The sequence below is a fragment of the Ammospiza nelsoni genome, chromosome 4, assembly GCF_027579445.1.
Source record: "Ammospiza nelsoni isolate bAmmNel1 chromosome 4, bAmmNel1.pri, whole genome shotgun sequence".
Lineage (NCBI taxonomy): Eukaryota > Metazoa > Chordata > Aves > Passeriformes > Passerellidae > Ammospiza > Ammospiza nelsoni.
In genome coordinates this window covers 37,692,929-37,764,481 of record NC_080636.1, presented here as the reverse complement: position 1 = coordinate 37,764,481, position 71,553 = coordinate 37,692,929, and positions in this window count along the sequence as shown.

Below are 71,553 nucleotides of genomic sequence, written 5' to 3'. Positions count from 1 at the left end.
AGGATGTAGACCACAAAAGACGCTAAAGACGAAGGGACGATGCTCTCCGGAGCTAAGCGCCGCTCCCGGGCTTCTTTCGGCAGAAGCCGCGCTAAGAGAGCACTGTGAGCGGTACAATCGTCTTTGCGCGAAGAAGCCGTTTCTTGGGCTCAGGGAGCCGGAGTGAGCGGCAGCATCGGAAAGGTGAAGAAGGAAGCTGTACAACACTGGGATTGTGTGCTCAATTTGCCAACTGATAGAAAACAGTACCTTTGCACTCTCCTGCCTTTTCCAATCACATGAATATTCGACTGGGAGTTATTTTGGACAACTTTTGTATTCTTCATGGAAACACTTGGCAGACCTCCGTGCAATGTCTAGAAGACGATGGGAGATGTTTTCTGTGCTCCCGCAGGTTTTCCTTGCCACACAGATGGGAAACGCTATCTGCTAAAATGTAGACCACAAAAGACGCTAAAGACGAAGGGACGATGCTCTCCGGAGCTAAGCGCCACTCCCGGGCTTCTTTCGGCAGAAGCGGCGCTAAGAGAGCACTGTGAGCGGTACAATCGTCTTTGCGCGAAGAAGCCGCTTCTTCGGCTCCGGGAGCCGGAGAGAGCGGCAGCAACGGAAAGGTGAAGAAGGAAGCTGTACAACACTGGGATTGTGTGCTCAACTTGCCAACTGATAGAAAACAGTACCTTACCATTCTCCTGACTTTTCCAATCACATGAACATTCGATAGGAAGTTATTTTGGACATCTTTTGTTTTCTTCATGCAAACACTTGGCAGACCTCCGTGCAATGTCCAGAACACGATGGGAGATGTTTTCTGTGCTCCCGCAGGTTTTCCTTGCCAGACAGAGTGGAAAAGCTATCTGCTAAAATGTAGACTACAAAAGACGCTAAAGACGAAGGTACGATGCTCTCCGGAGCTAAGCGCCGCTCCCGGGCTTCTTTCGGCAGAAGCCGCGCTAAGAGAGCACTGTGAGCGGTACAATCATCTTTGCGCGAAGGAGCCGCTTCTTGGGCTCAGGGAGCCGGAGAGAGCGGCAGCATCGGAAAGGTGAAGAAGGAAGCTGTGCAACACTGGGATTGTGTGCTCAACTTGCGAACTGATAGAAAACAGTACCTTACCATTCTCCTGACTTTTCCAATCACATGAATATTCGATAAGAAGCTGTTTTGGACAGCTTTTCTTTTCTTTATGCCAAACACATGGCAGATATCCGTGCAACGTCCAGAACACGATGGGAGATGTTTTCTGTGCTCCCGCAGGTTTTCCTTGCCAGACAGATTGGAAAAGCTATCTGCCACAATGTTGACCACAAAAGACGCTAAAGACGAAGGGACGATGCTCTCCGGAGCTAAGCGCCGCTCCCGGGCTTCTTTCGGCAGAAGCCGCGCTAAGAGAGCACTGTGAGCGGTACAATCGTCTTTGCGCGAGGAAGCCGCATCTTCGGCTCAGGGAGCCGGAGAGAGCGGCAGCATGGGAAAGGTGAAGAAGGAAGCTGTACTACACTGGGATTGTGTGCTCAACTTGCCAACTGATAGAAAGCAGTACCTTACCATTCTCCTGACTTTTCTAATCACATGAATATTCGATAAGAAGCTGTTTTGGACAGCTTTTCCTTTCTTTATGCCAAACACTTGGCAGACCTCCGTGCAACGTCCAGAACACGATGGGAGATGTTTTCTGTGCTCCCGCAGGTTTTCCTTGCCAGACAGAGTGGAAATACTTTCTGCCAGGATGTAGACCACAAAAGACGCTAAAGACGAAGGGACGGTGCTCTCCGGAGCTAAGCGCCGCTCCCGGGTGTCTTTCGGCACAAGCCGCGCTAAGAGAGCACTGTGAGCGGTAAAATCGTCTTTGCGCGAAGAAGCCGCTTCTTGGCCTCAGGGAGCCGGAGAGAGCGGCAGCATGGGAAAGGTGAAGAAGGAAGCTGTACTACACTGGGATTGTGTGCTCAACTTGCCAACTGATAGAAAACAGTACATTACCATTCTCCTGACATTTCTAATCACATGAATATTCGATAAGAAGGTGTTTTGGGCAGCTTTTCCATTCTTTAAGCCAAATCCTTGGCAGACCTTCGTGTAACGTCCAAAACACGATGGGAGATGTTTTCTGTGCTCCCGCAGGTTTTCCTTGCCAGAGAGAGTGGAAAAGCTTTCTGCCAGGATGTAGACCACAAAAGACGCTAAAGACGAAGGGACGATGCTCTCCGGAGCTAAGCGCCGCTCCCGGGCTTCTTTCGGCAGAAGCCGCGCTAAGAGAGCACTGTGAGCGGTACAATCGTCTTTGCGCGAAGAAACCCCTTGTTCGGCTCCGGGAGCCGGAGAGAGCGGCAGCATCGGAAAGGTGAAGAAGGAAGCTGTACAACACTGGGATTCTGTGCTCAACTTGCCAACTGATAGAAAACCGTACCTTACCGTTCTCCTGACATTTCCAATCACATGAGTATTCGATAAGAAGCTGTTTTGGACAGCTTTTCTTTTCTTTATGCCAAACACATGGCAGAACTCCGTGCAACGTCCAGAACACGATGGGAGATGTTTTCTGTGCTCCCGCAGGTTTTCCTTGCCAGACAGAGTGGAAAAGCTATCTGCTAGGATGTAGACCACAAAAGACGCTAAAGACGAAGGGACGATGCTCCTCGGAACTAAGCGCCGCTCCCGGACTTCTTTCGGCAGAAGCCGCGCTAAAAGAGCACTGTGAGCGGTACAATCGTCTTTGCGCGAAGAAGCCACTTCTTCGGCTCCGGGAGCCGGAGAGAGCGGCAGCATCGGAAAGGTGAAGAAAGAAGCTGTACAACACTGGGATTGTGTGCCCAACTTGCCAACTAGTAGAAAACAGTACCTTACCATTCTCCTGACTTTTCTAATCACATGAATATTCGATAAGAAGCTGTTTTGTACAGCTTTTCCTTTCTTTATGCCAAACACATGGCAGACCTCCGTGTAACATCCAGAACACGATGGGAGATGTTTTTTGTGCTCCCGCAGGTTTTCCTTGCCAGACAGAGAGGAAAAGCTTTCTGCTAGGATGTAGACCACAAAAGACGCTAAAGACGAAGGGACGATGCTCTCCAGAGCTAAGCGCCGCTCCCGGGCGTCTTTCGGCAGAAGCCGCGCTAAGAGAGCACTGTGAGTGGTACAATCGTCTTTGCGCGAAGAAGCCGCTTCTTCGGCTCCGGGAGCCGGAGAGAGCGGCAGCATCGGAAAGGTGAAGAAGGAAGCTGTACTACACTGGGATTGTGTGCGCAGCTTGCCAACTGACAGAAAACAGTACCTGACCATTCTCCTGACTTTTCCAATCACATGAACATTCGATAGGAAGTTATTTTGGCCAACTTTTCTTTTCTTCTTGGAAACACTTGGCAGACCTATGTGCAATGTCTACAACATGATGGGAGATGTTTTCTGTGCTCCCGCAGGTTTTCCTTGCCAGACAGAGTGGAAAAGCTATCTGCTAAAATGTAGACTACAAAAGACGCTAAAGACGAAGGTACGATGCTCTCCGGAGCTAAGCGCCGCTCCCGGGCTTCTTTCGGCAGAAGCCGCGCTAAGAGAGCACTGTGAGCGGTACAATCGTCTTTGCGCGAAGGAGCCGCTTCTTGGGCTCAGGGAGCCGGAGAGAGCGGCAGCATCGGAAAGGTGAAGAAGGAAGCTGTGCAACACTGGGATTGTGTGCTCAACTTGCGAACTGATAGAAAACAGTACCTTACCATTCTCCTGACTTTTCCAATCACATGAATATTCGATAAGAAGCTGTTTTGGACAGCTTTTCTTTTCTTTATGCCAAACACATGGCAGACATCCGTGCAACGTCCAGAACACGATGGGAGATGTTTTCTGTGCTCCCGCAGGTTTTCCTTGCCAGACAGAGTGGAAAAGCTATCTGCCACAATGTAGACCACAAAAGACGCTAAAGACGAAGGGACGATGCTCTCCGGAGCTAAGCGCCGCTCCCGGGCTTCTTTCGGCAGAAGCCGCGCTAAGAGAGCACTGTGAGCGGTACAATCGTCTTTGCGCGAGGAAGCCGCATCTTCGGCTCAGGGAGCCGGAGAGAGCGGCAGCATGGGAAAGGTGAAGAAGGAAGCTGTACTACACTGGGATTGTGTGCTCAACTTGCCAACTGATAGAAAGCAGTACCTTACCATTCTCCTGACTTTTCTAATCACATGAATATTCGATAAGAAGCTGTTTTGGACAGCTTTTCCTTTCTTTATGCCAAACACTTGGCAGACCTCCGTGCAACGTCCAGAACACGATGGGAGATGTTCTCTGTGCTCCCGCAGGTTTTCCTTGCCAGACAGAGTGGAAAAGCTTTCTGCCAGGATGTAGACCACAAAAGACGCTAAAGACGAAGGGACGATGCTCTCCGGAGCTAAGCGCCGCTCCCGGGCGTCTTTCGGCACAAGCCGCGCTAAGAGAGCACTGTGAGCGGTAAAATCGTCTTTGCGCGAAGAAGCCGCTTCTTGGGCTCAGGTAGCCGGAGAGAGCGGCAGCATGGGAAAGGTGAAGAAGGAAGCTGTACTACACTGGGATTGTGTGCTCAACTTGCCAACTGATAGAAAACAGTACATTACCATTCTCCTGACATTTCTAATCACATGAATATTCTATAAGAAGGTGTTTTGGGCAGCTTTTCCATTCTTTAAGCCAAAACCATGGCAGACCTTCGTGTAACGTCCAAAACACAATGGGAGATGTTTTCTGTGCTCCCGCAGGTTTTCCTTGCCAGAGAGAGTGGAAAAGCTTTCTGCCAGGATGTAGACCACAAAAGACGCTAAAGACGAAGGGACGATGCTCTCCGGAGCTAAGCGCCGCTCCCGGGCTTCTTTCGGCAGAAGCCGCGCTAAGAGAGCACTGTGAGCGGTACAATCGTCTTTGCGCGAAGAAACCCCTTCTTCGGCTCCGGGAGCCGGAGAGAGTGGCAGCATCGGAAAGGTGAAGAAGGAAGCTGTACAACACTGGGATTCTGTGCTCAACTTGCCAACTGATAGAAAACCGTACCTTACCGTTCTCCTGACATTTCCAATCACATGAGTATTCGATAAGAAGCTGTTTTGGACAGCTTTTCTTTTCTTTCTGCCAAACACATGGCAGACCTCCGTGCAACGTCCAGAACACGATGGGAGATGTTTTCTGTGCTCCCGCAGGTTTTCCTTGCCAGACAGAGTGGAAAAGCTATCTGCTAGGATGTAGACCACAAAAGACGCTAAAGACGAAGGGACGATGCTCCTCGGAACTAAGCGCCGCTCCCGGACTTCTTTCGGCAGAAGCCGCGCTAAAAGAGCACTGTGAGCGGTACAATCGTCTTTGCGCGAAGAAGCCACTTCTTCGGCTCCGGGAGCCGGAGAGAGCGGCAGCATCGGAAAGGTGAAGAAAGAAGCTGTACAACACTGGGATTGTGTGCCCAACTTGCCAACTAGTAGAAAACAGTACCTTACCATTCTCCTGACTTTTCTAATCACATGAATATTCGATAAGAAGCTGTTTTGTACAGCTTTTCCTTTCTTTATGCCAAACACATGGCAGACCTCCGTGTAACATCCAGAACACGATGGGAGATGTTTTTTGTGCTCCCGCAGGTTTTCCTTGCCAGACAGAGAGGAAAAGCTTTCTGCTAGGATGTAGACCACAAAAGACGCTAAAGACGAAGGGACGATGCTCTCCAGAGCTAAGCGCCGCTCCCGGGCGTCTTTCGGCAGAAGCCGCGCTAAGAGAGCACTGTGAGCGGTACAATCGTCTTTGCGCGAAGAAGCCGCTTCTTGGGCTCAGGGAGCCGGAGAGAGCGGCAGCATCGGAAAGGTGAAGAAGGAAGCTGTACAACACTGGGATTGTGTGCGCAGCTTGCCAACTGACAGAAAACAGTACCTTTCCATTCTCCTGACTTTTCCAATCACATGAACATTCGATAGGAAGTTATTTTGGACAACTTTTCTTTTCTTCTTGGAAACACTTGGCAGACCTATGTGCAATGTCTACAACATGATGGGAGATGTTTTCTGTGCTCCCGCAGGTTTTCCTTGCCAGACAGAGTGGAAACGCTATCTGCTAAAATGTAGACTACAAAAGACGCTAAAGACGAAGGGACGATGCTCTCCGGAGCTAAGCGCCGCTCCCGGGCTTCTTCGGCAAAAGCCGCGCTAAGAGAGCACTGTGACCGGTACAATCGTCTTTGCGCGAAGAAGCCGCTTCTTTGGCTCCGGGAGCCGGAGTGAGCGGCAGCATCGGAAAGGTGAAGAAGGAAGCTGTACAACACTGGGATAATGTGCTCAAGTTGCCAACTGATAGAAAACAGTACCTTACCATTCTCCTGACTTTGCTAATCACATGAATATTCGATAAGAATCTGTTTTGGACAGCTTTTCTTTACTTTATGCCAAACATTTGGCAGACCTCCGTGCAACATCCAGAACAGGATGGGAGATGTTTTCTGTGCTCCCGCAGGTTTTCCTTGCCAGACAGAGTGGAAACGCTATCTGCTAATATGTAGACTACAAAAGACGCTAAAGACAAAGGGACGATGCTCTCCAGAGCTAAGCGCCGCTCCCGGGCTTCTTTCGGCAGAAGCCGCGCTAAGAGAGCACTGTGACCGGTACAATCGTCTTTGCGTGAAGAAGCCGCTTCTTCGGCTCAGGGAGCCGGAGAGAGCGGCAGCATCGGAAAGGTGAAGAAGGAAGCTCTACAACACTGGGATTGTATGCTCAACTTCCCAACTGATAGAAAACAGTACCTTACCATTCTCCTGACTTTTCTAATCACATGAATATTCGATTAGAAGGTATTCTGGACAACTTTCCTTTTCTTCTTTTCAAACACTTGGTAGAATTCCGTGCAACGTCAAGAACACGATGGGAGATGTTTTCTGTGCTCCCGCAGGTTTTCCTTGCCAGACAGAGTGGAAAAGCTTTCTGCCAGGATGTAGACCACAAAAGACGCTAAAGACGAAGGGACGAAGCTCTCCGGAGCTAAGCGCCGCTCCCGGGCTTTTTTCGGCAGAAGCCGCGCTAAGAGAGCACTGTGAGCGGTACAATCGTCTTTGCGCGAAGAAGCCGCATCTTCGGCTCAGGGAGCCGGAGAGAGCGGCAGCATGGGAAAGGTGAAGAAGGAAGCTGTACAACACTGGGATTGTGTGCTCAACATGCCAACTGATAGAAAACAGTACCTTACCATTCTCCTGAATTTTCTAATCACATGAATATTCGATAAGAAGCTGTTTTGGACAGCTTTTCCTTTCTTTAAGCCAAACACATGGCAGACCTCCGTGTAACGTCCAGAACACGATGGGAGATGTTTTCTGTGCTCCCGCAGGTTTTCCTTGCCAGAGAGAGTGGAAAAGCTTTCTGCCAGGATGTAGACCACAAAAGACGCTAAAGACGAAGGGACGATGCTCTCCGGAGCTAAGCGCCGCTCCCGGGCTTCTTTCGGCAGAAGCCGCGCTAAGAGAGCACTGTGAGCGGTACAATCGTCTTTGCGCGAAGAAGCCGCTTCTTGGGCTCCGGGAGCCGGAGAGAGCGGCAGCATCGGAAAGGTGAAGAAGGAAGCTGTACAACACTGGGATTGTGTGCTCAAGTTGCCAGCTGATAGAAAACAGTACTTTACCACTTTCCTGACTCTTCCAATCACAAGAATATTCGATAGAAAGTTATTTTGGACAACAAATAATTTCTTCATGCAAACACTTGGCAGACCTCCGTGCAATGTCCAGAACACGATGGGAGATGTTTTCTGTGCTCCCGCAGGTTTTCCTTGCCAGACAGAGTGGAAACTCTATCTGCTAAAATGTAGACTACAAAAGACGCTAACGACGAAGCTACGATGCTCTCCGGAGCTTAGCGCCGCTCCCGGGCTTCTTTCGGCAGAAGCGGCGCTAAGAGAGCACTGTGAGCGGTACAATCGTCTTTGCTCGAAGAAGCCGCTTCTTCGGCTCAGGGAGCCGGAGAGAGCGGCAACATCGGAAAGGTGAAGAAGGAAGCTGTAAAACACTGGGATTGTGTGCTCAACTTGCCAACTGATAGAAAACAGTACCTTTGCACTCTCCTGCCTTTTCCAATCACATGAATATTCGACTGGGAGTTATTTTGGACAACTTTTGTATTCTTCATGGAAACACTTGGCAGACCTCCGTGCAATGTCTAGAAGACGATGGGAGATGTTTTCTGTGCTCCCGCAGGTTTTCCTTGCCACACAGATGGGAAACGCTATCTGCTAAAATGTAGACCACAAAAGACGCTAAAGACGAAGGGACGATGCTCTCCGGAGCTAAGCGCCACTCCCGGGCTTCTTTCGGCAGAAGCGGCGCTAAGAGAGCACTGTGAGCGGTACAATCGTCTTTGCGCGAAGAAGCCGCTTCTTGGGCTCCGGGAGCCGGAGAGAGCGGCAGCAACGGAAAGGTGAAGAAGGAAGCTGTACAACACTGGGATTGTGTGCTCAACTTGCCAACTGATAGAAAACAGTACCTTACCATTCTCCTGACTTTTCCAATCACATGAACATTCGATAGGAAGTTATTTTGGACAACTTTTCTTTTCTTCATGCAAACACTTGGCAGACCTCCGTGCAATGTCCAGAACACGATGGGAGATGTTTTCTGTGCTCCCGCAGGTTTTCCTTGCCAGACAGAGTGGAAAAGCTATCTGCTAAAATGTAGACTACAAAAGACGCTAAAGACGAAGGGACGATGCTCTCCGGAGCTAAGCGCCGCTCCCGGGCTTCTTTCGGCAGAAGCCGCGCTAAGAGAGCACTGTGAGCGGTACAATCGTCTTTGCGCGAAGGAGCCGCTTCTTGGGCTCAGGGAGCCGGAGAGAGCGGCAGCATCGGAAAGGTGAAGAAGGAAGCTGTGCAACACTGGGATTGTGTGCTCAACTTGCGAACTGATAGAAAACAGTACCTTACCATTCTCCTGACTTTTCCAATCACATGAATATTCGATAAGAAGCTGTTTTGGACAGCTTTTCTTTTCTTTATGCCAAACACATGGCAGACATCCGTGCAACGTCCAGAACACGATGGGAGATGTTTTCTGTGCTCCCGCAGGTTTTCCTTGCCAGACAGATTGGAAAAGCTATCTGCCACAATGTAGACCACAAAAGACGCTAAAGACGAAGGGACGATGCTCTCTGGAGCTAAGCGCCGCACCCGGGCTTCTTTCGGCAGAAGCCGCGCTAAGAGAGCACTGTGAGCGGTACAATCGTCTTTGCGCGAGGAAGCCGCATCTTGGGCTCAGGGAGCCGGAGAGAGCGGCAGCATGGGAAAGGTGAAGAAGGAAGCTGTACTACACTGGGATTGTGTGCTCAACTTGCCAACTGATAGAAAGCAGTACCTTACCATTCTCCTGACTTTTCTAATCACATGAATATTCGATAAGAAGCTGTTTTGGACAGCTTTTCTTTTCTTTATGCCAAACACTTGGCAGACCTCCGTGCAACGTCCAGAACACGATGGGAGATGTTTTCTGTGCTCCCGCAGGTTTTCCTTGCCAGACAGAGTGGAAATACTTTCTGCCAGGATGTAGACCACAAAAGACGCTAAAGACGAAGGGACGATGCTCTCCGGAGCTAAGCGCCGCTCCCGGGTGTCTTTCGGCACAAGCCGCGCTAAGAGAGCACTGTGACCGGTAAAATCGTCTTTGCGCGAAGAAGCCGCTTCTTGGCCTCAGGGAGCCGGAGAGAGCGGCAGCATGGGAAAGGTGAAGAAGGAAGCTGTACTACACTGGGATTGTGTGCTCAACTTGCCAACTGATAGAAAACAGTACATTACCATTCTCCTGACATTTCTAATCACATGAATATTCGATAAGAAGGTGTTTTGGGCAGCTTTTCCATTCTTTAAGCCAAATCCATGGCAGACCTTCGTGTAACGTCCAAAACACGATGGGAGATGTTTTCTGTGCTCCCGCAGGTTTTCCTTGCCAGAGAGAGTGGAAAAGCTTTCTGCCAGGATGTAGACCACAAAAGAAGCTAAAGACGAACGGACGATGCTCTCCGGAGCTAAGCGCCGCTCCCGGGCTTCTTTCGGCAGAAGCCGCGCTAAGAGAGCACTGTGAGCGGTACAATCGTCTTTGCGCGAAGAAACCCCTTGTTCGGCTCCGGGAGCCGGAGAGAGCGGCAGCATCGGAAAGGTGAAGAAGGAAGCTGTACAACACTGGGATTCTGTGCTCAACTTGCCAACTGATAGAAAACCGTACCTTACCGTTCTCCTGACATTTCCAATCACATGAGTATTCGATAAGAAGCTGTTTTGGACAGCTTTTCTTTTCTTTATGCCAAACACATGGCAGACCTCCGTGCAACGTCCAGAACACGATGGGAGATGTTTTCTGTGCTCCCGCAGGTTTTCCTTGCCAGACAGAGTGGAAAAGCTATCTGCTAGGATGTAGACCACAAAAGACGCTAAAGACGAAGGGACGATGCTCCTCGGAACTAAGCGCCGCTCCCGGACTTCTTTCGGCAGAAGCCGCGCTAAAAGAGCACTGTGAGCGGTACAATCGTCTTTGCGCGAAGAAGCCACTTCTTCGGCTCCGGGAGCCGGAGAGAGCGGCAGCATCGGAAAGGTGAAGAAAGAAGCTGTACAACACTGGGATTGTGTGCCCAACTTGCCAACTAGTAGAAAACAGTACCTTACCATTCTCCTGACTTTTCTAATCACATGAATATTCGATAAGAAGCTGTTTTGTACAGCTTTTCCTTTCTTTATGCCAAACACATGGCAGACCTCCGTGTAACATCCAGAACACGATGGGAGATGTTTTTTGTGCTCCCGCAGGTTTTCCTTGCCAGACAGAGAGGAAAAGCTTTCTGCTAGGATGTAGACCACAAAAGACGCTAAAGACGAAGGGACGATGCTCTCCAGAGCTAAGCGCCGCTCCCGGGCGTCTTTCGGCAGAAGCCGCGCTAAGAGAGCACTGTGAGCGGTACAATCGTCTTTGCGCGAAGAAGCCGCTTCTTCGGCTCCGTGAGCCGGAGAGAGCGGCAGCATCGGAAAGGTGAAGAAGGAAGCTGTACAACACTGGGATTGTGTGCGCAGCTTGCCAACTGACAGAAAACAGTACCTTACCATTCTCCTGACTTTTCCAATCACATGAACATTCGATAGGAAGTTATTTTGGACAACTTTTCTTTTCTTCTTGGAAACACTTGGCAGACCTATGTGCAATGTCTACAACATGATGGGAGATGTTTTCTGTGCTCCCGCAGGTTTTCCTTGCCAGACAGAGTGGAAAAGCTATCTGCTAAAATGTAGACTACAAAAGACGCTAAAGACGAAGGTACGATGCTCTCCGGAGCTAAGAGCCGCTCCCGGGCTTCTTTCGGCAGAAGCCGCGCTAAGAGAGCACTGTGAGCGGTACAATCGTCTTTGCGCGAAGGAGCCGCTTTTTGGGCTCAGGGAGCCGGAGAGAGCGGCAGCATCGGAAAGGTGAAGAAGGAAGCTGTGCAACACTGGGATTGTGTGCTCAACTTGCGAACTGATAGAAAACAGTACCTTACCATTCTCCTGACTTTTCCAATCACATGAATATTCAATAAGAAGCTGTTTTGGACAGCTTTTCTTTTCTTTATGCCAAACACATGGCAGACATCCGTGCAACGTCCAGAACACGATGGGAGATGTTTTCTGTGCTCCCGCAGGTTTTCCTTGCCAGACAGAGTGGAAAAGCTATCTGCCACAATGTAGACCACAAAAGACGCTAAAGATGAAGGGACGATGCTCTCCGGAGCTAAGCGCCGCTCCCGGGCTTCTTTCGGCAGAAGCCGCGCTAAGAGAGCACTGTGAGCGGTACAATCGTCTTTGCGCGAGGAAGCCGCATCTTCGGCTCAGGGAGCCGGAGAGAGCGGCAGCATGGGAAAGGTGAAGAAGGAAGCTGTACTACACTGGGATTGTGTGCTCAACTTGCCAACTGATAGAAAGCAGTACCTTACCATTCTCCTGACTTTTCTAATCACATGAATATTCGATAAGAAGCTGTTTTGGACAGCTTTTCCTTTCTTTATGCCAAACACTTGGCAGACCTCCGTGCAACGTCCAGAACACGATGGGAGATGTTTTCTGTGCTCCCGCAGGTTTTCCTTGCCAGACAGAGTGGAAAAGCTTTCTGCCAGGATGTAGACCACAAAAGACGCTAAAGACGAAGGGACGATGCTCTCCGGAGCTAAGCGCCGCACCCGGGTGTCTTTCGGCAGAAGCCGCGCTAAGAGAGCACTGTGAGCGGTAAAATCGTCTTTGCGCGAAGAAGCCGCTTCTTGGCCTCAGGGAGCCGGAGAGAGCGGCAGCATGGGAAAGGTGAAGAAGGAAGCTGTACTACACTGGGATTGTGTGCTCAACTTGCCAACTGATAGAAAACAGTACATTACCATTCTCCTGACATTTCTAATCACATGAATATTCGATAAGAAGGTGTTTTGGGCAGCTTTTCCATTCTTTAAGCCAAATCCATGGCAGACCTTCGTGTAACGTCCAAAACACGATGGGAGATGTTTTCTGTGCTCCCGCAGGTTTTCCTTGCCAGAGAGAGTGGAAAAGCTTTCTGCCAGGATGTAGACCACAAAAGACGCTAAAGACGAAGGGACGATGCTCTCCGGAGCTAAGCGCCGCTCCCGGGCTTCTTTCGGCAGAAGCCGCGCTAAGAGAGCACTGTGAGCGGTACAATCGTCTTTGCGCGAAGAAACCCCTTGTTCGGCTCCGGGAGCCGGAGAGAGCGGCAGCATCGGAAAGGTGAAGAAGGAAGCTGTACAACACTGGGATTCTGTGCTCAACTTGCCAACTGATAGAAAACCGTACCTTACCGTTCTCCTGACATTTCCAATTACATGAGTATTCGATAAGAAGCTGTTTTGGACAGCTTTTCTTTTCTTTATGCCAAACACATGGCAGACCTCCGTGCAACGTCCAGAACACGATGGGAGATGTTTTCTGTGCTCCCGCAGGTTTTCCTTGCCAGACAGAGTGGAAAAACTATCTCCTAGGATGCAGACCACAAAAGACATTAAAGACGAAGGGACGATGCTCCTCGGAACTAAGCGCCGCTCCCGGACTTCTTTCGGCAGAAGCCGCGCTAAAAGAGCACTGTGAGCGGTACAATCGTCTTTGCGCGAAGAAGCCACTTCTTCGGCTCCGGGAGCCGGAGAGAGCGGCAGCATCGGAAAGGTGAAGAAAGAAGCTGTACAACACTGGGATTGTGTGCCCAACTTGCCAACTAGTAGAAAACAGTACCTTACCATTCTCCTGACTTTTCTAATCACATGAATATTCGATAAGAAGCTGTTTTGTACAGCTTTTCCTTTCTTTATGCCAAACACATGGCAGACCTCCGTGTAACATCCAGAACACGATGGGAGATGTTTTTTGTGCTCCCGCAGGTTTTCCTTGCCAGACAGAGAGGAAAAGCTTTCTGCTAGGATGTAGACCACAAAAGACGCTAAAGACGAAGGGACGATGCTCTCCGGAGCTAAGCGCCGCACCCGGGTGTCTTTCGGCAGAAGCCGCGCTAAGAGAGCACTGTGAGCGGTAAAATCGTCTTTGCGCGAAGAAGCCGCTTCTTGGCCTCAGGGAGCCGGAGAGAGCGGCAGCATGGGAAAGGTGAAGAAGGAAGCTGTACTACACTGGGATTGTGTGCTCAACTTGCTAAATGATAGAAAACAGTACATTACCATTCTCCTGACATTTCTAATCACATGAATATTCGATAAGAAGGTGTTTTGGGCAGCTTTTCCATTCTTTAAGCCAAATCCATGGCAGACCTTCGTGTAACGTCCAAAACACGATGGGAGATGTTTTCTGTGCTCCCGCAGGTTTTCCTTGCCAGAGAGAGTGGAAAAGCTTTCTGCCAGGATGTAGACCACAAAAGACGCTAAAGACGAAGGGACGATGCTCTCCGGAGCTAAGCGCCGCTCCCGGGCTTCTTTCGGCAGAAGCCGCGCTAAGAGAGCACTGTGAGCGGTACAATCGTCTTTGCGCGAAGAAACCCCTTGTTCGGCTCCGGGAGCCGGAGAGAGCGGCAGCATCGGAAAGGTGAAGAAGGAAGCTGTACAACACTGGGATTCTGTGCTCAACTTGCCAACTGATAGAAAACCGTACCTTACCGTTCTCCTGACATTTCCAATCACATGAGTATTCGATAAGAAGCTGTTTTGGACAGCTTTTCTTTTCTTTATGCCAAACACATGGCAGACCTCCGTGCAACGTCCAGAACACGATGGGAGATGTTTTCTGTGCTCCCGCAGGTTTTCCTTGCCAGACAGAGTGGAAAAGCTATCTGCTAGGATGTAGACCACAAAAGACGCTAAAGACGAAGGGACGATGCTCCTCGGAACTAAGCGCCGCTCCCGGACTTCTTTCGGCAGAAGCCGCGCTAAAAGAGCACTGTGAGCGGTACAATCGTCTTTGCGCGAAGAAGCCACTTCTTCGGCTCCGGGAGCCGGAGAGAGCGGCAGCATCGGAAAGGTGAAGAAAGAAGCTGTACAACACTGGGATTGTGTGCCCAACTTGCCAACTAGTAGAAAACAGTACCTTACCATTCTCCTGACTTTTCTAATCACATGAATATTCGATAAGAAGCTGTTTTGTACAGCTTTTCCTTTCTTTATGCCAAACACATGGCAGACCTCCGTGTAACATCCAGAACACGATGGGAGATGTTTTTTGTGCTCCCGCAGGTTTTCCTTGCCAGACAGAGAGGAAAAGCTTTCTGCTAGGATGTAGACCACAAAAGACGCTAAAGACGAAGGGACGATGCTCTCCAGAGCTAAGCGCCGCTCCCGGGCGTCTTTCGGCAGAAGCCGCGCTAAGAGAGCACTGTGAGCGGTACAATCGTCTTTGCGCGAAGAAGCCGCTTCTTCGGCTCCGTGAGCCGGAGAGAGCGGCAGCATCGGAAAGGTGAAGAAGGAAGCTGTACAACACTGGGATTGTGTGCGCAGCTTGCCAACTGACAGAAAACAGTACCTTACCATTCTCCTGACTTTTCCAATCACATGAACATTCGATAGGAATTTATTTTGGACAACTTTTCTTTTCTTCTTGGAAACACTTGGCAGACCTATGTGCAATGTCTACAACATGATGGGAGATGTTTTCTGTGCTCCCGCAGGTTTTCCTTGCCAGACAGAGTGGAAAAGCTATCTGCTAAAATGTAGACTACAAAAGACGCTAAAGACGAAGGTACGATGCTCTCCGGAGCTAAGAGCCGCTCCCGGGCTTCTTTCGGCAGAAGCCGCGCTAAGAGAGCACTGTGAGCGGTACAATCGTCTTTGCGCGAAGGAGCCGCTTCTTGGGCTCAGGGAGCCGGAGAGAGCGGCAGCATCGGAAAGGTGAAGAAGGAAGCTGTGCAACACTGGGATTGTGTGCTCAACTTGCGAACTGATAGAAAACAGTACCTTACCATTCTCCTGACTTTTCCAATCACATGAATATTCGATAAGACGCTGTTTTGGACAGCTTTTCTTTTCTTTATGCCAAACACATGGCAGACATCCGTGCAACGTCCAGAACACGATGGGAGATGTTTTCTGTGCTCCCGCAGGTTTTCCTTGCCAGACAGAGTGGAAAAGCTATCTGCCACAATGTAGACCACAAAAGACGCTAAAGATGAAGGGACGATGCTCTCCGGAGCTAAGCGCCGCTCCCGGGCTTCTTTCGGCAGAAGCCGCGCTAAGAGAGCACTGTGAGCGGTACAATCGTCTTTGCGCGAGGAAGCCGCATCTTCGGCTCAGGGAGCCGGAGAGAGCGGCAGCATGGGAAAGGTGAAGAAGGAAGCTGTACTACACTGGGATTGTGTGCTCAACTTGCCAACTGATAGAAAGCAGTACCTTACCATTCTCCTGACTTTTCTAATCACATGAATATTCGATAAGAAGCTGTTTTGGACAGCTTTTCCTTTCTTTATGCCAAACACATGGCAGACCTCCGTGCAACGTCCAGAACACGATGGGAGATGTTTTCTGTGCTCCCGCAGGTTTTCCTTGCCAGACAGAGTGGAAAAGCTTTCTGCCAGGATGTAGACCACAAAAGACGCTAAAGACGAAGGGACGATGCTCTCCGGAGCTAAGCGCCGCACCCGGGTGTCTTTCGGCAGAAGCCGCGCTAAGAGAGCACTGTGAGCGGTAAAATCGTCTTTGCGCGAAGAAGCCGCTTCTTGGCCTCAGGGAGCCGGAGAGAGCGGCAGCATGGGAAAGGTGAAGAAGGAAGCTGTACTACACTGGGATTGTGTGCTCAACTTGCCAACTGATAGAAAACAGTACATTACCATTCTCCTGACATTTCTAATCACATGAATATTCGATAAGAAGGTGTTTTGGGCAGCTTTTCCATTCTTTAAGCCAAAACCATGGCAGACCTTCGTGTAACGTCCAAAACACGATGGGAGATGTTTTCTGTGCTCCCGCAGGTTTTCCTTGCCAGAGAGAGTGGAAAAGCTTTCTGCCAGGATGTAGACCACAAAAGACGCTAAAGACGAAGGGACGATGCTCTCCGGAGCTAAGCGCCGCTCCCGGGCTTCTTTCGGCAGAAGCCGCGCTAAGAGAGCACTGTGAGCGGTACAATCGTCTTTGCGCGAAGAAACCCCTTGTTCGGCTCCGGGAGCCGGAGAGAGCGGCAGCATCGGAAAGGTGAAGAAGGAAGCTGTACAACACTGGGATTCTGTGCTCAACTTGCCAACTGATAGAAAACAGTACCTTACCGTTCTCCTGACATTTCCAATCACATGAGTATTCGATAAGAAGCTGTTTTGGACAGCTTTTCTTTTCTTTATGCCAAACACATGGCAGACCTCCGTGCAACGTCCAGAACACGATGGGAGATGTTTTCTGTGCTCCCGCAGGTTTTCCTTGCCAGACAGAGTGGAAAAGCTATCTGCTAGGATGTAGACCACAAAAGACGCTAAAGACGAAGGGACGATGCTCCTCGGAACTAAGCGCCGCTCCCGGACTTCTTTCGGCAGAAGCCGCGCTAAAAGAGCACTGTGAGCGGTACAATCGTCTTTGCGCGAAGAAGCCACTTCTTCGGCTCCGGGAGCCGGAGAGAGCGGCAGCATGGGAAAGGTGAAGAAAGAAGCTGTACAACACTGGGATTGTGTGCCCAACTTGCCAACTAGTAGAAAACAGTACCTTACCATTCTCCTGACTTTTCTAATCACATGAATATTCGATAAGAAGCTGTTTTGTACAGCTTTTCCTTTCTTTATGCCAAACACATGGCAGACCTCCGTGTAACATCCAGAACACGATGGGAGATGTTTTTTGTGCTCCCGCAGGTTTTCCTTGCCAGACAGAGAGGAAAAGCTTTCTGCTAGGATGTAGACCACAAAAGACGCTAAAGACGAAGGGACGATGCTCTCCAGAGCTAAGCGCCGCTCCCGGGCATCTTTCGGCAGAAGCCGCGCTAAGAGAGCACTGTGAGCGGTACAATCGTCTTTGCGCGAAGAAGCCGCTTCTTGGGCTCAGGGAGCCGGAGAGAGCGGCAGCATCGGAAAGGTGAAGAAGGAAGCTGTACAACACTGGGATTGTGTGCGCAGCTTGCCAACTGACAGAAAACAGTACCTTTCCATTCTCCTGACTTTTCCAATCACATGAACATTCGATAGGAAGTTATTTTGGACAACTTTTCTTTTCTTCTTGGAAACACTTGGCAGACCTATGTGCAATGTCTACAACATGATGGGAGATGTTTTCTGTGCTCCCGCAGGTTTTCCTTGCCAGACAGAGTGGAAACGCTATCTGCTAAAATGTAGACTACAAAAGACGCTAAAGACGAAGGGACGATGCTCTCCGGAGCTAAGCGCCGCTCCCGGGCTTCTTCGGCAAAAGCCGCGCTAAGAGAGCACTGTGACCGGTACAATCGTCTTTGCGCGAAGAAGCCGCTTCTTTGGCTCCGGGAGCCGGAGTGAGCGGCAGCATCGGAAAGGTGAAGAAGGAAGCTGTACAACACTGGGATAATGTGCTCAAGTTGCCAACTGATAGAAAACAGTACCTTACCATTCTCCTGGCTTTGCTAATCACATGAATATTCGATAAGAATCTGTTTTGGACAGCTTTTCTTTACTTTATGCCAAACATTTGGCAGACCTCCGTGCAACATCCAGAACACGATGGGAGATGTTTTCTGTGCTCCCGCAGGTTTTCCTTGCCAGAGAGAGTGGAAAAGCTTTCTGCCAGGATGTAGACAACAAAAGACGCTAAAGACGAAGGGACGATGCTCTCCGGAGCTAAGCGCCGCTCCCGGGCTTCTTTCGGCAGAAGCCGCGCTAAGAGAGCACTGTGAGCGGTACAATCGTCTTTGCGCGAAGAAGCCGCTTCTTCGGCTCCGGGAGCCGGAGAGAGCGGCAGCATCGGAAAGGTGAAGAAGGAAGCTGTACAACACTGGGATTGTGTGCTCAAGTTTCCAGCTGATAGAAAACAGTACTTTACCACTTTCCTGACTCTTCCAATCACAAGAATATTCGATAGAAAGTTATTTTGGACAACAAATAATTTCTTCATGCAAACACTTGGCAGACCTCCGTGCAATGTCCAGAACACGATTGGAGATGTTTTCTGTGCTCCCGCAGGTTTTCCTTGCCAGACAGAGTGGAAACTCTATCTGCTAAAATGTAGACTACAAAAGACGCTAACGACGAAGCTACGATGCTCTCCGGAGCTAAGCGCCGCTCCCGGGCTTCTTTCGGCAGAAGCGGCGCTAAGAGAGCACTGTGAGCGGTACAATCGTCTTTGCTCGAAGAAGCCGCTTCTTCGGCTCAGGGAGCCGGAGAGAGCGGCAACATCGGAAAGGTGAAGAAGGAAGCTGTAAAACACTGGGATTGTGTGCTCAACTTGCCAACTGATAGAAAACAGTACCTTTGCACTCTCCTGCCTTTTCCAATCACATGAATATTCGACTGGGAGTTATTTTGGACAACTTTTGTATTCTTCATGGAAACACTTGGCAGACCTCCGTGCAATGTCTAGAAGACGATGGGAGATGTTTTCTGTGCTCCCGCAGGTTTTCCTTGCCACACAGATTGGAAACGCTATCTGCTAAAATGTAGACCACAAAAGACGCTAAAGACGAAGGGACGATGCTCTCCGGAGCTAAGCGCCACTCCCGGGCTTCTTTCGGCAGAAGCGGCGCTAAGAGAGCACTATGAGCGGTACAATCGTCTTTGCGCGAAGAAGCCGCTTCTTGGGCTCCGGGAGCCGGAGAGAGCGGCAGCAACGGAAAGGTGAAGAAGGAAGCTGTACAACACTGGGATTGTGTGCTCAACTTGCCAACTGATAGAAAACAGTACCTTACCAGTCTCCTGACTTTTCCAATCACATGAACATTCGATAGGAAGTTATTTTGGACATCTTTTCTTTTCTTTATGCAAACACTTGACAGACCTCTGTGCAATGTCCAGAACACGATGGGAGATGTTTTCTGTGCTCCTGCAGGTTTTCCTTGCCAGACAGACTGGAAAAGCAATCTGCTAAAATGTAGACTACAAAAGACGCTAAAGACGAAGGGACGATGCTCTCCGGAGCTAAGCGCCGCTCCCGGGCTTCTTTCGGCAGAAGCGGCGCTAAGAGAGCACTGTGAGCGGTACAATCATCTTTGCGCGAAGAAGCCGCTTCTTCGGCTCCGGGAGCCGGATGGAGCGGCAGCATGGGAAAGGTGAAGAAGGAAGCTGTACAACACTGGGATTGTGTGCTCAACTTGCCAACTGATAGTAAACAGTACCTTACCATTCTCCTGACTTTTCTAATCACAGGAATATTCGATAAGAATCTGTTGTGGACAGCTTTCCTTTTCTTTATGCCAAACACTTGGCAGACCTCCGTGCAACGTCCAGAACACGATGGGAGATGTTTTCTGTGCTCCCGCAGGTTTTCCTTGCCAGACAGAGTGGAAAAGCTTTCTGCTAGGATGTAGACCACAAAAGACGCTAAATACGAACGGACGATGCTCTCCCGAGGCTAAGCGCCGCTCCCGGGCGTCTTTCGGCAGAAGCCGCGCTAAGAGAGCACTGTGAGCGGTACAATCGTCTTTGCGCGAAGAAGCCGCATCTTCGGCTCCGGGAGCCGGAGAGAGCGGCAGCATGGGAAAGGTGAAGAAGGAAGCTGTACAACACTGGGATTGTGTGCTCAACTTGCCAACTGATAGAAAACAGTACCTTACCATTCTCCTGACTTTTCCAATCACATGAATATTCGATAAGAAGCTGTTTTGGACAGCTTTTCTTTTCTTTATGCCACACACTTGGCAGACCTCCGTGCAACGTCCAGTACACGATGGGAGATGTTTCCTGTGCTCCCGCAGGTTTTCCTTGCCAGACAGAGTGGAAAAGCTTTCTGCTAGGATGTAGACCACAAAAGACGCTAAAGACGAAGGGACGATGCTCTCCGGAGCTAAGCGCCGCTCCCGGGCTTCTTTCGGCAGAAGCCGCGCTAAGAGAGCACTGTGAGCGGTACAATCGTCTTTGCGCGAAGAAGCCGCTTCTTCGGCTCAGGGAGCCGGAGAGAGCGGAAGCATCGGAAAGGTGAAGAAAGAAGCTGTACAACACTGGGATTGTGTGCTCAACTTGTCAACTGATAGAAAACAGTACCTTACCATTCTCCTGACTTTTCCAAACACATGAATATTCGATAAGAATCTGTTTTGCACAGCTTTCCCTTTCTTTATGCCAAACACTTGGCAGACCTCCGTGCAACGTCCAGAACACGATGGGAGATGTTTTCTGTGCTCCCGCAGGTTTTCCTTGCCAGACAGAGTGGAAAAGATTTCTGCCAGAATGTAGACCACAAAAGACGCTAAAGACGAAGGGACGATGCTCTCCGGAGCTAAGCGCCGCTCCCGGATTTCTTTCGGCAGATGCCGCGCTAAGAGAGCACTGTGAGCGTTACAATCGTCTTTGCGCGAAGAAGCCTCTTCTTGGGCTCCGGGAGCCGGAGAGAGCGGCAGCATCGGAAAGGTGAAGAAGGAAGCTGTACAACACTGGGATTGTGTGCGCAGCTTGCCAACTGATAGAAAACATTTCCTTACCACTTTCCTGAATTTTCCAATCACAAGGATATTCGATAGGAATTTCTTTTGAAGAACTATTAATTTCTTCATGCAAACACTTGGCAGACCTCCGTGCAATATCCAGAACACGATGGGAGATGTTTCCTGTGCTCCCGCAGGTTTTCCTTGCCAGACAGAGTGGAAAAGCTTTCTGCTAGGATGTAGACCACAAAAGACGCTAAAGACGAAGGGACGATGCTCTCTGGAGCTAAGCGCCGCTCCCGGGCTTCTTTCGGCAGAAGCCGCGCTAAGAGAGCACTGTGAGCGGTACAATCGTCTTTGCGCGAAGAAACCGCATCTTCGGTTCAGGCAGCCGGAGAGAGCGGCAGCATCGGAAAGGTGAAGAAGGAAGTTGTACAACACTGGGATTGTGTGCTCAACTTGCACACTGATAGTAAACAGTACCTTACCATTCTCCTGACTTTTCTAATCACATGAATATTCGATAAGAAGCTGTTTTGGACAGCTTTTCTTTTCTTTATGCCAAACACTTGGCAGACCTCCGTGCAACGTCCAGAACACGATGGGTAATGGTTTCTGTGCTCCCGCATGTTTTCCTTGCCGGACAGAATGGAAAAGCTTTCTGCCAGGATGTGGACCACAAAAGACGCTAAAGACTAAGGTACGATGCTCTCCGGAGCTATGCGCCGCTCCCGGGCTTCTTTCGGCAGAAGCCGGGCTAAGAGAGCACTGTGAGCGGTACAACCGTCTTTGCGCGAAGAAGCCGCATCTTCGGCTCCGGGAGCCGGAGAGAGCGGCAGCATCAGAAAGGTGAAGAAGGAAGCTGTACTACACTGGGATTGTGTGCTCAACTTGCCAACTGATAGAAAGCAGTACCTTACCATTCTCCTGACTTTTCTAATCACATGAATATTCGATAAGAAGCTGTTTTGGACAGCTTTTCCTTTCTTTATGCCAAACACTTGGCAGACCTCCGTGCAACGTCCAGAACACGATGGGAGATGTTTTCTGTGCTCCCGCAGGTTTTCCTTGCCAGACAGAGTGGAAAAGCTTTCTGCCAGGATGTAGACCACAAAAGACGCTAAAGACGAAGGGACGATGCTCTCCGGAGCTAAGCGCCGCACCCGGGTGTCTTTCGGCAGAAGCCGCGCTAAGAGAGCACTGTGAGCGGTACAATCGTCTTTGCGCGAAGAAGCCGCTTCTTGGCCTCAGGGAGCCGGAGAGAGCGGCAGCATGGGAAAGGTGAAGAAGGAAGCTGTACTACACTGGGATTGTGTGCTCAACTTGCCAACTGATAGAAAACAGTACATTACCATTCTCCTGACATTTCTAATCACATGAATATTCGATAAGAAGGTGTTTTGGGCAGCTTTTCCATTCTTTAAGCCAAAACCATGGCAGACCTTCGTGTAACGTCCAAAACACGATGGGAGATGTTTTCTGTGCTCCCGCAGGTTTTCCTTGCCAGACAGAGTGGAAAAGCTTTCTGCCAGGATGTAGACCACAAAAGACGCTAAAGACGAAGGGACGATGCTCTCCGGAGCTAAGCGCCGCTCCCGGGCTTCTTTCGGCAGAAGCCGCGCTAAGAGAGCACTGTGAGCGGTACAATCGTCTTTGCGCGAAGAAACCCCTTGTTCGGCTCCGGGAGCCGGAGAGAGCGGCAGCATCGGAAAGGTGAAGAAGGAAGCTGTACAACACTGGGATTCTGTGCTCAACTTGCCAACTGATAGAAAACAGTACCTTACCGTTCTCCTGACATTTCCAATCACATGAGTATTCGATAAGAAGCTGTTTTGGACAGCTTTTCTTTTCTTTATGCCAAACACATGGCAGACCTCCGTGCAACGTCCAGAACACGATGGGAGATGTTTTCTGTGCTCCCGCAGGTTTTCCTTGCCAGACAGAGTGGAAAAGCTATCTGCTAGGATGTAGACCACAAAAGACGCTAAAGACGAAGGGACGATGCTCCTCGGAACTAAGCGCCGCTCCCGGACTTCTTTCGGCAGAAGCCGCGCTAAAAGAGCACTGTGAGCGGTACAATCGTCTTTGCGCGAAGAAGCCACTTCTTCGGCTCCGGGAGCCGGAGAGAGCGGCAGCATCGGAAAGGTGAAGAAAGAAGCTGTACAACACTGGGATTGTGTGCCCAACTTGCCAACTAGTAGAAAACAGTACCTTACCATTCTCCTGACTTTTCTAATCACATGAATATTCGATAAGAAGCTGTTTTGTACAGCTTTTCCTTTCTTTATGCCAAACACATGGCAGACCTCCGTGTAACATCCAGAACACGATGGGAGATGTTTTTTGTGCTCCCGCAGGTTTTCCTTGCCAGACAGAGAGGAAAAGCTTTCTGCTAGGATGTAGACCACAAAAGACGCTAAAGACGAAGGGACGATGCTCTCCAGAGCTAAGCGCCGCTCCCGGGCGTCTTTCGGCAGAAGCCGCGCTAAGAGAGCACTGTGAGCGGTACAATCGTCTTTGCGCGAAGAAGCCGCTTCTTGGGCTCAGGGAGCCGGAGAGAGCGGCAGCATCGGAAAGGTGAAGAAGGAAGCTGTACAACACTGGGATTGTGTGCGCAGCTTGCCAACTGACAGAAAACAGTACCTTTCCATTCTCCTGACTTTTCCAATCACATGAACATTCGATAGGAAGTTATTTTGGACAACTTTTCTTTTCTTCTTGGAAACACTTGGCAGACCTATGTGCAATGTCTACAACATGATGGGAGATGTTTTCTGTGCTCCCGCAGGTTTTCCTTGCCAGACAGAGTGGAAACGCTATCTGCTAAAATGTAGACTACAAAAGACGCTAAAGACGAAGGGACGATGCTCTCCGGAGCTAAGCGCCGCTCCCGGGCTTCTTCGGCAAAATCCGCGCTAAGAGAGCACTGTGAGCGGTACAATCGTCTTTGCGCGAAGAAGCCGCTTCTTTGGCTCCGGGAGCCGGAGTGAGCGGCAGCATCGGAAAGGTGAAGAAGGAAGCTGTACAACACTGGGATAATGTGCTCAAGTTGCCAACTGATAGAAAACAGTACCTTACCATTCTCCTGACTTTTCTAATCACATGAATATTCGATTAGAAGGTATTCTGGACAACTTTCCTTTTCTTCTTTTCAAACACTTGGTAGAATTCCGTGCAACGTCAAGAACACGATGGGAGATGTTTTCTGTGCTCCCGCAGGTTTTCCTTGCCAGACAGAGTGGAAAAGCTTTCTGCTAGGATGTAGACCACAAAAGACGCTAAAGACGAAGGGACGAAGCTCTCCAGAGCTAAGCGCCGCTCCCGGGCTTCTTTCGGCAGAAGCCGCGCTAAGAGAGCACTGTGAGCGGTACAATCGTCTTTGCGCGAAGAAGCCGCATCTTCGGCTCAGGGAGCCGGAGAGAGGGGCAGCATGGGAAAGGTGAAGAAGGAAGCTGTACAACACTGGGATTGTGTGCTCAACATGCCAACTGATAGAAAACAGTACCTTACCATTCTCCTGAATTTTCTAATCACATGAATATTCGATAAGAAGCTGTTTTGGACAGCTTTCCTTTTCTTTATGCCAAACACATGGCAGACCTCCGTGCAACGTCCAGAACACGATGGGAGATGTTTTCTGTGCTCCCGCAGGTTTTCCTTGCCAGAGAGAGTGGAAAAGCTTTCTGCCAGGATGTAGACCACAAAAGACGCTAAAGACGAAGGGACGATGCTCTCCGGAGCTAAGCGCCGCTCCCGGGCTTCTTTCGGCAGAAGCCGCGCTAAGAGAGCACTGTGAGCGGTACAATCGTCTTTGCGCGAAGAAACCCCTTGTTCGGCTCCGGGAGCCGGAGAGAGCGGCAGCATCGGAAAGGTGAAGAAGGAAGCTGTACAACACTGGGATTCTGTGCTCAACTTGCCAACTGATAGAAAACAGTACCTTACCGTTCTCCTGACATTTCCAATCACATGAGTATTCGATAAGAAGCTGTTTTGGACAGCTTTTCTTTTCTTTATGCCAAACACATGGCAGACATCCGTGCAACGTCCAGAACACGATGGGAGATGTTTTCTGTGCTCCCGCAGGTTTTCCTTGCCAGACAGAGTGGAAAAGCTATCTGCTAGGATGTAGACCACAAAAGACGCTAAAGACGAAGGGACGATGCTCCTCGGAACTAAGCGCCGCTCCCGGACTTCTTTCGGCAGAAGCCGCGCTAAAAGAGCACTGTGAGCGGTACAATCGTCTTTGCGCGAAGAAGCCACTTCTTCGGCTCCGGGAGCCGGAGAGAGCGGCAGCATCGGAAAGGTGAAGAAAGAAGCTGTACAACACTGGGATTGTGTGCCCAACTTGCCAACTAGTAGAAAACAGTACCTTACCATTCTCCTGACTTTTCTAATCACATGAATATTCGATAAGAAGCTGTTTTGTACAGCTTTTCCTTTCTTTATGCCAAACACATGGCAGACCTCCGTGTAACATCCAGAACACGATGGGAGATGTTTTTTGTGCTCCCGCAGGTTTTCCTTGCCAGACAGAGAGGAAAAGCTTTCTGCTAGGATGTAGACCACAAAAGACGCTAAAGACGAAGGGACGATGCTCTCCAGAGCTAAGCGCCGCTCCCGGGCGTCTTTCGGCAGAAGCCGCGCTAAGAGAGCACTGTGAGCGGTACAATCGTCTTTGCGCGAAGAAGCCGCTTCTTGGGCTCAGGGAGCCGGAGAGAGCGGCAGCATCGGAAAGGTGAAGAAGGAAGCTGTACAACACTGGGATTGTGTGCGCAGCTTGCCAACTGACAGAAAACAGTACCTTTCCATTCTCCTGACTTTTCCAATCACATGAACATTCGATAGGAAGTTATTTTGGACAACTTTTCTTTTCTTCTTGGAAACACTTGGCAGACCTATGTGCAATGTCTACAACATGATGGGAGATGTTTTCTGTGCTCCCGCAGGTTTTCCTTGCCAGACAGAGTGGAAACGCTATCTGCTAAAATGTAGACTACAAAAGACGCTAAAGACGAAGGGACGATGCTCTCCGGAGCTAAGCGCCGCTCCCGGGCTTCTTCGGCAAAAGCCGCGCTAAGAGAGCACTGTGACCGGTACAATCGTCTTTGCGCGAAGAAGCCGCTTCTTTGGCTCCGGGAGCCGGAGTGAGCGGCAGCATCGGAAAGGTGAAGAAGGAAGCTGTACAACACTGGGATAATGTGCTCAAGTTGCCAACTGATAGAAAACAGTACCTTACCATTCTCCTGACTTTTCTAATCACATGAATATTCGATTAGAAGGTATTCTGGACAACTTTCCTTTTCTTCTTTTCAAACACTTGGTAGAATTCCGTGCAACGTCAAGAACACGATGGGAGATGTTTTCTGTGCTCCCGCAGGTTTTCCTTGCCAGACAGAGTGGAAAAGCTTTCTGCTAGGATGTAGACCACAAAAGACGCTAAAGACGAAGGGACGAAGCTCTCCAGAGCTAAGCGCCGCTCCCGGGCTTCTTTCGGCAGAAGCCGCGCTAAGAGAGCACTGTGAGCGGTACAATCGTCTTTGCGCGAAGAAGCCGCATCTTCGGCTCAGGGAGCCGGAGAGAGGGGCAGCATGGGAAAGGTGAAGAAGGAAGCTGTACAACACTGGGATTGTGTGCTCAACATGCCAACTGATAGAAAACAGTACCTTACCATTCTCCTGAATTTTCTAATCACATGAATATTCGATAAGAAGCTGTTTTGGACAGCTTTCCTTTTCTTTATGCCAAACACATGGCAGACCTCCGTGCAACGTCCAGAACACGATGGGAGATGTTTTCTGTGCTCCCGCAGGTTTTCCTTGCCAGAGAGAGTGGAAAAGCTTTCTGCCAGGATGTAGACCACAAAAGACGCTAAAGACGAAGGGACGATGCTCTCCGGAGCTAAGCGCCGCTCCCGGGCTTCTTTCGGCAGAAGCCGCGCTAAGAGAGCACTGTGAGCGGTACAATCGTCTTTGCGCGAAGAAACCCCTTGTTCGGCTCCGGGAGCCGGAGAGAGCGGCAGCATCGGAAAGGTGAAGAAGGAAGCTGTACAACACTGGGATTCTGTGCTCAACTTGCCAACTGATAGAAAACAGTACCTTACCGTTCTCCTGACATTTCCAATCACATGAGTATTCGATAAGAAGCTGTTTTGGACAGCTTTTCTTTTCTTTATGCCAAACACATGGCAGACATCCGTGCAACGTCCAGAACACGATGGGAGATGTTTTCTGTGCTCCCGCAGGTTTTCCTTGCCAGACAGAGTGGAAAAGCTATCTGCTAGGATGTAGACCACAAAAGACGCTAAAGACGAAGGGACGATGCTCCTCGGAACTAAGCGCCGCTCCCGGACTTCTTTCGGCAGAAGCCGCGCTAAAAGAGCACTGTGAGCGGTACAATCGTCTTTGCGCGAAGAAGCCACTTCTTCGGCTCCGGGAGCCGGAGAGAGCGGCAGCATCGGAAAGGTGAAGAAAGAAGCTGTACAACACTGGGATTGTGTGCCCAACTTGCCAACTAGTAGAAAACAGTACCTTACCATTCTCCTGACTTTTCTAATCACATGAATATTCGATAAGAAGCTGTTTTGTACAGCTTTTCCTTTCTTTATGCCAAACACATGGCAGACCTCCGTGTAACATCCAGAACACGATGGGAGATGTTTTTTGTGCTCCCGCAGGTTTTCCTTGCCAGACAGAGAGGAAAAGCTTTCTGCTAGGATGTAGACCACAAAAGACGCTAAAGACGAAGGGACGATGCTCTCCAGAGCTAAGCGCCACTCCCGGGCGTCTTTCGGCAGAAGCCGCGCTAAGAGAGCACTGTGAGCGGTACAATCGTCTTTGCGCGAAGAAGCCGCTTCTTGGGCTCAGGGAGCCGGAGAGAGCGGCAGCATCGGAAAGGTGAAGAAGGAAGCTGTACAACACTGGGATTGTGTGCGCAGCTTGCCAACTGACAGAAAACAGTACCTTTCCATTCTCCTGACTTTTCCAATCACATGAACATTCGATAGGAAGTTATTTTGGACAACTTTTCTTTTCTTCTTGGAAACACTTGGCAGACCTATGTGCAATGTCTACAACATGATGGGAGATGTTTTCTGTGCTCCCGCAGGTTTTCCTTGCCAGACAGAGTGGAAACGCTATCTGCTAAAATGTAGACTACAAAAGACGCTAAAGACGAAGGGACGATGCTCTCCGGAGCTAAGCGCCGCTCCCGGGCTTCTTCGGCAAAAGCCGCGCTAAGAGAGCACTGTGACCGGTACAATCGTCTTTGCGCGAAGAAGCCGCTTCTTTGGCTCCGGGAGCCGGAGTGAGCGGCAGCATCGGAAAGGTGAAGAAGGAAGCTGTACAACACTGGGATAATGTGCTCAAGTTGCCAACTGATAGAAAACAGTACCTTACCATTCTCCTGACTTTTCTAATCACATGAATATTCGATTAGAAGGTATTCTGGACAACTTTCCTTTTCTTCTTTTCAAACACTTGGTAGAATTCCGTGCAACGTCAAGAACACGATGGGAGATGTTTTCTGTGCTCCCGCAGGTTTTCCTTGCCAGACAGAGTGGAAAAGCTTTCTGCTAGGATGTAGACCACAAAAGACGCTAAAGACGAAGGGACGAAGCTCTCCAGAGCTAAGCGCCGCTCCCGGGCTTCTTTCGGCAGAAGCCGCGCTAAGAGAGCACTGTGAGCGGTACAATCGTCTTTGCGCGAAGAAGCCGCATCTTCGGCTCAGGGAGCCGGAGAGAGGGGCAGCATGGGAAAGGTGAAGAAGGAAGCTGTACAACACTGGGATTGTGTGCTCAACATGCCAACTGATAGAAAACAGTACCTTACCATTCTCCTGAATTTTCTAATCACATGAATATTCGATAAGAAGCTGTTTTGGACAGCTTTTCCTTTCTTTAAGCCAAACACATGGCAGACCTCCGTGTAACGTCCAGAACACGATGGGAGATGTTTTCTGTGCTCCCGCAGGTTTTCCTTGCCAGAGAGAGTGGAAAAGCTTTCTGCCAGGATGTAGACCACAAAAGACGCTAAAGACGAAGGGACGATGCTCTCCGGAGCTAAGCGCCGCTCCCGGGCTTCTTTCGGCAGAAGCCGCGCTAAGAGAGCACTGTGAGCGGTACAATCGTCTTTGCGCGAAGAAGCCGCTTCTTCGGCTCCGGGAGCCGGAGAGAGCGGCAGCATCGGAAAGGTGAAGAAGGAAGCTGTACAACACTGGGATTGTGTGCTCAAGTTTCCAGCTGATAGAAAACAGTACTTTACCACTTTCCTGACTCTTCCAATCACAAGAATATTCGATAGAAAGTTATTTTGGACAACAAATAATTTCTTCATGCAAACACTTGGCAGACCTCCGTGCAATGTCCAGAACACGATGGGAGATGTTTTCTGTGCTCCCGCAGGTTTTCCTTGCCAGACAGAGTGGAAACTCTATCTGCTAAAATGTAGACTACAAAAGACGCTAACGACGAAGCTACGATGCTCTCCGGAGCTAAGCGCCGCTCCCGGGCTTCTTTCGGCAGAAGCGGCGCTAAGAGAGCACTGTGAGCGGTACAATCGTCTTTGCTCGAAGAAGCCGCTTCTTCGGCTCAGGGAGCCGGAGAGAGCGGCAACATCGGAAAGGTGAAGAAGGAAGCTGTAAAACACTGGGATTGTGTGCTCAACTTGCCAACTGATAGAAAACAGTACCTTTGCACTCTCCTGCCTTTTCCAATCACATGAATATTCGACTGGGAGTTATTTTGGACAACTTTTGTATTCTTCATGGAAACACTTGGCAGACCTCCGTGCAATGTCTAGAAGACGATGGGAGATGTTTTCTGTGCTCCCGCAGGTTTTCCTTGCCACACAGATTGGAAACGCTATCTGCTAAAATGTAGACCACAAAAGACGCTAAAGACGAAGGGACGATGCTCTCCGGAGCTAAGCGCCACTCCCGGGCTTCTTTCGGCAGAAGCGGCGCTAAGAGAGCACTATGAGCGGTACAATCGTCTTTGCGCGAAGAAGCCGCTTCTTGGGCTCCGGGAGCCGGAGAGAGCGGCAGCAACGGAAAGGTGAAGAAGGAAGCTGTACAACACTGGGATTGTGTGCTCAACTTGCCAACTGATAGAAAACAGTACCTTACCAGTCTCCTGACTTTTCCAATCACATGAACATTCGATAGGAAGTTATTTTGGACATCTTTTCTTTTCTTTATGCAAACACTTGACAGACCTCTGTGCAATGTCCAGAACACGATGGGAGATGTTTTCTGTGCTCCTGCAGGTTTTCCTTGCCAGACAGACTGGAAAAGCAATCTGCTAAAATGTAGACTACAAAAGACGCTAAAGACGAAGGGACGATGCTCTCCGGAGCTAAGCGCCGCTCCCGGGCTTCTTTCGGCAGAAGCGGCGCTAAGAGAGCACTGTGTGCGGTACAATCATCTTTGCGCGAAGAAGCCGCTTCTTCGGCTCCGGGAGCCGGATGGAGCGGCAGCATGGGAAAGGTGAAGAAGGAAGCTGTACAACACTGGGATTGTGTGCTCAACTTGCCAACTGATAGTAAACAGTACCTTACCATTCTCCTGACTTTTCTAATCACAGGAATATTCGATAAGAATCTGTTTTGGACAGCTTTCCTTTTCTTTATGCCAAACACTTGGCAGACCTCCGTGCAACGTCCAGAACACGATGGGAGATGTTTTCTGTGCTCCCGCAGGTTTTCCTTGCCAGACAGAGTGGAAAAGCTTTCTGCTAGGATGTAGACCACAAAAGACGCTAAATACGAACGGACGATGCTCTCCCGAGGCTAAGCGCCGCTCCCGGGCGTCTTTCGGCAGAAGCCGCGCTAAGAGAGCACTGTGAGCGGTACAATCGTCTTTGCGCGAAGAAGCCGCATCTTCGGCTCCGGGAGCCGGAGAGAGCGGCAGCATGGGAAAGGTGAAGAAGGAAGCTGTACAACACTGGGATTGTGTGCTCAACTTGCCAACTGATAGAAAACAGTACCTTACCATTCTCCTGACTTTTCCAATCACATGAATATTCGATAAGAAGCTGTTTTGGACAGCTTTTCTTTTCTTTATGCCAAACACTTGGCAGACCTCCGTGCAACGTCCAGAACACGATGGGAGATGGTTTCTGTCCTCCCGCAGGTTCTCCTTGCCAGACAGAGTGGAAAAGCTTTCTGCTAGGATGTAGACCACAAAAGACGCTAAAGAAGAAGGGACGATGCTCTCTGGAGCTAAGCGCCGCTCCCGGGCGTCTTTCGGCAGAAGCCGCGCTAAGAGAGCACTGTGAGCGGTACAATCGTCTTTGCGCGGAGAAGCCGCTTCTTGGGCTCAGGGAGCCGGAGAGAGCGGCAGCATCGGAAAAGTGAAGAAAGAAGCTCTACAACACTGGGATTGTGTGCTCAACTTGCCAACTGATAGAAAACAGTACCTTACCATTCTCCTGACTTTTCCAATCACATGAACATTCGATAGGAAGTTATTTTGGACAACTTTTCTTTTCTTCATGCAAACACTTGGCAGACCTCCGTGCAACATCCAGAACACGATGGGAGATGTTTTCTGGGCTCCCGCAGATTTTCCTTGCCAGACAGAGTGGAAAAGCTATCTGCTAAAATGTAGACCACAAAAGACGCTAAAGACGAAGGGACGATGCTCTCCGGAGCTAAGCGCCGCTCCCGGGCTTCTTTCGGCAGAAGCCGCGCTAAGAGAGCACTGTGAGCGGTACAATCGTCTTTGCGCGAAGAAGCCGCTTCTTGGGCTCAGGGAGCCGGAGAGAGCGGCAGCATGGGAAAGGTGAAGAAGGAAGCTGTACAACACTGGGATTGTGTGCGCAGCTTGCCAACTGATAGAAAACATTACCTTAGCACTTTCCTGACTTTTCCAATCACAAGAATATTCGATAGGAATTTATTTTGGACAACTATTAATTTCTTCATGCAAACACTTGGCAGATCCCCGTGCAATGTCCAGAACGCGATGGGAGATGTTTCCTGTGCTCCCGCAGGTTTTCCTTGCCAGACAGATAGGAAAAACTATCTGCTAAAATGTAGACTATAAAAGACGCTAAAGACGAAGGGACGATGCTCTCCGGAGGTAAGCGCCGCTCCCGGGCTTCTTTCGGCAGAAGCCGCGCTAAGAGAGCACTGTGACCGGTACAATCGTCTTTGCGCGAAGAAGCCGCTTGTTCGGCCCAGGGAGCCGGAGGGAGCGGCAGCATGGGAAAGGTGAAGAAAGAAGCTGTACAGCACTGGGATTGCGTGCTCAACTTGCCAACTGATAGAAAACAGTACCTTACCATTCTCCTGAATTTTCCAATCACATGAATATTCGATAAGAAGCTGTTTTGGACAGCTTTCTTTTCTTTATGCCAAACACTTGGCAGACCTCCCTGCAACGTCCAGAACACGATGGGAGATGTTTCCTGTGCTCCCGCAGGTTTTCCTTGCCAGACAGAGTGGAAAAGCTTTCTGCTAGGATGTAGACCACAAAAGACGCTAAAGACGAAGGGACGATGCTCTCCGGAGCTAAGCGCCGCTCCCGGGCTTCTTTCGGCAGAAGCCGCGCTAAGAGAGCACTGTGAGCGGTACAATCGTCTTTGCGCGAAGAAGCCGCATCTTCGGCTCCGGGAGCCGGAGAGAGCGGCAGCATGGGAAAGGTGAAGAAGGAAGCTGTACAACACTGGGATTGTGTGCTCAACTTGCCAACTGATACAAAACAGTACCTTACCATTCTCCTGACTTTTCTAATCACATGAATATTCGATAAGAAGCTGTTTTGGACAGCTTTTCTTTTCTTTATGCCAAACACATGGCAGACCTCCGTGCAACGTCCAGAACACGATGGGAAATGTTTTCTGTGCTCCCGCAGGTTTTCCCGGCCAGACAGAGTGGAAAAGCTTTCTGCCAGTATGTAGACCACAAAAGAAGCTAAAGACGAACGGACGATGCTCTCCGGAGCTAAGCGCCGCTCCCGGGCGTCTTTCGGCAGAAGCCGCGCTAAGAGAGCACTGTGAGCGGTACAATCGTCTTTGCGCGAAGAAGCCGCTTCTTGGGCACAGGGAGCCGGAGAGAGCGGCAGCATCGGAAAAGTGAAGAAAGAAGCTGTACAACACTGGGATTGTGTGCTCAACTTGCCAACTGATAGAAAACAGTACCTTACCATTCTCCTGACTTTTCTAATCACATGAATATTCGATAAGAAGGTGTTTTGGACAGCTTTTCTTTTCTTTATGCCAAACACATGGCAGACCTCCGTGCAACGTCCAGAACACGATGGGAGTTGTTTTCTGTGCTCCCGCAGGTTTTCCTTGCCAGACAGACTGGAAAAGATTTCTGCCAGGATGTAGACCACAAAAGACGCTAAAGACGAAGGGACGATGCTCTCCAGAGCTAAGCGCCGCTCCCGGGCTTCTTTCGGCAGAAGCCGCGCTAAGAGAGCACTGTGAGCGGTACAATCGTCTTTGCGCGAAGAAGCCGCTTCTTCGGCTCCGGGAGCCGGAGAGAGCGGCAGCATGGGAAAGGTGAAGAAGGAAGCTGTACAACACTGGGATTGCGTGCTCAACTTGCCAACGGATAGCAAACAGTACCTTACCATTCTCCTGACATTTCCAATCACATGAATATTCGATAAGAAGCTGTTTTGGCAGCTTTTCTTTTCTTTATGCCAAACACTTGGCAGACCTCCGTGCAACGTCCAGAACACAATCGGAGATGTTTCCTGTGCTCCCGCAGGTTTTCCTTGCCAGACAGAGTGGAAAAGCTTTCTGCTAGGATGTAGACCACAAAAGACGCTAAAGACGAAGGGACGATGCTCTCCGGAGCTAAGCGCCGCTCGCGGGCGTCTTTCGGCAGAAGCCGCGCTAAGAGAGCACTGTGAGCGGTACAATCGTCTTTGCGTGAAGAAGCCGCTTCTTGGGCTCAGGGAGCCGGAGAGAGCGGCAGCATCGGAAAAGTGAAGAAAGAAATTGTACAACACTGGGATTGTGTGCTCAACTTGCCAACTGATAGAAAACAGTACCTTACCATTCTCCTGACTTTTCTAATCACATGAATATTCGATAAGAAGCTGTTTTGGACAGCTTTTCTTTTGTTTATGCCAAACACATGGCAGACCTCCGTGCAACGTCCAGAACACGATGGGAGATGTTTTCTGTGCTCCCGCAGGTTTTCCTTGCCAGACAGAGTGGAAAAGCTTTCTGCCAGGATGTAGACCACAAAAGACGCTAAAGACGAAGGGACGATGCTCTCCGGAGCTAAGCGCCGCTCCCGGGCTTCTTTCGGCAGAAGCCGCGCTAAGAGAGCACTGTGAGCAGTACAATCGTCTTTGCGCGAAGGAGCCACTTCTTGGGCTCAGGGAGCCGGAGAGAGCGGCAGCATGGGAAAGGTGAAGAAGGAAGCTGTACAACACTGGGATTGTGTGCTCAACTTGCCAACTGATAGAAAACAGTACCTTACCATTCTCCTGACTTTTCCAATCACATGAACATTCGATAGGAAGTTATTTTGGACAACTTTTGTTTTCCTCATGCAAACACTTGGCAGACCTCCGTGCAACGTCCAGAACACGATGGGAGATGTTTTCTGTGGTCCCGCAGGTTTTCCTTGCCAGACAGAGTGGAAAAGCTATCTGCTAAAATGTAGACCACAAAAGACGCTAAAGACGAAGGGACGATGCTCTCCGGAGCTAAGCGCCGCTCCCGGGCTTCTTTCGGCAGAAGCCGTGCTAAGAGAGCACTGTGAGCGGTACAATCGTCTTTGCGCGAAGAAGCCGCATCTTCGGCTCCGGGAGCCGGAGAGAGCGGCAGCATCGGAAAGGTGAAGAAGGAAGCTGTACAACACTGGGATTGTGTGCGCAGCTTGCCAACTGATAGAAAACATTACCTTACCACTTTCCTGAATTTTCCAATCACAAGAATATTCGATAGGAATTTCTTTTGAACAACTATTAATTTCTTCATGCAAACACTTGGCAAACCTCCGTGCAATGTCCAGAACACGATGGGAGATGTTTCCTGTGCTCCCGCAGGTTTTCCTTGCCAGACAGAGTGGAAAAGCTTTCTGCTAGGATGTAGACCACAAAAGACGCTAAAGACGAAGGGACGATGCTCTCCGGAGCTAAGCGCCGCTCCCGGGCTTCTTTCGGCAGAAGCCGCGCTAAGAGAGCACTGTGAGCGGTACAATCGTCTTTGCGCGAAGAAACCGCATCTTCGGTTCAGGCAGCCGGAGAGAGCGGCAGCATGGGAAAGGTGAAGAAGGAAGTTGTACAACACTGGGATTGTGTGCTCAACTTACCAACTGATAGAAAACAGTACCTTACCATTCTCCTGACTTTTCTAATCACATGAATATTCGATAAGAAGCTCTTTTGGACAGCTTTTCTTTTCTTTATGCCAAACACATGGCAGACCTCCGTGCAACGTCCAGAACACGATGGGAGATGTTTTCTGTGCTCCCGCAGGTTTTCCTTGCCAGACAGAGTGGAAAAGCTTTCTGCCAGGATGTAGACCACAAAAGACGCTAAAGACGAAGGTGCAATTCTCTCCGGAGCTAAGCGCCGCTCCCGGGCTTCTTTCGGCAGAAGCCGCGCTAAGAGAGCACTGTGACCGGTACAATCGTCTTTGCGCGAAGAAGCCGCTTCTTGGGCTCCGGGAGCCGGAGAGAGCGGCAGCATCGGAAAAGTGAAGAAAGAAGCTGTACAACACTGGGATTGTGTGCTCAACTTGCCAACTGATACAAAACAGTACCTTACCATTCTCCTGACTTTTCTAATCACATGAATATTCGATAAGAAGGTGTTTTGGACAGCTTTTCTTTTCTTTATGCCAAACACATGGCAGACCTCCGTGCAACGTCCAGAACACGATGGGAGATATTTTCTGTGCTCCCGCAGGTTTTCCTTGCCAGACAGAGTGGAAAAGCTTTCTGCTAGGATGTAGACTACAAAAGACGCTAAAGACGAAGGGAAGATGCTCTCCGGAGCTAAGCGCCGCTCCCGGGCTTCTTTCGGCAGAAGCGGCGCTAAGAGAGCACTGTGAGCGGTACAATCGTCTTTGCGCGAAGAAGCCGCTTCTTCGGCTCCGGGAGCCGGAGAGAGCGGCAGCATGGGAAAGGTGAAGAAAGAAGCTGTACAGCACTGGGATTGCGTGCTCAACTTGCCAACTGATAGAAAACAGTACCTTACCATTCTCCTGACTTTTCCAATCACATGAATATTCGATAAGAAGCTGTTTTGGACAGCTTTTCTTTTCTTTATGCCAAACACTTGGCAGACCTCCGTGCAACGTCCAGAACACGATGGGAGATGTTTCCTGTGCTCCCGCAGGTTTACCTTGCCAGACAGAGTGGAAAAGCTTTCTGCTAGGATGTAGACCACAAAAGACGCTAAAGACGAAGGGACGATGCTCTCCGGAGCTAAGCACCGCTCCCGGGCTTCTTTCGGCAGAAGCCGCGCTAAGAGAGCACTGTGAGCGGTACAATCGTCTTTGCGCGAAGAAGCCGCATCTTCGGCTCCGGGAGCCGGAGAGAGCGGCAGCATGGGAAAGGTGAAGAAGGAAGCTGTACTACACTGGGATTGTGTGCTCAACTTGCCAACTGATAGAAAACAGTACCTTACCATTCTCCTGACTTTTCTAATCACATGAATATTCGATAAGAAGCTGTTTTGGACAGCTTTTCTTTTCTTTATGCCAAACACATGGCAGACCTCCGTGCAACGTCCAGAACACGATGGGAGATGTTTTCTGTGCTCCCGCAGGTTTTCCTTGCCAGACAGAGTGGAAAAGCTTTCTGCCAGGGTGTAGACCACAAAAGACGCTAAAGACGAACGGACGATGCTCTCCGGAGCTAAGCGCCGCTCCCGGGCTTCTTTCGGCAGAAGCCGCGCTAAGAGAGCACTGTGAGCGGTACAATCGTCTTTGCGCGAAGAAGCCGCTTCTTGGGGTCAGGGAGCCGGAGAGAGCGGCAGCATCGGAAAAGTGAAGAAAGAAGCTGTACAACACTGGGATTGTGTGCTCAACTTGCCAACTGATAGAAAACAGTACCTTACCATTCTCCTGACTTTTCTAATCACATGAATATTCGATAAGAAGGTGTTTTGGACAGCTTTTCTTTTCTTTATGCCAAACACATGGCAGACCTCCGTGCAACGTCCAGAACACGATGGGAGATGTTTTCTGTGCTCCCGCAGGTTTTCCTTGCCAGACAGAGTGGAAAAGCTTTCTGCTAGGATGTAGACCACAAAAGACGCTAAAGATGAAGGGACGATGCTCTCCGGAGCTAAGCGCCGCTCCCGGGCTTCTTTCGGCAGAAGCCACGCTAAGAGAGCACTGTGAGCGGTACAATCGTCTTTGCGCGAAGAAGCCGCTTCTTGGGCTCAGGGAGCCGGAGAGAGCGGCAGCATCGGAAAGGTGAAGAAGGAAGCTGTACAACACTGGGATTGTGTGCTCAAATTGCCAACTGATAGAAAACAGTACCTTACCATTCTCCTGACTTTTCCAATCGCATGAACATTCGATAGGAAGTTATTTTGGACAACTTTTGTTTTCTTCATGCAAACACTTGGCAGACCTCCGTGCAACGTCCAGAACACGATGGGAGATGTTTTCTGTGGTCCCGCAGGTTTTCCTTGCCAGACAGATTGGAAAAGCTATCTGCTAAAATGTAGACCACAAAAGACGCTAAAGACGAAGGGACGATGCTCTCCGGAGCTAAGCGCCGCTCCCGGGCTTCTTTCGGCAGAAGCCGCGCTGAGAGCACTGTCAGCGGTACAATCGTCTTTGCGCGAAGAAGCCGCTTCTTGGGCTCCGGGAGCCGGAGAGAGCGGCAGCATCGGAAAGGTGAAGAAGGAAGCTGTACAACACTGGGATTGTGTGCGCAGCTTGCCAACTGATAGAAAACATTACCTTACCACTTTCCTGAATTTTCCAATCACAAGAATATTCGATAGGAATTTCTTTTGAACAACTATTAATTTCTTCATGCAAACACTTGGCAGACCTCCGTGCAATATCCAGAACACGATGGGAGATGTTTCCTGTGCTCCCGCAGGTTTTCCTTGCCAGACAGAGTGGAAAAGCTTTCTGCTAGGATGTAGACCACAAAAGACGCTAAAGACGAAGGGACGATGCTCTCTGGAGCTAAGCGCCGCTCCCGGGCATCTTTCGGCAGAAGCCGCGCTCAGAGAGCACTGTGAGCGGTACAATCGTCTTTGCGCGAAGAAGCCGCATCTTCGGTTCAGGCAGCCGGAGAGAGCGGCAGCATGGGAAAGGTGAAGAAGGAAGTTGTACAACACTGGGATTGTGTGCTCAACTTGCCAACTGATAGTAAACAGTACCTTACCATTCTCCTGACATTTCCAATCACATGAATATTCGATAAGAAGCTGTTTTGGGCAGCTTTTCTTTTCTTTATGCCAAACAATTGGCAGACCTCCGTGCAACGTCCAGAACACAATGGGAGATGTTTCCTGTGCTCCCGCAGGTTTTCCTTGCCAGACAGAGTGGAAAAGCTTTCTGCTAGGATGTAGACCACAAAAGACGCTAAAGACGAAGGGACGATGCTCTCCGGAGCTAAGCGCCGCTCCCGGGCTTCTTTCGGCAGAAGCCGCGCTAAGAGAGCACTGTGAGCGGTACAATCGTCTTTGCGCGAAGAAGCCGCTTCTTGGGCTCAGGGAGCCGGAGAGAGCGGCAGCATCAGAAAAGTGAAGAAAGAAGCTGTACAACACTGGGATTGTGTGCTCAACTTGCCAACTGATAGAAAACAGTACCTTAGATTCTCCTGACTTTTCTAATCACATGAATATTCGATAAGAAGGTGTTTTGGACAGCTTTTCTTTTCTTTATGCCAAACACATGGCAGACCTCCGTGCAACGTCCAGAACACGATGGGAGATGTTTTCTGTGCTCCCGCAGGTTTTCCTTGCCAGACAGAGTGGAAAAGCTTTCTGCCAGGATGTAGACCACAAAAGACGCTAAAGACGAAGGGACGATGCTCTCCGGAGCTAAGCGCCGCTCCCGGGCTTCTTTCGGCAGAAGCCGCGCTAAGAGAGCACTGTGAGCGGTACAATCGTCTTTGCGCGAAGAAGCCGCTTCTTGGGCTCAGGAAGCCGGAGAGAGCGCCAGCATCGGAAAGGTGAAGAAGGAAGCTGTACAACACTGGGATTGTGTGCTCAAATTGCCAACTGATAGAAAACAGTACCTTACCATTCTCCTGACTTTTCCAATCACATGAACATTCGATAGGAAGTTATTTTGGACAACTTTTGTTTTCTTCATGCAAACACTTGGCAGACCTCCGTGCAACGTCCAGAACACGATGGGAGATGTTTTCTGTGCTCCCGCAGGTTTTCCTTGCCAGACAGAGTGGAAAAGCTATCTGCTAAAATGTAGACCACAAAAGACGCTAAAGACGAAGGGACGATGCTCTCCAGACTAAGCGCCGCTCCCGGGCTTCTTTCGGCGGAAGCCGTGCTAAGAGAGCACTGTGAGCGGTACAATCGTCTTTGCGCGAAGAAGCCGCTTCTTGGGCTCCGGGAGCCGGAGAGAGCGGCAGCATCGGAAAGGTGAAGAAGGAAGCTGTACAACACTGGGATTGTGTGCGCAGCTTGCCAACTGATAGAAAACATTACCTTACCACTTTCCTGAATTTTCCAATCACAAGAATATTCGATAGGAATTTCTTTTGAACAACTATTAATTTCTTCATGCAAACACTTGGCAGACCTCCGTGCAATATCCAGAACACGATGGGAGATGTTTTCTGTGCTCCCGCATATTTTACTTGCCGGACAGAATGGAAAAGCTTTCTGCCAGGATGTGGACCACAAAAGACGCTAAAGACTAAGGTACGATGCTCTCCGGAGCTAAGCGCCGCTCCCGGGCTTCTTTCGGCAGAAGCCGCGCTAAGAGAGCACTGTGAGCGGTACAATCGTCTTTGCGCGAAGAAGCCGCATCTTCGGCTCCGGGAGTCGGAGAGAGCGGCAGCATGGGAAAGGTGAAGAAGGAAGCTGTACTACACTGGGATTGTGTGCTCAACTTGCCAACTGATAGAAAACAGTACCTTACCATTCTCCTGACTTTTCTAATCACATGAATATTCGATAAGAAGCTGTTTTGGACAGCTTTTCTTTTCTTTATGCCAAACACATGGCAGACCTCCGTGCAACGTCCAGAACACGATGGGAGATGGTTTCTGTGCTCCCGCAGGTTTTCCTTGCCAGACAGAGTGGAAAAGCTTTCTGCTAGGATGTAGACCACAAAAGACGCTAAAGACGAACGGACGATGCTCTCCGGAGCTAAGCGCCGCTCCCGGGCGTCTTTCGGCAGAAGCCGCGCTATAAGAGCACTGTGAGCGGTACAATCGTCTTTGCGCGAAGAAGCCGCTTCTTGGGCTCAGGGAGCCGGAGAGAGCGGCAGCATCGGAAAAGTGAAGAAAGAAGCTGTACAACACTGGGATTGTGTGCTCAACTTGCCAACTGATAGAAAACAGTACCTTACCATTCTCCTGACTTTTCTAATCACATGAATATTCGATAAGAAGGTGTTTTGGACAGCTTTTCTTTTCTTTATGCCAAACACATGGCAGACCTCCGTGCAACGTCCAGAACACGATGGGAGATGTTTTCTGTGCTCCCGCAGGTTTTCCTTGCCAGACAGACTGGAAAAGATTTCTGCTAGGATGTAGACCACAAAAGACGCTAAAGACGAAGGGACGATGCTCTCCGGAGCTAAGCGCCGCTCCCGGGCTTCTTTCGGCAGAAGCCGCGCTAAGAGAGCACTGTGAGCGGTACAATCGTCTTTGCGTGAAGAAGCCGCTTCTTGGGCTCCGGGAGCCGGAGAGAGCGGCAGCATGGGAAAGGTGAAGAAAGAAGCTGTACAACACTGGGATTGCGTGCTCAACTTGCCAACTGATAGAAAACAGTACCTTACCATTCTCCTGACATTTCCAATCACATGAATATTCGATAAGAAGCTGTTTTGGACAGCTTTTCTTTTCTTTATGCCAAACACTTGGCAGACCTCCGTGCAACGTCCAGAACACAATGGGAGATGTTTCCTGTGCTCCCGCAGGTTTTCCTTGCCAGACAGAGTGGAAAAGCTTTCTGCTAGGATGTAGACCACAAAAGACGCTAAAGATGAAGGGACGATGCTCTCCGGAGCTAAGCGCCGCTCCCGGGCTTCTTTCGGCAGAAGCCGCGCTAAGAGAGCACTGTGAGCGGTACAATCGTCTTTGCGCGAAGAAGCCGCTTCTTGGGCTCAGGGAGCTGGAGAGAGCGGCAGCATCGGAAAAGTGAAGAAAGAAGCTGTACAACACTGGGATTGTGTGCTCAACTTGCCAACTGATAGAAAACAGTACCTTACCATTCTCCTGACTTTTCTAATCACATGAATATTCGATAAGAAGCTGTTTTGGACAGCTTTTCTTTTCTTTATGCCAAACACATGGCAGACCTCCGTGCAACGTCCAGAACACGATGGGAGATGTTTTCTGTGCTCCCGCAGGTTTTCCTTGCCAGACAGAGTGGAAAAGCTTTTTGCCAGGATGTAGACCACAAAAGACGCTAAAGACGAAGGGACGATGCTCTCCAGAGCTAAGCGCCGCTCCCGGGCTTCTTTCGGCAGAAGCCGCGCTAAGAGAGCACTGTGAGCGGTACAATCGTCTTTGTGCGAAGAAGCCGCTTCTTCGGCTCCAGGAGCCGGAGAGAGCGGCAGCATCGGAAAGGTGAAGAAGGAAGCTGAACAACACTGGGATTGTGTGCTCAAATTGCCAACTGATAGAAAACAGTACCTTACCATTCTCCTGACTTTTCCAATCACATGAACATTCGATAGGAAGTTATTTTGGACAACTTTTGTTTTCTTCATGCAAACACTTGGCAGACCTCCGTGCAACGTCCAGAACACGATGGGAGATGTTTTCTGTGGTCCCGCAGGTTTTCCTTGCCAGACAGAGTGGAAAAGCTATCTGCTAAAATGTAGACCACAAAAGACGCTAAAGACGAAGGTACGATGCTCTCCGGAGCTAAGCGCCGCTCCCGGGCTTCTTTCGGCAGAAGCCGCGCTAAGAGAGCACTGTGAGCGGTACAATCGTCTTTGCGCGAAGAAGCCGCTTCTTGGGCTAAGGGAGCCGGAGAGAGCGGCAGCATCGGAAAGGTGAAGAAGGAAGCTGTACAACACTGGGATTGTGTGCGCAGCTTGCCAACTGATAGAAAACATTACCTTAGCACTTTCCTGACTTTTCCAATCACAAGAATATTCGATAGGAATTTATTTTGGACAACTATTAATTTCTTCATGCAAACACTTGGCAAATCCCCGTGCAATGTCCAGAACGCGATGGGAGATGTTTCCTGTGCTCCCGCATGTTTTCCTTGCCAGACAGAGTGGAAAAGCTATCTGCTAAAATGTAGACTATAAAAGACGCTAAAGACGAAGGTACGATGCTCTCCGGAGCTAAGCGCCGCTCCCGGGCTTCTTTCGGCAGAAGCCGCGCTAAGAGAGCACTGTGAGCGGTACAATCGTCTTTGCGCGAAGAAGCCGCTTGTTCGGCCCAGGGAGCCGGAGAGAGCGGCAGCATCGGAAAAGTGAAGAAAGAAACTGTACAACACTGGGATTGTGTGCTCAACTTGCCAACTGATAGAAAACAGTACCTTACCATTCTCCTGACTTTTCTAATCACATGAATATTCGATAAGAAGCTGTTTTGGACAGCTTTTCTTTTCTTTATGCCAAACACATGGCAGACCTCCGTGCAACGTCCAGAATACGATGGGAGATGTTTTCTGTGCTCCCGCAGGTTTTCCTTGCCAGACAGAGTGGAAAAGCTTTCTGCTAGGATGTAGACCACAAAAGACGCTAAAGACTAAGGTACGATGCTCTCCGGAGCTAAGCGCCGCTCCCGGGCTTCTTTCGGCAGAAGCCGCGCTAAGAGAGCACTGTGAGCGGTACAATCGTCTTTGCGCGAAGAAGCCGCATCTTCGGCTCCGGGAGTCGGAGAGAGCGGCAGCATGGGAAAGGTGAAGAAGGAAGCTGTACTACACTGGGATTGTGTGCTCAACTTGCCAACTGATAGAAAACAGTACCTTACCATTCTCCTGACTTTTCTAATCACATGAATATTCGATAAGAAGCTGTTTTGGACAGCTTTTCTTTTCTTTATGCCAAACACATGGCAGACCTCCGTGCAACGTCCAGAACACGATGGGAGATGGTTTCTGTGCTCCCGCAGGTTTTCCTTGCCAGACAGAGTGGAAAAGCTTTCTGCTAGGATGTAGACCACAAAAGACGCTAAAGACGAACGGACGATGCTCTCCGGAGCTAAGCGCCGCTCCCGGGCGTCTTTCGGCAGAAGCCGCGCTATAAGAGCACTGTGAGCGGTACAATCGTCTTTGCGCGAAGAAGCCGCTTCTTGGGCTCAGGGAGCCGGAGAGAGCGGCAGCATCGGAAAAGTGAAGAAAGAAGCTGTACAACACTGGGATTGTGTGCTCAACTTGCCAACTGATAGAAAACAGTACCTTACCATTCTCCTGACTTTTCTAATCACATGAATATTCGATAAGAAGGTGTTTTGGACAGCTTTTCTTTTCTTTATGCCAAACACATGGCAGACCTCCGTGCAACGTCCAGAACACGATGGGAGATGTTTTCTGTGCTCCCGCAGGTTTTCCTTGCCAGACAGACTGGAAAAGATTTCTGCTAGGATGTAGACCACAAAAGACGCTAAAGACGAAGGGACGATGCTCTCCGGAGCTAAGCGCCGCTCCCGGGCTTCTTTCGGCAGAAGCCGCGCTAAGAGAGCACTGTGAGCGGTACAATCGTCTTTGCGTGAAGAAGCCGCTTCTTGGGCTCCGGGAGCCGGAGAGAGCGGCAGCATGGGAAAGGTGAAGAAAGAAGCTGTACAACACTGGGATTGCGTGCTCAACTTGCCAACTGATAGAAAACAGTACCTTACCATTCTCCTGACATTTCCAATCACATGAATATTCGATAAGAAGCTGTTTTGGACAGCTTTTCTTTTCTTTATGCCAAACACTTGGCAGACCTCCGTGCAACGTCCAGAACACAATGGGAGATGTTTCCTGTGCTCCCGCAGGTTTTCCTTGCCAGACAGAGTGGAAAAGCTTTCTGCTAGGATGTAGACCACAAAAGACGCTAAAGATGAAGGGACGATGCTCTCCGGAGCTAAGCGCCGCTCCCGGGCTTCTTTCGGCAGAAGCCGCGCTAAGAGAGCACTGTGAGCGGTACAATCGTCTTTGCGCGAAGAAGCCGCTTCTTGGGCTCAGGGAGCCGGAGAGAGCGGCAGCATCGGAAAAGTGAAGAAAGAAGCTGTACAACACTGGGATTGTGTGCTCAACTTGCCAACTGATAGAAAACAGTACCTTACCATTCTCCTGACTTTTCTAATCACATGAATATTCGATAAGAAGCTGTTTTGGACAGCTTTTCTTTTCTTTATGCCAAACACATGGCAGACCTCCGTGCAACGTCCAGAACACGATGGGAGATGTTTTCTGTGCTCCCGCAGGTTTTCCTTGCCAGACAGAGTGGAAAAGCTTTTTGCCAGGATGTAGACCACAAAAGACGCTAAAGACGAAGGGACGATGCTCTCCAGAGCTAAGCGCCGCTCCCGGGCTTCTTTCGGCAGAAGCCGCGCTAAGAGAGCACTGTGAGCGGTACAATCGTCTTTGTGCGAAGAAGCCGCTTCTTCGGCTCCAGGAGCCGGAGAGAGCGGCAGCATCGGAAAGGTGAAGAAGGAAGCTGAACAACACTGGGATTGTGTGCTCAAATTGCCAACTGATAGAAAACAGTACCTTACCATTCTCCTGACTTTTCCAATCACATGAACATTCGATAGGAAGTTATTTTGGACAACTTTTGTTTTCTTCATGCAAACACTTGGCAGACCTCCGTGCAACGTCCAGAACACGATGGGAGATGTTTTCTGTGGTCCCGCAGGTTTTCCTTGCCAGACAGAGTGGAAAAGCTATCTGCTAAAATGTAGACCACAAAAGACGCTAAAGACGAAGGGACGATGCTCTCCGGAGCTAAGCGCCGCTCCCGGGCTTCTTTCGGCAGAAGCCGCGCTAAGAGAGCACTGTGAGCGGTACAATCGTCTTTGCGCGAAGAAGCCGCTTCTTGGGCTAAGGGAGCCGGAGAGAGCGGCAGCATCGGAAAGGTGAAGAAGGAAGCTGTACAACACTGGGATTGTGTGCGCAGCTTGCCAACTGATAGAAAACATTACCTTAGCACTTTCCTGACTTTTCCAATCACAAGAATATTCGATAGGAATTTATTTTGGACAACTATTAATTTCTTCATGCAAACACTTGGCAAATCCCCGTGCAATGTCCAGAACGCGATGGGAGATGTTTCCTGTGCTCCCGCATGTTTTCCTTGCCAGACAGAGTGGAAAAGCTATCTGCTAAAATGTAGACTATAAAAGACGCTAAAGACGAAGGTACGATGCTCTCCGGAGCTAAGCGCCGCTCCCGGGCTTCTTTCGGCAGAAGCCGCGCTAAGAGAGCACTGTGAGCGGTACAATCGTCTTTGCGCGAAGAAGCCGCTTGTTCGGCCCAGGGAGCCGGAGAGAGCGGCAGCATCGGAAAAGTGAAGAAAGAAACTGTACAACACTGGGATTGTGTGCTCAACTTGCCAACTGATAGAAAACAGTACCTTACCATTCTCCTGACTTTTCTAATCACATGAATATTCGATAAGAAGCTGTTTTGGACAGCTTTTCTTTTCTTTATGCCAAACACATGGCAGACCTCCGTGCAACGTCCAGAATACGATGGGAGATGTTTTCTGTGCTCCCGCAGGTTTTCCTTGCCAGACAGAGTGGAAAAGCTTTCTGCTAGGATGTAGACCACAAAAGACGCTAAAGACGAAGGGACGATGCTCTCCGGAGCTAAGCGCCGCTCCCGGGCTTCTTTCGGCAGAAGCCGCGCTAAGAGAGCACTGTGAGCGGTACAATCGTCTTTGCGCGAAGAAGCCGCTTGTTCGGCCCAGGGAGCCGGAGAGAGCGGCAGCATCGGAAAAGTGAAGAAAGAAACTGTACAACACTGGGATTGTGTGCTCAACTTGCCAACTGATAGAAAACAGTACCTTACCATTCTCCTGACTTTTCTAATCACATGAATATTCGATAAGAAGCTGTTTTGGACAGCTTTTCTTTTCTTTATGCCAAACAAATGGCAGACCTCCGTGCAACGTCCAGAACACGATGGGAGATGTTTTCTGTGCTCCCGCAGGTTTTCCTTGCCAGACAGAGTGGAAAAGCTTTCTGCTAGGATGTAGACCACAAAAGACGCTAAAGACGAAGGGACGATGCTCTCCGGAGCTAAGCGCCGCTCCCGGGCTTCTTTCGGCAGAAGCCGCGCTAAGAGAGCACTGTGAGCGGTACAATCGTCTTTGCGCGAAGAAGCCGCTTCTTGGGCTCCGGGAGCCGGAGAGAGCGGCAGCATCGGAAAGGTGAAGAAGGAAGCTGTACAACACTGGGATTGCGTGCTCAACTTGCCAACTGATAGAAAACAGTACCTTACCATTCTCCTGACATTTCCAATCACATGAATATTCGATAAGAAGCTGTTTTGGACAACTTTTCTTTTCTTTATGCCAAACACTTGGCAGACCTCCGTGCAACGTCCAAAACACAATGGGAGATGTTTTCTGTGGTCCCGCAGGTTTTCCTTGCCAGACAGACTGGAAAAGCTTTCTGCTAGGATGTAGACCACAAAAGACGCTAAAGACGAAGGGACGATGCTCTCCGGAGCTAAGCGCCGCTCCCGGGCTTCTTTCGGCAGAAGCCGCGCTAAGAGAGCACTGTGAGCGGTACAATCGTCTTTGCGCGAAGAAGCCGCTTCTTGGGCTCAGGGAGCCGGAGAGAGCGGCAGCATCGGAAAAGTGAAGAAAGAAGCTGTACAACACTGGGATTGTGTGCTCAACTTGCCAACTGATAGAAAACAGTACCTTACCATTCTCCTGACTTTTCTAATCACATGAATATTCGATAAGAAGCTGTTTTGGACAGCTTTTCTTTTCTTTATGCCAAACACATGGCAGACCTCCGTGCAACGTCCAGAACACGATGGGAGATGTTTTCTGTGGTCCCGCAGGTTTTCCTTGCCAGACAGAGTGGAAAAGCTATCTGCTAAAATGTAGACCACAAAAGACGCTAAAGACGAAGGGACGATGCTCTCCGGAGCTAAGCGCCGCTCCCGGGCTTCTTTCGGCAGAAGCCGCGCTAAGAGAGCACTGTGAGCGGTACAATCGTCTTTGCGCGAAGAAGCCGCTTCTTGGGCTCAGGGAGCCGGAGAGAGCGGCAGCATCGGAAAGGTGAAGAAGGAAGCTGTACTACACTGGGATTGTGTGCTCAACTTGCCAACTGATAGAAAACAGTACCTTACCATTCTCCTGACTTTTCCAATCACATGAACATTCGATAGGAAATTATTTTGGACAACTTTTGTTTTCTTCATGCAAACACTTGGCAGACCTCCGTGCAACGTCCAGAACACGATGGGAGATGTTTTCTGTGGTCCCGCAGGTTTTCCTTGCCAGACAGAGTGGAAAAGCTATCTGCTAAAATGTAGATTACAAAAGACGCTAAAGACTAAGGTACGATGCTCTCCGGAGCTAAGCGCCGCTCCCGGCCTTCTTTCGGCAGAAGCCGCGCTAAGAGAGCACTGTGAGCGGTACAATCGTCTTTGCGCGAAGAAGCCGCTTGTTCGGCCCAGGGAGCCGGAGAGAGCGGCAGCATCGGAAAAGTGAAGAAAGAAACTGTACAACACTGGGATTGTGTGCTCAACTTGCCAACTGATAGAAAACAGTACCTTACCATTCTCCTGACTTTTCTAATCACATGAATATTCGATAAGAAGCTGTTTTGGACAGCTTTTCTTTTCTTTATGCCAAACACATGGCAGACCTCCGTGCAACGTCCAGAATACGATGGGAGATGTTTTCTGTGCTCCCGCAGGTTTTCCTTGCCAGACAGAGTGGAAAAGCTATCTGCTAAAATGTAGATTACAAAAGACGCTAAAGACTAAGGTACGATGCTCTCCGGAGCTAAGCGCCGCTCCCGGGCTTCTTTCGGCAGAAGCCGCGCTAAGAGAGCACTGTGAGCGGTACAATCGTCTTTGCGCGAAGAAGCCGCTTGTTCGGCCCAGGGAGCTGGAGAGAGCGGCAGCATCGGAAAAGTGAAGAAAGAAACTGTACAACACTGGGATTGTGTGCTCAACTTGCCAACTGATAGAAAACAGTACCTTACCATTCTCCTGACTTTTCTAATCACATGAATATTCGATAAGAAGCTGTTTTGGACAGCTTTTCTTTTCTTTATGCCAAACACATGGCAGACCTCCGTGCAACGTCCAGAATACGATGGGAGATGTTTTCTGTGCTCCCGCAGGTTTTCCTTGCCAGACAGAGTGGAAAAGCTTTCTGCTAGGATGTAGACCACAAAAGACGCTAAAGACGAAGGGACGATGCTCTCCGGAGCTAAGCGCCGCTCCCGGGCTTCTTTCGGCAGAAGCCGCGCTAAGAGAGCACTGTGAGCGGTACAATCGTCTTTGCGCGAAGAATCCGCTTGTTCGGCCCAGGGAGCCGGAGAGAGCGGCAGCATCGGAAAAGTGAAGAAAGAAACTGTACAACACTGGGATTGTGTGCTCAACTTGCCAACTGATAGAAAACAGTACCTTACCATTCTCCTGACTTTTCTAATCACATGAATATTCGATAAGAAGCTGTTTTGGACAGCTTTTCTTTTCTTTATGCCAAACAAATGGCAGACCTCCGTGCAACGTCCAGAACACGATGGGAGATGTTTTCTGTGCTCCCGCAGGTTTTCCTTGCCAGACAGAGTGGAAAAGCTTTCTGCTAGGATGTAGACCACAAAAGACGCTAAAGACGAAGGGACGATGCTCTCCGGAGCTAAGCGCCGCTCCCGGGCTTCTTTCGGCAGAAGCCGCGCTAAGAGAGCACTGTGAGCGGTACAATCGTCTTTGCGCGAAGAAGCCGCTTCTTGGGCTCCGGGAGCCGGAGAGAGCGGCAGCATCGGAAAGGTGAAGAAGGAAGCTGTACAACACTGGGATTGCGTGCTCAACTTGCCAACTGATAGAAAACAGTACCTTACCATTCTCCTGACATTTCCAATCACATGAATATTCGATAAGAAGCTGTTTTGGACAACTTTTCTTTTCTTTATGCCAAACACTTGGCAGACCTCCGTGCAACGTCCAAAACACAATGGGAGATGTTTTCTGTGGTCCCGCAGGTTTTCCTTGCCAGACAGACTGGAAAAGCTTTCTGCTAGGATGTAGACCACAAAAGACGCTAAAGACGAAGGGACGATGCTCTCCGGAGCTAAGCGCCGCTCCCGGGCTTCTTTCGGCAGAAGCCGCGCTAAGAGAGCACTGTGAGCGGTACAATCGTCTTTGCGCGAAGAAGCCGCTTCTTGGGCTCAGGGAGCCGGAGAGAGCGGCAGCATCGGAAAAGTGAAGAAAGAAGCTGTACAACACTGGGATTGTGTGCTCAACTTGCCAACTGATAGAAAACAGTACCTTACCATTCTCCTGACTTTTCTAATCACATGAATATTCGATAAGAAGCTGTTTTGGACAGCTTTTCTTTTCTTTATGCCAAACACATGGCAGACCTCCGTGCAACGTCCAGAACACGATGGGAGATGTTTTCTGTGGTCCCGCAGGTTTTCCTTGCCAGACAGAGTGGAAAAGCTATCTGCTAAAATGTAGACCACAAAAGACGCTAAAGACGAAGGGACGATGCTCTCCGGAGCTAAGCGCCGCTCCCGGGCTTCTTTCGGCAGAAGCCGCGCTAAGAGAGCACTGTGAGCGGTACAATCGTCTTTGCGCGAAGAAGCCGCTTCTTGGGCTCAGGGAGCCGGAGAGAGCGGCAGCATCGGAAAGGTGAAGAAGGAAGCTGTACTACACTGGGATTGTGTGCTCAACTTGCCAACTGATAGAAAACAGTACCTTACCATTCTCCTGACTTTTCCAATCACATGAACATTCGATAGGAAATTATTTTGGACAACTTTTGTTTTCTTCATGCAAACACTTGGCAGACCTCCGTGCAACGTCCAGAACACGATGGGAGATGTTTTCTGTGGTCCCGCAGGTTTTCCTTGCCAGACAGAGTGGAAAAGCTATCTGCTAAAATGTAGATTACAAAAGACGCTAAAGACTAAGGTACGATGCTCTCCGGAGCTAAGCGCCGCTCCCGGGCTTCTTTCGGCAGAAGCCGCGCTAAGAGAGCACTGTGAGCGGTACAATCGTCTTTGCGCGAAGAAGCCGCTTGTTCGGCCCAGGGAGCCGGAGAGAGCGGCAGCATCGGAAAAGTGAAGAAAGAAACTGTACAACACTGGGATTGTGTGCTCAACTTGCCAACTAATAGAAAAACAGTACCTTACCATTCTCCTGACTTTTCTAATCACATGAATATTCGATAAGAAGCTGTTTTGGACAGCTTTTCTTTTCTTTATGCCAAACACATTGCAGACCTCCGTGCAACGTCCAGAATACGATGGGAGATGTTTTCTGTGCTCCCGCAGGTTTTCATTGCCAGACAGAGTGGAAAAGCTTTCTGCTAGGATGTAGACCACAAAAGACGCTAAAGACGAAGGGACGATGCTCTCCGGAGCTAAGCGCCGCTCCCGGGCTTCTTTCGGCAGAAGCCGCGCTAAGAGAGCACTGTGAGCGGTACAATCGTCTTTGCGCGAAGAAGCCGCTTCTTCGGCTCCGGGAGCCGGAGAGAGCGGCAGCATGGGAAAGGTGAAGAAAGAAGCTGTACAACACTGGGATTGCGTGCTCAACTTGCCAACTGATAGAAAACAGTACCTTACCATTCTCCTGACATTTCCAATCACATGAATATTCGATAAGAAGCTGTTTTGGACAGCTTTTCTTTTCTTTATGCCAAACACTTGGCAGACCTCCGTGCAACGTCCAGAACACGATGGGAGATGTTTCCTGTGCTCCCGCAGGTTTTCCTTGCCAGACAGAGTGGAAAAGCTTTCTGCTAGGATGTAGACCACAAAAGACGCTAAAGACGAAGGGACGATGCTCTCCGGAGCTAAGCGCCGCTCCCGTGCTTCTTTCGGCAGAAGCCGCGCTAAGAGAGCACTGTGAGCGGTACAATCGTCTTTGCGCGAAGAAGCCGCTTCTTGGGCTCCGGGAGCCGGAGAGAGCGGCAGCATGGGAAAGGTGAAGAAGGAAGCTGTACAACACTGGGATTGTGTGCGCAGCTTGCCAACTGATAGAAAACATTACCTTACCACTTTCCTGAATTTTCCAATCACAAGAATATTCTATAGGAATTTCTTTTGAACAACTATTAATTTCTTCATGCAAACACTTGGCAGACCTCCGTGCAATATCCAGAACACGATGGGAGATGGTTTATGTGCTCCCGCATGTTTTCCTTGCCGGACAGAATGGAAAAGCTTTCTGCCAGGATGTGGACCACAAAAGACGCTAAAGACGAAGGGACGATGCTCTCCGGAGCTAAGCGCCGCTCCCGGGCTTCTTTCGGCAGAAGCCGCGCTAAGAGAGCACTGTGAGCGGTACAATCGTCTTTGCGCGAAGAAGCCGCATCTTCGGCTCCGGGAGCCGGAGAGAGCGGCAGCATGGGAAAGGTGAAGAAGGAAGCTGTACTACACTGGGATTGTGTGCTCAACTTGCCAACTGATAGAAAACAGTACCTTACCATTCTCCTGACTTTTCTAATCACATGAATATTCGATAAGAAGCTCTTTTGGACAGCTTTTCTTTTCTTTATGCCAAACACATGGCAGACCTCCGTGCAACGTCCAGAACACGATGGGAGATGTTTTCTGTGCTCCCGCAGGTTTTCCTTGCCAGACAGACTGGAAAAGCTTTCTGCTAGGATGTAGACCACAAAAGACGCTAAAGACGAAGGGAAGATGCTCTCCGGAGCTAAGCGCCGCTCCCGGGCTTCTTTCGGCAGAAGCCGCGCTAAGAGAGCACTGTGAGCGGTACAATCGTCTTTGCGCGAAGAAGCCGCATCTTCGGCTCCGGGAGCCGGAGAGAGCGGCAGCATGGGAAAGGTGAAGAAAGAAGCTGTACAGCACTGGGATTGTGTGCTCAACTTGCCAACTGATAGAAAACAGTACCTTACCATTCTCCTGACTTTTCCAATCACATGAATATTCGATAAGAAGGTGTTTTGGACAGCTTTTCTTTTCTTTATGCCAAACACTTGGCAGACCTCCGTGCAACGTCCAGAACACAATGGGAGATGTTTCCTGTGCTCCCGCAGGTTTTCCTTGCCAGACAGAGTGGAAAAGCTTTCTGCTAGGATGTAGACCACAAATGACGCTAAAGATGAAGGAACGATGCTCTCCGGAGCTAAGCGCCGCTCCCGGGCTTCTTTCGGCAGAAGCCGCGCTAAGAGAGCACTGTGAGCGGTACAATCGTCTTTGCGCGAAGAAGCCGCTTCTTGGGCTCAGGGAGCCGGAGAGAGCGGCAGCATCGGAAAAGTGAAGAAAGAAGCTGTACAACACTGGGATTGTGTGCTCAACTTGCCAACTGATAGAAAACAGTACCTTACCATTCACCTGACTTTTCTAATCACATGAATATTCGATAAGAAGCTGTTTGGACAGCTTTTCTTTTCTTTATGCCAAACACATGGCAGACATCTGTGCAACGTCCAGAACACGATGGGAGATGTTTTCTGTGCTCCCGCAGGTTTTCCTTGCCAGACAGAGTGGAAAAGCTTTTTGCCAGGATGTAGACCACAAAAGACGCTAAAGACGAAGGGACGATGCTCTCCAGAGCTAAGCGCCGCTCCCGGGCTTCTTTCGGCAGAAGCCGCGCTAAGAGAGCACTGTGAGAGGTACAATCGTCTTTGCGCGAAGAAGCCGCTTCTTCGGCTCCAGGAGCCGGAGAGAGCGGCAGCATCGGAAAGGTGAAGAAGGAAGCTGTACAACACTGGGATTGTGTGCTCAAATTGCCAACTGATAGAAAACAGTACCTTACCATTCTCCTGACTTTTCCAATCACATGAACATTCGATAGGAAGTTATTTTGGACAACTTTTGTTTTCTTCATGCAAACACTTGGCAGACCTCTGTGCAACGTCCAGAACACGATGGGAGATGTTTTCTGTGGTCCCGCAGGTTTTCCTTGCCAGACAGAGTGGAAAAGCTATCTGCTAAAATGTAGACCACAAAAGACGCTAAAGACGAAGGGACGATGCTCTCCGGAGCTAAGCGCCGCTCCCGGGCTTCTTTCGGCAGAAGCCGCGCTAAGAGAGCACTGTGAGCGGTACAATCGTCTTGGCGCGAAGAAGCCGCTTCTTGGGCTCAGGGAGCCGGAGAGAGCGGCAGCATCGGAAAGGTGAAGAAGGAAGCTGTACAACACTGGGATTGTGTGCGCAGCTTGCCAACTGATAGAAAACATTACCTTAGCACTTTCCTGACTTTTCCAATCACAAGAATATTCGATAGGAATTTATTTTGGACAACTATTAATTTCTTCATGCAAACACTTGGCAGATCCCCGTGCAATGTCCAGAACGCGATGGGAGATGTTTCCTGTGCTCCCGCATGTTTTCCTTGCCAGACAGAGTGGAAAAGCTATCTGCTAAATATAGACTATAAAAGACGCTAAAGACGAAGGTACGATGCTCTCCGGAGATAAGCGCCGCTCCCGGGCTTCTTTCGGCAGAAGCCGCGCTAAGAGAGCACTGTGAGCGGTACAATCGTCTTTGCGCGAAGAAGCCGCTTGTTCGGCCCAGGGAGCCGGAGAGAGCGGCAGCATCGGAAAAGTGAAGAAAGAAACTGTACAACACTGGGATTGTGTGCTCAACTTGCCAACTGATAGAAAACAGTACCTTACCATTCTCCTGACTTTTCCAATCACATGAATATTCGATAAGAAGCTGTTTTGGACAGCTTTTCTTTTCTTTATGCCAAACACATGGCAGACCTCCGTGCAACGTCCAGAATACGATGGGAGATGTTTTCTGTGCTCCCGCAGGTTTTCCTTGCCAGACAGACTGGAAAAGCTTTCAGCTAGGATGTAGACCACAAAAGACGCTAAAGACGAAGGGACGATGCTCTCCGGAGCTAAGCGCCGCTCCCGGGCTTCTTTCGGCAGAAGCCGCGCTAAGAGAGCACTGTGAGCGGTACAATCGTCTTTGCGCGAAGAAGCCGCTTCTTGGGCTCAGGGAGCCGGAGAGAGCGGCAGCATCGGAAAAGTGAAGAAAGAAGCTGTACAACACTGGGATTGTGTGCTTAACTTACCAACTGATAGAAAACAGTACCTTGCCATTCTCCTGACTTTTCTAATCACATGAATATTCGATAAGAAGCTGTTTTGGACAGCTTTTCTTTTCTTTATGCCAAACACATGGCAGACCTCCGTGCAACGTCCAGAACACGATGGGAGATGTTTTCTGTGGTCCCGCAGGTTTTTCTTGCCAGACAGAGTGGAAAAGCTATCTGCTAAAATGTAGACCACAAAAGACGCTAAAGACGAAGGTGCAATTCTCTCCGGAGCTAAGCGCCGCTCCCGGGCTTCTTTCGGCAGAAGCCGCGCTAAGAGAGCACTGTGAGCGGTACAATCGTCTTTGCGCGAAGAAGCCGCTTCTTGGGCTCAGGGAGCCGGAGAGAGCGGCAGCATCGGAAAGGTGAAGAAGGAAGCTGTACTACACTGGGATTGTGTGCTCAACTTGCCAACTGATAGAAAACAGTACCTTACCATTCTCCTGACTTTTCCAATCACATGAACATTCGATAGGAAATTATTTTGGACAACTTTTGTTTTCTTCATGCAAACACTTGGCAGACCTCCGTGCAACGTCCAGAACACGATGGGAGATGTTTTCTCTGGTCCCGCAGGTTTTCCTTGCCAGACAGAGTGGAAAAGCTATCTGCTAAAATGTAGACTATAAAAGACGCTAAAGACGAAGGTACGATACTCTCCGGAGCTAAGCGCCGCTCCCGGGCTTCTTTCGGCAGAAGCCGCGCTAAGAGAGCACTGTGAGCGGTACAATCGTCTTTGCGCGAAGAAGCCGCTTGTTCGGCCCAGGGAGCCGGAGAGAGCGGCAGCATCGGAAAAGTGAAGAAAGAAACTGTACAACACTGGGATTGTGTGCTCAACTTGCCAACTGATAGAAAACAGTACCTTACCATTCTCCTGACTTTTCTAATCACATGAATATTCGATAAGAAGCTCTTTTGGACAGCTTTTCTTTTCTTTATGCCAAACACATGGCAGACCTCCGTGCAACGTCCAGAATACGATGGGAGATGTTTTCTGTGCTCCCGCAGGTTTTCCTTGCCAGACAGAGTGGAAAAGCTTTCTGCTAGGATGTAGACCACAAAAGACGCTAAAGACGAAGGGACGATGCTCTCCGGAGCTAAGCGCCGCTCCCGGGCTTCTTTCGGCAGAAGCCGCGCTAAGAGAGCACTGTGAGCGGTACAATCGTCTTTGCGCGAAGAAGCCGCTTCTTCGGCTCCGGGAGCCGGAGAGAGCGGCAGCATGGGAAAGGTGAAGAAAGAAGCTGTACAACACTGGGATTGCGTGCTCAACTTGCCAACTGATAGAAAACAGTACCTTACCATTCTCCTGACATTTCCAATCACATGAATATTCGATAAGAAGCTGTTTTGGACAGCTTTTCTTTTCTTTATGCCAAACACTTTGCAGACCTCCGTGCAACGTCCAGAACACAATGGGAGATGTTTCCTGTGCTCCCGCAGGTTTTCCTTGCCAGACAGAGTGGAAAAGCTTTCTGCTAGGATGTAGACCACAAAAGACGCTAAATACGAAGGGACGATGCTCTCCCAAGGCTAAGCGCCGCTCCCGGGCGTCTTTCGGCAGAAGCCGCGCTAAGAGAGCACTGTGAGCGGTACAATCGTCTTTGCGCGAAGAAGCCGCATCTTCGGCTCCGGGAGCCGGAGAGAGCGGCAGCATCGGAAAAGTGAAGAAAGAAGCTGTACAACACTGGGATTGTGTGCTCAACTTGCCAACTGATAGAAAACAGTACCTTACCATTCTCCTGACTTTTCTAATCACATGAATATTCGATAAGAAGCTCTTTTGGACAGCTTTTCTTTTCTTTATGCCAAACACATGGCAGACATCCGTGCAACGTCCAGAACACGATGGGAGATGTTTTCTGTGCTCCCGCAGGTTTTCCTTGCCAGACAGAGTGGAAAAGCTATCTGCTAAAATGTAGACCACAAAAGACGCTAAAGACGAAGGGACGATGCTCTCCGGAGCTAAGCGCCGCTCCCGGGCTTCTTTCGGCAGAAGCCGCGCTAAGAGAGCACTGTGAGCGGTACAATCGTCTTTGCGCGAAGAAGCCGCTTCTCGGGCTCAGGGAGCCGGAGAGAGCGGCAGCATCGGAAAGGTGAAGAAGGAAGCTGTACTACAATGGGATTGTGTGCTCAACTTGCCAACTGATAGAAAACAGTACCTTACCATTCTCCTGACTTTTCCAATCACATGAACATTCGATAGGAAGTTATTTTGGACAACTTTTGTTTTCTTCATGCAAACACTTGGCAGACCTCCGTGCAACGTCCAGAACACGATGGGAGATGTTTTCTGTGCTCCCGCAGGTTTTCCTTGCCAGACAGAGTGGAAAAGCTATCTGCTAAAATGTAGACCACAAAAGACGCTAAAGACGAAGGGACGATGCTCTCCGGAGCTAAGCGCCGCTCCCGGGCTTCTTTCGGCAGAAGCCGCGCTAAGAGAGCACTGTGAGCGGTACAATCGTCTTTGCGTGAAGAAGCCGCTTCTTGGGCTCCGGGAGCCGGAGAGAGCGGCAGCATGGGAAAGGTGAAGAAGGAAGCTGTACAACACTGGGCTTATGTGCGCAGCTTGCCAACTGATAGAAAACATTACCTTACCACTTTCCTGAATTTTCCAATCACAAGAATATTCGATAGGAATTTCTTTTGAACAACTATTAATTTCTTCATGCAAACACTTGGCAGACCTCCGTGCAATATCCAGAACACGATGGGAGATGTTTCCTGTGCTCCCGCAGGTTTTCCTTGCCAGACAGAGTGGAAAAGCTTTCTGCTAGGATGTAGACCACAAAAGACGCTAAAGACGAAGCGACGATGCTCTCCGGAGCTAAGCGCCGCTCCCGGGCGTCTTTCGGCAGAAGCCGCGCTAAGAGAGCACTGTGAGCGGTACAATCGTCTTTGCGCGAAGAAGCCGCATCTTCGGTTCAGGCAGCCGGAGAGAGCGGCAGCATGGGAAAGGTGAAGAAGGAAGCTGTACAACACTGGGATTGTTTGCCCAACTTGCCAACTGATAGAAAAGAGTACCTTACCATTCTCCTCTCTTTTCTAATCACATGAATATTCGATAAGAAGCTGTTTTGGACAGCTTTTCCTTTCTTTAAGCCAAACACATGGCAGACCTCCGTGCAACGTCCAGAACACGATGGGAGATGTTTTCTGTGCTCCCGCAGGTTTTCCTTGCCAGACAGAGTGGAAAAGCTTTCTGCTAGGATGTAGACAACAAAAGACGCTAAATACGAAGGGACGATGCTCTCCGGAGCTAAGCGCCGCTCCCGGGCGTCTTTCGGCAGAAGCCGCGCTAAGAGAGCACTGTGAGCGGTACAATCGTCTTTGCGCGAAGAAGCCGCATCTTCGGCTCAGGGAGCCGGAGAGAGCGGCAGCATCGGAAAGGTGAAGAAGGAAGCTGTACAACACTGGGATTGTGTGCTCAACTTGCCAACTGATAGAAAACAGTACCTTACCATTCTCCTGACTTTTCTAATCACATGAACATTTGATAAGAAACTGTTTTGGACAGCATTTCCTTTCTTTATGCCAAACACATGGCAGACCTCCGTGTAACGTCCAGAACACGATGGGAGATGTTTTCTGTGCTCCTGCAGGTTTTCCTTGCCAGACAGAGTGGAAAAGATTTCCGCTAGGATGTAGACCACAAAAGACGCTAAAGACGAAGGGACGATGCTCTCCGGAGCTAAGCGCCGCTCCCGGGCTTCTTTCGGCAGAAGCCGCGCTAAGAGAGCACTGTGAGCGGTACAATCGTCTTTGCGCGACGAAGCCACTTCTTCGGCTCCGGGAGCCAGAGAGAGCGGCAGCATGGGAAAGGTGAAGAAAGAACCTTTACAACACTGGTATTGTGTGCCCAACTTGCCAACTGATAGAAAACAGTACCTAACCATTCTCCTCACTTTTCTAATCACATGAATATTCGATAAGAAGCTGTTTTAGACAGCATTTCCTTTCTTTAAGCCAAACACATGGCAGACCTCCGTGCAACGTCCAGAACACGATGGGAGATATTTTCTGTGCTCCCGCAGGTTTTCCTTGCCAGACAGAGTGGAGAAGAAATCTGCTAAAATGTAGACTACAAAAGACGCTAAAGACGAAGGGACGATGCTCTCCGGAGCTAAGCGCCGCTCCCGGGCTTCTTTCGGCAGAAGCCGCGCTAAGAGAGCACTGTGAGCGGTACAATCGTCTTTGCGCGAAGAAGCCGCATCTTCGGCTCAGGGAGCCGGAGAGAGCGGCAGCATGGGAAAGGTGAAGAAGGAAGCTGTACAACACTGGGATTGTGTGCTCAACTTGCCAACTGATACAAAACAATACCTTACCATTCTCCTGAATTTTCCAATCACATGAATATTCGATAAGAAGCTGTTTTGGACAGCTTTTCCTTTCTTTAAGCCAAACACATGGCAGACCTTGGTGCAACGTCCAGAACACGATGGGAGATGTTTTCTGTGCTCCCGCAGTTTTCCTAGCCAGACAGAGTGGAAAAGATATCTGCTAAAATGTAGACTACAAAAGACGCTAAATACGAAGGTACGATGCTCTCCGGAGCTAAGCGCCGCTCCCGGGCTTCTTTCGGCAGAAGCCGCGCTAAGAGAGCACTGTGACCGGTACAATCGTCTTTGTGCGAAGAAGCCGCTTCTTCGGCTCCGGGAGCCGGAGAGAGCGGCAGCATGGGAAAGGTGAAGAAGGAAGCTGTACTACACTGGGATTGTGTGCTCTACTTGCCAACTGATAGAAAACAGTACCTTACCATTCTCCTGACTTTTCTAATCACATGAATATTCGATAAGAAGCTGTTTTGGACAGCTTTTCTTTTCTTTATGCCAAACACATGGCAGACATCCGTGCAACGTCCAGAACACGATGGGAGATGTTTTCTGTGCTCCCGCAGGTTTTTCTTGCCAGACAGAGTGGAAAAGTTTTCTGCTAGGATGTAGACCACAAAAGCCGCTAAAGACGAAGGTACGATGCTCTCCGGAGCTAAGCGCCGCTCCCGGGCGTCTTTCGGCAGAAGCCGCGCTAAGAGAGCACTGTGAGCCGTACAATCGTCTTTGCGCGAAGAAGCCACTTCTTCGGCTCCGGGAGCCGGAGAGAGCGGCAGCATCGGAAAGGTGAAGAAGGAAGCTGTACAACACTGGGATTGTGTGCGCAGCTTGCCAACTGATAGAAAACATTACCTTAGCACTTTCCTGACTTTTCCAATCACAAGAATATTCGATAGGAATTTATTTTGGACAACTATTAATTTCTTCATGCAAACACTTGGCAGATCCCCGTGCAATGTCCAGAACGCGATGGGAGATGTTTCCTGTGCTCCCGCATGTTTTCCTTGCCAGACAGAGTGGAAAAGCTATCTGCTAAATATAGACTATAAAAGACGCTAAAGACGAAGGTACAATGCTCTCCGGAGCTAAGCGCCGCTCCCGGGCTTCTTTCGGCAGAAGCCGCGCTAAGAGAGCACTGTGAGCGGTACAATCGTCTTTGCGCGAAGAAGCCGCTTGTTCGGCCCAGGGAGCCGGAGAGAGCGGCAGCATCGGAAAAGTGAAGAAAGAAACTGTACAAGACTGGGATTGTGTGCTCAACTTGCCAACTGATAGAAAACAGTACCTTACCATTCTCCTGACTTTTCCAATCACATGAATATTCGATAAGAAGCTGTTTTGGACAGCTTTTCTTTTCTTTATGCCAAACACATGGCAGACCTCCGTGCAACGTCCAGAATACGATGGGAGATGTTTTCTGTGCTCCCGCAGGTTTTCCTTGCCAGACAGACTGGAAAAGCTTTCAGCTAGGATGTAGACCACAAAAGACGCTAAAGACGAAGGGACGATGCTCTCCGGAGCTAAGCGCCGCTCCCGGGCTTCTTTCGGCAGAAGCCGCGCTAAGAGAGCACTGTGAGCGGTACAATCGTCTTTGCGCGAAGAAGCCGCTTCTTGGGCTCAGGGAGCCGGAGAGAGCGGCAGCATCGGAAAAGTGAAGAAAGAAGCTGTACAACACTGGGATTGTGTGCTCAACTTACCAACTGATAGAAAACAGTACCTTACCATTCTCCTGACTTTTCTAATCACATGAATATTCGATAAGAAGCTGTTTTGGACAGCTTTTCTTTTCTTTATGCCAAACACATGGCAGACCTCCGTGCAACGTCCAGAACACGATGGGAGATGTTTTCTGTGCTCCCGCAGGTTTTCCTTGCCAGACAGAGTGGAAAAGCTATCTGCTAAAATGTAGACCACAAAAGACGCTAAAGACGAAGGTGCAATTCTCTCCGGAGCTAAGCGCCGCTCCCGGGCTTCTTTCGGCAGAAGCGGCGCTAAGAGAGCACTGTGAGCGGTACAATCGTCTTTGCGCGAAGAAGCCGCTTCTTGGGCTCAGGGAGCCGGAGAGAGCGGCAGCATCGGAAAGGTGAAGAAGGAAGCTGTACTACACTGGGATTGTGTGCTCAACTTGCCAACTGATAGAAAACAGTACCTTACAATTCTCCTGACTTTTCCAATCACATGAACATTCGATAGGAAATTATTTTGGACAACTTTTGTTTTCTTCATGCAAACACTTGGCAGACCTCCGTGCAACGTCCAGAACACGATGGGAGATGTTTTCTCTGGTCCCGCAGGTTTTCCTTGCCAGACAGAGTGGAAAAGCTATCTGCTAAAATGTAGACTATAAAAGACGCTAAAGACGAAGGTACGATACTCTCCGGAGCTAAGCGCCGCTCCCGGGCTTCTTTCGGCAGAAGCCGCGCTAAGAGAGCACTGTGAGCGGTACAATCGTCTTTGCGCGAAGAAGCCGCTTGTTCGGCCCAGGGAGCCGGAGAGAGCGGCAGCATCGGAAAAGTGAAGAAAGAAACTGTACAACACTGGGATTGTGTGCTCAACTTGCCAACTGATAGAAAACAGTACCTTACCATTCTCCTGACTTTTCTAATCACATGAATATTCGATAAGAAGCTCTTTTGGACAGCTTTTCTTTTCTTTATGCCAAACACATGGCAGACCTCCGTGCAACGTCCAGAATACGATGGGAGATGTTTTCTGTGCTCCCGCAGGTTTTCCTTGCCAGACAGAGTGGAAAAGCTTTCTGCTAGGATGTAGACCACAAAAGACGCTAAAGACGAAGGGACGATGCTCTCCGGAGCTAAGCGCCGCTCCCGGGCTTCTTTCGGCAGAAGCCGCGCTAAGAGAGCACTGTGAGCGGTACAATCGTCTTTGCGCGAAGAAGCCGCTTCTTCGGCTCCGGGAGCCGGAGAGAGCGGCAGCATGGGAAAGGTGAAGAAAGAAGCTGTACAACACTGGGATTGTGTGCTCAACTTGCCAACTGATAGAAAACAGTACCTTACCATTCTCCTGACATTTCCAATCACATGAATATTCGATAAGAAGCTGTTTTGGACAGCTTTTCTTTTCTTTATGCCAAACACTTTGCAGACCTCCGTGCAACGTCCAGAACACAATGGGAGATGTTTCCTGTGCTCCCGCAGGTTTTCCTTGCCAGACAGAGTGGAAAAGCTTTCTGCTAGGATGTAGACCACAAAAGACGCTAAATACGAAGGGACGATGCTCTCCCAAGGCTAAGCGCCGCTCCCGGGCGTCTTTCGGCAGAAGCCGCGCTAAGAGAGCACTGTGAGCGGTACAATCGTCTTTGCGCGAAGAAGCCGCATCTTCGGCTCCGGGAGCCGGAGAGAGCGGAAGCATCGGAAAAGTGAAGAAAGAAGCTGTACAACACTGGGATTGTGTGCTCAACTTGCCAACTGATAGAAAACAGTACCTTACCATTCTCCTGACTTTTCTAATCACATGAATATTCGATAAGAAGCTCTTTTGGACAGCTTTTCTTTTCTTTATGCCAAACACATGGCAGACCTCCGTGCAACGTCCAGAACACGATGGGAGATGTTTTCTGTGCTCCCGCAGGTTTTCCTTGCCAGACAGAGTGGAAAAGCTATCTGCTAAAATGTAGACCACAAAAGACGCTAAAGACGAAGGGACGATGCTCTCCGGAGCTAAGCGCCGCTCCCGGGCTTCTTTCGGCAGAAGCCGCGCTAAGAGAGCACTGTGAGCGGTACAATCGTCTTTGCGCGAAGAAGCCGCTTCTCGGGCTCAGGGAGCCGGAGAGAGCGGCAGCATCGGAAAGGTGAAGAAGGAAGCTGTACTACACTGGGATTGTGTGCTCAACTTGCCAACTGATAGAAAACAGTACCTTACCATTCTCCTGACTTTTCCAATCACATGAACATTCGATAGGAAGTTATTTTGGACAACTTTTGTTTTCTTCATGCAAACACTTGGCAGACCTCCGTGCAACGTCCAGAACACGATGGGAGATGTTTTCTGTGGTCCCGCAGGTTTTCCTTGCCAGACAGAGTGGAAAAGCTATCTGCTAAAATGTAGACCACAAAAGACGCTAAAGACGAAGGGACGATGCTCTCCGGAGCTAAGCGCCGCTCCCGGGCTTCTTTCGGCAGAAGCCGCGCTAAGAGAGCACTGTGAGCGGTACAATCGTCTTTGCGTGAAGAAGCCGCTTCTTGGGCTCCGGGAGCCGGAGAGAGCGGCAGCATGGGAAAGGTGAAGAAGGAAGCTGTACAACACTGGGATTATGTGCGCAGCTTGCCAACTGATAGAAAACATTACCTAACCACTTTCCTGAATTTTCCAATCACAAGAATATTCGATAGGAATTTCTTTTGAACAACTATTAATTTCTTCATGCAAACACTTGGCAGACCTCCGTGCAATATCCAGAACACGATGGGAGATGTTTCCTGTGCTCCCGCAGGTTTTCCTTGCCAGACAGAGTGGAAAAGCTTTCTGCTAGGATGTAGACCACAAAAGACGCTAAAGACGAAGCGACGATGCTCTCCGGAGCTAAGCGCCGCTCCCGGGCGTCTTTCGGCAGAAGCCGCGCTAAGAGAGCACTGTGAGCGGTACAATCGTCTTTGCGCGAAGAAGCCGCATCTTCGGTTCAGGCAGCCGGAGAGAGCGGCAGCATGGGAAAGGTGAAGAAGGAAGCTGTACAACACTGGGATTGTTTGCCCAACTTGCCAACTGATAGAAAAGAGTACCTTACCATTCTCCTCTCTTTTCTAATCACATGAATATTCGATAAGAAGCTGTTTTGGACAGCTTTTCCTTTCTTTAAGCCAAACACATGGCAGACCTCCGTGCAACGTCCAGAACACGATGGGAGATGTTTTCTGTGCTCCCGCAGGTTTTCCTTGCCAGACAGAGTGGAAAAGCTTTCTGCTAGGATGTAGACAACAAAAGACGCTAAATACGAAGGGACGATGCTCTCCGGAGCTAAGCGCCGCTCCCGGGCGTCTTTCGGCAGAAGCCGCGCTAAGAGAGCACTGTGAGCGGTACAATCGTCTTTGCGCGAAGAAGCCGCATCTTCGGCTCAGGGAGCCGGAGAGAGCGGCAGCATCGGAAAGGTGAAGAAGGAAGCTGTACAACACTGGGATTGTGTGCTCAACTTGCCAACTGATAGAAAACAGTACCTTACCATTCTCCTGACTTTTCTAATCACATGAACATTTGATAAGAAACTGTTTTGGACAGCATTTCCTTTCTTTATGCCAAACACATGGCAGACCTCCGTGTAACGTCCAGAACACGATGGGAGATGTTTTCTGTGCTCCTGCAGGTTTTCCTTGCCAGACAGAGTGGAAAAGATTTCCGCTAGGATGTAGACCACAAAAGACGCTAAAGACGAAGGGACGATGCTCTCCGGAGCTAAGCGCCGCTCCCGGGCTTCTTTCGGCAGAAGCCGCGCTAAGAGAGCACTGTGAGCGGTACAATCGTCTTTGCGCGACGAAGCCACTTCTTCGGCTCCGGGAGCCAGAGAGAGCGGCAGCATGGGAAAGGTGAAGAAAGAACCTTTACAACACTGGTATTGTGTGCCCAACTTGCCAACTGATAGAAAACAGTACCTAACCATTCTCCTCACTTTTCTAATCACATGAATATTCGATAAGAAGCTGTTTTGGACAGCATTTCCTTTCTTTAAGCCAAACACATGGCAGACCTCCGTGCAACGTCCAGAACACGATGGGAGATGTTTTCTGTGCTCCCGCAGGTTTTCCTTGCCAGACAGAGTGGAGAAGAAATCTGCTAAAATGTAGACTACAAAAGACGCTAAAGACGAAGGGACGATGCTCTCCGGAGCTAAGCGCCGCTCCCGGGCTTCTTTCGGCAGAAGCCGCGCTAAGAGAGCACTGTGAGCGGTACAATCGTCTTTGCGCGAAGAAGCCGCATCTTCGGCTCAGGGAGCCGGAGAGAGCGGCAGCATGGGAAAGGTGAAGAAGGAAGCTGTACAACACTGGGATTGTGTGCTCAACTTGCCAACTGATACAAAACAATACCTTACCATTCTCCTGAATTTTCCAATCACATGAATATTCGATAAGAAGCTGTTTTGGACAGCTTTTCCTTTCTTTAAGCCAAACACATGGCAGACCTTGGTGCAACGTCCAGAACACGATGGGAGATGTTTTCTGTGCTCCCGCAGTTTTCCTTGCCAGACAGAGTGGAAAAGATATCTGCTAAAATGTAGACTACAAAAGACGCTAAATACGAAGGTACGATGCTCTCCGGAGCTAAGCGCCGCTCCCGGGCTTCTTTCGGCAGAAGCCGCGCTAAGAGAGCACTGTGACCGGTACAATCGTCTTTGTGCGAAGAAGCCGCTTCTTCGGCTCCGGGAGCCGGAGAGAGCGGCAGCATGGGAAAGGTGAAGAAGGAAGCTGTACTACACTGGGATTGTGTGCTCTACTTGCCAACTGATAGAAAACAGTACCTTACCATTCTCCTGACTTTTCTAATCACATGAATATTCGATAAGAAGCTGTTTTGGACAGCTTTTCTTTTCTTTATGCCAAACACATGGCAGACATCCGTGCAACGTCCAGAACACGATGGGAGATGTTTTCTGTGCTCCCGCAGGTTTTCCTTGCCAGACAGAGTGGAAAAGCTATCTGCTACAATGTAGACCACAAAAGACGCTAAAGACGAAGGGACGATGCTCTCCGGAGCTAAGCGCCGCTCCCGGGCTTCTTTCGGCAGAAGCCGCGCTAAGAGAGCACTGTGAGCGGTACAATCGTCTTTGAGCGAAGAAGCCGCATCTTCGGCTCAGGGAGCCGGAGAGAGCGGCAGCATCGGAAAGGTGAAGAAGGAAGCTGTACAACACTGGGATTGTGTGCTCAACTTGCCAACTGATAGAAAACAGTACCTTACCATTCTCCTGACTTTTCTAATCACATGAATATTCGATAAGAAGCTGTTTTGAACAGCTTTTCCTTTCTTTATGCCAAACACTTAGCAGACATCCGTGCAACGTCCAGAACACGATGGGAGATGTTTTCTGTGCTCCCGCAGGTTTTCCTTGCCAGACAGAGCGGAAAAGATATCTGCTAAAATATAGACTACAAAAGACGCTAAAGACGAAGGTACAATGCTCTCCGGAGCTAAGCGCCGCTCCCGGGCTTCTTTCGGCAGAAGCCGCGCTAAGAGAGCACTGTGAGCGGTACAATCGTCTTTGCGCGAAGAAGCCGCATCTTGGGCTCAGGGAGCCGGAGTGAGTGGCAGCATCGGAAAGGTGAAGAAGGAAGCTGTACTACACTGGGATTGTGTGCTCAACTTGCCAACTGATAGAAAGCAGTACCTTACCATTCTCCTGACTTTTCTAATCACATGAATATTCGATAAGAAGCTGTTTTGGACAGCTTTTCCTTTCTTTATGCCAAACACTTGGCAGACTTCCGTGCAACGTCCATTACACGATGGGAGATGTTTTCTGTGCTCCCGCAGGTTTTCCTTGCCAGACAGAGTGGAAAAGCTTTCTGCCAGGATGTAGACCACAAAAGACGCTAAAGATGAAAGAACGATGCTCTCCGGAGCTAAGCGCCGCTCCCGGGCGTCTTTCGGCAGAAGCCACGCTAAGAGAGCACTGTGAGCGGTACAATCGTCTTTGCGCGAAGAAGCCGCTTCTTGGGCTCAGGGAGCCGGAGAGAGCGGCAGCATGGGAAAGGTGAAGAAGGAAGCTGTACAACACTGGGATTGTGTGCTCAACTTGCCAACTGATAGTAAAGAGTACCATACCAATCTCCTGACTTTTCTAATCACATGAATATTCTATAAGAATCTGTTTTGGACAGCTTTTCCTTTCTTTATGCCAAACACTTGGCAGACATCCGTGCAACGTCCAGAAGACGATGGGAGATGTTTTCTGTGCTCCCGCAGGTTTTCCTTGCCAGACAGAGTGGAAAGCTTTCTGCCAGGATGTAGACCACAAAAGACGCTAAAGACGAAGGGACGATGCTCTCCGGAGCTAAGCGCCGCTCCCGGGCTTCTTTCGGCAGAAGCCGCGCTAAGAGACCACTGTGACCGGTACAATCGTCTTTGCGCGAAGAAGCCGCTTCTTGGGCTCAGGGAGCCGGAGAGAGCGGCAGCATGGGAAAGGTGAAGAAGGAAGCTGTACTACACTGGGATTGTGTGCTCAAGTTGCCAACTGATAGAAAACAGTACCTTACCATTCTCCTGACTTTTCCAATCACATGAACATTCGATAGGAAGTTATTTTGGACAACTTTTGTTTTCTTCATGCAAACACTTGGCAGACCTCTGTGCAACGTCCAGAACACGATGGGAGATGTTTTCTGTGGTCCCGCAGGTTTTCCTTGCCAGACAGAGTGGAAAAGCTATCTGCTAAAATGTAGACCACAAAAGACGCTAAAGACGAAGGGACGATGCTCTCCGGAGCTAAGCGCCGCTCCCGGGCTTCTTTCGGCAGAAGCCGCGCTAAGAGAGCACTGTGAGCGGTACAATAGTCTTGGCGCGAAGAAGCCGCTTCTTGGGCTCAGGGAGCCGGAGAGAGCGGCAGCATCGGAAAGGTGAAGAAGGAAGCTGTACAACACTGGGATTGTGTGCGCAGCTTGCCAACTGATAGAAAACATTACCTTAGCACTTTCCTGACTTTTCCAATCACAAGAATATTCGATAGGAATTTATTTTGGACAACTATTAATTTCTTCATGCAAACACTTGGCAGATCCCCGTGCAATGTCCAGAACGCGATGGGAGATGTTTCCTGTGCTCCCGCATGTTTTCCTTGCCAGACAGAGTGGAAAAGCTATCTGCTAAATATAGACTATAAAAGACGCTAAAGACGAAGGTACGATGCTCTCCGGAGCTAAGCGCCGCTCCCGGGCTTCTTTCGGCAGAAGCCGCGCTAAGAGAGCACTGTGAGCGGTACAATCGTCTTTGCGCGAAGAAGCCGCTTTTTCGGCCCAGGGAGCCGGAGAGAGCGGCAGCATCGGAAAAGTGAAGAAAGAAACTGTACAACACTGGGATTGTGTGCTCAACTTGCCAACTGATAGAAAACAGTACCTTACCATTCTCCTGACTTTTCCAATCACATGAATATTCGATAAGAAGCTGTTTTGGACAGCTTTTCTTTTCTTTATGCCAAACACATGGCAGACCTCCGTGCAACGTCCAGAATACGATGGGAGATGTTTTCTGTGCTCCCGCAGGTTTTCCTTGCCAGACAGACTGGAAAAGCTTTCAGCTAGGATGTAGACCACAAAAGACGCTAAAGACGAAGGGACGATGCTCTCCGGAGCTAAACGACGCTCCCGGGCTTCTTTCGGCAGAAGCCGCGCTAAGAGAGCACTGTGAGCGGTACAATCGTCTTTGCGCGAAGAAGCCGCTTCTTGGGCTCAGGGAGCCGGAGAGAGCGGCAGCATCGGAAAAGTGAAGAAAGAAGCTGTACAACACTGGGATTGTGTGCTCAACTTGCCAACTGATAGAAAACAGTACCTTACCATTCTCCTGACTTTTCTAATCACATGAATATTCGATAAGAAGCTGTTTTGGACAGCTTTTCTTTTCTTTATGCCAAACACATGGCAGACCTCCGTGCAACGTCCAGAACACGATGGGAGATGTTTTCTGTGGTCCCGCAGGTTTTCCTTGCCAGACAGAGTGGAAAAGCTATCTGCTAAAATGTAGACCACAAAAGACGCTAAAGACGAAGGGACGATGCTCTCCGGAGCTAAGCGCCGCTCCCGGGCTTCTTTCGGCAGAAGCCGCGCTAAGAGAGCACTGTGAGCGGTACAATCGTCTTTGCGTGAAGAAGCCGCTTCTTGGGCTCAGGGAGCCGGAGAGAGCGGCAGCATCGGAAAGGTGAAGAAGGAAGCTGTACTACACTGGGATTGTGTGCTCAACTTGCCAACTGATAGAAAACAGTACCTTACCATTCTCCTGACTTTTCCAATCACATGAACATTCGATAGGAAATTATTTTGGACAACTTTTGTTTTCTTCATGCAAACACTTGGCAGACCTCCGTGCAACGTCCAGAACACGATGGGAGATGTTTTCTGTGGTCCCGCAGGTTTTCCTTGCCAGACAGAGTGGAAAAGCTATCTGCTAAAATGTAGACTATAAAAGACGCTAAAGACGAAGGTACGATACTCTCCGGAGCTAAGCGCCGCTCCCGGGCTTCTTTCGGCAGAAGCCGCGCTAAGAGAGCACTGTGAGCGGTACAATCGTCTTTGCGCGAAGAAGCCGCTTGTTCGGCCCAGGGAGCCGGAGAGAGCGGCAGCATCGGAAAAGTGAAGAAAGAAACTGTACAACACTGGGATTGTGTGCTCAACTTGCCAACTGATAGAAAACAGTACCTTACCATTCTCCTGACTTTTCTAATCACATGAATATTCGATAAGAAGCTCTTTTGGACAGCTTTTCTTTTCTTTATGCCAAACACATGGCAGACCTCCGTGACACGTCCAGAATACGATGGGAGATGTTTTCTGTGCTCCCGCAGGTTTTCCTTGCCAGACAGAGTGGAAAAGCTTTCTGCTAGGATGTAGACCACAAAAGACGCTAAAGACGAAGGGACGATGCTCTCCGGAGCTAAGCGCCGCTCCCGGGCTTCTTTCGGCAGAAGCCGCGCTAAGAGAGCACTGTGAGCGGTACAATCGTCTTTGCGCGAAGAAGCCGCTTCTTCGGCTCCGGGAGCCGGAGAGAGCGGCAGCATGGGAAAGGTGAAGAAAGAAGCTGTACAACACTGGGATTGCGTGCTCAACTTGCCAACTGATAGAAAACAGTACCTTACCATTCTCCTGACATTTCCAATCACATGAATATTCGATAAGAAGCTGTTTTGGACAGCTTTTCTTTTCTTTATGCCAAACACTTGGCAGACCTCCGTGCAACGTCCAGAACACAATGGGAGATGTTTCCTGTGCTCCCGCAGGTTTTCCTTGCCAGACAGAGTGGAAAAGCTTTCTGCTAGGATGTAGACCACAAAAGACGCTAAATACGAAGGGACGATGCTCTCCCAAGGCTAAGCGCCGCTCCCGGGCGTCTTTCGGCAGAAGCCGCGCTAAGAGAGCACTGTGAGCGGTACAATCGTCTTTGCGCGAAGAAGCCGCATCTTCGGCTCCGGGAGCCGGAGAGAGCGGCAGCATCGGAAAAGTGAAGAAAGAAGCTGTACAACACTGGGATTGTGTGCTCAACTTGCCAACTGATAGAAAACAGTACCTTACCATTCTCCTGACTTTTCTAATCACATGAATATTCGATAAGAAGCTCTTTTGGACAGCTTTTCTTTTCTTTATGCCAAACACATGGCAGACCTCCGTGCAACGTCCAGAACACGATGGGAGATGTTTTCTGTGCTCCCGCAGGTTTTCCTTGCCAGACAGAGTGGAAAAGCTATCTGCTAAAATGTAGACCACAAAAGACGCTAAAGACGAAGGGACGATGCTCTCCGCAGCTAAGCGCCGCTCCCGGGCTTCTTTCGGCAGAAGCGGCGCTAAGAGAGCACTGTGAGCGGTACAATCGTCTTTGCGCGAAGAAGCCGCTTCTCGGGCTCAGGGAGCCGGAGAGAGCGGCAGCATCGGAAAGGTGAAGAAGGAAGCTGTACTACACTGGGATTGTGTGCTCAACTTGCCAACTGATAGAAAACAGTACCTTACCATTCTCCTGACTTTTCCAATCACATGAACATTCGATAGGAAGTTATTTTGGACAACTTTTGTTTTCTTCATGCAAACACTTGGCAGACCTCCGTGCAACGTCCAGAACACGATGGGAGATGTTTTCTGTGGTCCCGCAGGTTTTCCTTGCCAGACAGAGTGGAAAAGCTATCTGCTAAAATGTAGACCACAAAAGACGCTAAAGACGAAGGGACGATGCTCTCCGGAGCTAAGCGCCGCTCCCGGGCTTCTTTCGGCAGAAGCCGCGCTAAGAGAGCACTGTGAGCGGTACAATCGTCTTTGCGTGAAGAAGCCGCTTCTTGGGCTCCGGGAGCCGGAGAGAGCGGCAGCATGGGAAAGGTGAAGAAGGAAGCTGTGCAACACTGGGATTATGTGCGCAGCTTGCCAACTGATAGAAAACATTACCTTACCACTTTCCTGAATTTTCCAATCACAAGAATATTCGATAGGAATTTCTTTTGAACAACTATTAATTTCTTCATGCAAACACTTGGCAGACCTCCGTGCAATATCCAGAACACGATGGGAGATGTTTCCTGTGCTCCCGCAGGTTTTCCTTGCCAGACAGAGTGGAAAAGCTTTCTGCTAGGATGTAGACCACAAAAGACGCTAAAGACGAAGCGACGATGCTCTCCGGAGCTAAGCGCCGCTCCCGGGCGTCTTTCGGCAGAAGCCGCGCTAAGAGAGCACTGTGAGCGGTACAATCGTCTTTGCGCGAAGAAGCCGCATCTTCGGTTCAGGCAGCCGGAGAGAGCGGCAGCATGGGAAAGGTGAAGAAGGAAGCTGTACAACACTGGGATTGTGTGCCCAACTTGCCAACTGATAGAAAAGAGTACCTTACCATTCTCCTCTCTTTTCTAATCACATGAATATTCGATAAGAAGCTGTTTTGGACAGCTTTTCCTTTCTTTAAGCCAAACACATGGCAGACCTCCGTGCAACGTCCAGAACACGATGGGAGATGTTTTCTGTGCTCCCGCAGGTTTTCCTTGCCAGACAGAGTGGAAAAGCTTTCTGCTAGGATGTAGACAACAAAAGACGCTAAATACGAAGGGACGATGCTCTCCGGAGCTAAGCGCCGCTCCCGGGCTTCTTTCGGCAGAAGCCGCGCTAAGAGAGCACTGTGAGCGGTACAATCGTCTTTGCGCGAAGAAGCCGCATCTTCGGCTCAGGGAGCCGGAGAGAGCGGCAGCATGGGAAAGGTGAAGAAGGAAGCTGTACAACACTGGGATTGTGTGCTCAACTTGCCAACTGATAGAAAACAGTACCTTACCATTCTCCTGACTTTTCTAATCACATGAACATTCGATAAGAAACTGTTTTGGACAGCATTTCCTTTCTTTATGCCAAACA